The sequence below is a fragment of the Telopea speciosissima genome, chromosome 3 (genome assembly GCF_018873765.1).
Source record: "Telopea speciosissima isolate NSW1024214 ecotype Mountain lineage chromosome 3, Tspe_v1, whole genome shotgun sequence".
Taxonomy (NCBI): Eukaryota; Viridiplantae; Streptophyta; class Magnoliopsida; order Proteales; family Proteaceae; genus Telopea; species Telopea speciosissima.
This window is the reverse complement of record NC_057918.1, coordinates 59,526,143-59,587,090: the sequence shown is the minus strand read 5'-3', so window position 1 is coordinate 59,587,090 and position 60,948 is coordinate 59,526,143. Positions and strand designations below refer to the sequence as shown.

General features: G+C 39.4%; 2 protein-coding genes across 2 annotated transcripts; one reads left to right on the top strand and one right to left on the bottom strand.

Moving 5' to 3' along the window:
* Nucleotides 1-648: 648 nt before the first annotated feature.
* LOC122653640 (trafficking protein particle complex subunit 3-like) lies at nucleotides 649-28,202 on the top strand. Its single transcript, XM_043847546.1, has 5 exons — nucleotides 649-773; nucleotides 906-1,003; nucleotides 2,987-3,086; nucleotides 17,162-17,344; nucleotides 27,945-28,202. The coding sequence occupies exons 1-5, from the start codon at nucleotides 717-719 to the stop codon at nucleotides 28,065-28,067; spliced, it is 561 nt and encodes a 186-aa protein (XP_043703481.1). The 5' UTR covers nucleotides 649-716; the 3' UTR covers nucleotides 28,068-28,202.
* Nucleotides 28,203-33,624: 5,422 nt separating this feature from the next.
* On the bottom strand, nucleotides 33,625-35,111 carry LOC122655360. The gene is made up of 4 exons (XM_043849561.1): nucleotides 34,929-35,111; nucleotides 34,622-34,712; nucleotides 34,238-34,466; nucleotides 33,625-33,777 (listed from the first exon to the last, which is right to left on the bottom strand). Exons 1-4 carry the CDS (start codon nucleotides 35,109-35,111, stop codon nucleotides 33,687-33,689), a joined length of 594 nt encoding a protein of 197 aa, XP_043705496.1. The 3' UTR covers nucleotides 33,625-33,686.
* Nucleotides 35,112-60,948: the final 25,837 nt, after the last annotated feature.

Here is a 60,948-nt window from a genome sequence, read left to right as displayed (position 1 = left end):
TCGCAACAGCAGCCCCACACCACTAGCAGTAGCCGCACAACACTAGCTTGTCCTCTCAAGTAGTAGGTCACAGCAGCAAGCAATGTGCACTTTGTCTCAGCTCCTCTCAGTCGCAGCAGCAAGCATAGTGGTCACGACAAGCATGGTGGTCACAACAACTATTGTGGTCGCCAATCGCCAAGAGAGAAGATAGCTAGGGTTTGGGGGTTAAATGAGTTGCAGGGTTGAGTTGCAGCCCTAAAGATCGATTCCCTCTTTTGCCTTACTCTAAGGGTCACGAGGGCAAATGGGTCATTCTACCCTATCAAGGGGCAGAATGGTCCATACGTTTTCAAAAACTAGGTTCTGTTATCACTTAACGTCTCAGATTAACGAGAAGGACTATATTGGTACTTAGTTTGGAAAGCAGGGGGGCACGTTGCATTAGTGAAAGTTCAGGGGGGCAACTGTACGTTTGGCCATTTTCAGGGGGGCATTTGGAATTAACCCAAAAAAAAAAGGCCAAAAATCGAAAGGCAAAGTTGGCAGAACCCTTCCATCGTGTATCTTCATCCCCAAGTGCCCGCTCCATCTTCGCTCTATCTTCGTTCTGTCTCCGGCGACGCTGCGTTCAACGGTAGCATCAGTAGATGAAGGAGAAAAAGTAAATAAAAAGAATCCGGGAAACCGCTCACTCAATCACTCTCAGAAAATCAGAGGGTATCATCCTCAATTACATGGCTCCTCTCGCCCCAAGATCTGGAGATCCTATAGTTGCCAATGTTGAGCGCGTGGTGAGAATTCCTACTTCTAATACGAATATATCTTTGTGGAATTTCATCATTGGGTTTTGTGACGATCTCTCACACTGTTTTACTTTACCGATCAACTGTAATTTCGATTTTTTCTTTTGCAAATGTGTGCAGAACGCGGAATTGTTTACCCTCACTTACGGGGCGATCGTACGGCAGCTTCTTACGGATCTGGAGGAGGTTGAGGAAGTCAATAAGCAGCTCGATCAGATGTACAGATCCCCTTCCCTATTCCTTCTGATTAGCTTCCTCATTCACTCTGTTACCTGCTTCATTCCATTATATCAATCTTATAGCTATTTTGGTTCGTTTTACTTCGTCTCTTTGACTCTTTCTTTCCTGCTCATACTTCACCAAAAGCTTTTAGTTTAGGTCGTTTGTGTTTACCTTTTTATTTTCTTCTCTCTCTTCTTCTTTTTTTGGTAAATGTGTTTTTTTTTTCACCTTCCCTAATTACTAAAGTTAGAAGCACACAACAAACACATTACCGTGAGATCTAAGTAGGGAGTGTTTAAACATCGATGCAATTTAAATTCTCACTCACAAAAGATGGAAGAAGTGAAAAGCATATAATTGTGCACTATTGGATAAAATAAACATAGCATGAACTCTTATAGCATTATGTCGCAGTTGGAAAGCAGTATATAATGATCCTGATTTCTGAGTCCATCCTTGTAGGAACAAACTATCACCATCATTAGGAAAAAACACTAGGAGGGGGGGGTCTACTGACTCATCTATTTAGACTGTTCAATTTGCAGCTCACCTCTTGGATGGGCCATTTCCAAAATCAAATTGATGGTGAGTCTTTTGTTCTTAGTCTCCTGATCTAGCGGTAAAACATGGATAGTTAGAAGAAAAGGAAATCGTAATTTGTCCAAAAAAATTTCATTCAAGAGCTATTATACTTTTGGTTTGCTTGTAGCATTAGATGTGCCTCACCAGTTGCAGCGTCCACATTCCATAATCAAGGGGTGTTGAGCTTGCAGATGGTATTGAAAATTGGGTTCACTCATAAACTGTTGGTTTCTGATTTAACTCTTAGGGCATGTTTGTTTGTAGGGGTTTTAGTGGGGTGGGAAAGTTGTCAGATTTTTCCAAGAATTGCTAAATTTTGTTTGTCTGATTGCAATGGGGTGGGAACGTTGGATTTTCAATGTTTTTCTTGTTGGTAGTTTGTTGCTCCTATTTCTCTCATCCCATCCTTCTAAAAATCCCACCAAAATCGATGGGATTCTGAGGGAAAGATGAGGGAATGTAACTGTTGGAGAGAGTGGAACGAAGGGAGATGGAAGAGAGAGATGAGCAGGGTTGGCTCATTACATTGCATCTTTTGGATCAAACCTAATGGTTGCCCCCCCATATGAGCCCGCCACTTGCCAAACATCTCGCACCGCTCCACCCGCTCCCTTCCATCTGTCCTTGGCTGATGGGTGAGTCAATGAGAAAGGATCAACGTCGATTTTGTTCGCACTTGTTTTGAGAGGGAAATTGGATCCTGCTTTGTTTTACAGTCGGTTTGGGGAGGTTTGGAGGTCAAGATCGTGGGAGGTTGTGAATGTTTCGAGAGGTTCTGAATCGAGGCTTGAGAGGAGTGGGGGTTCTATGGAAGGATCTAGTGTAGTGAGGATGCTGGTTGTTGGTGTTTTGGGGATTCTCAGGAAGGAGCAGGAGATATGGGAGGAATCCAACTATGGTGTTTTCTTTCTCCGCCCTCTCTCTCTCTCTCCTCCGTCATCTATCCCTCTCATCTCTCCAATATCTCTCCCCTCCCTCATCTCTACCATATCTCGGTATCTCTTGCTCTCACTCTCACCTTAATCTAGAAACCTCTATCCTCTCTCTCCCTTGTCTCTCTTGGTTTCACTCTCACCTAAAAATGTAGAAGCCTCATTCCTCTCTCTCTCTTCCCTCTCTCCTCTAGTCAACCAAATGCCCACATGGGGCCCACTTCCCTAACTGTTCCACCCATACTCCCCTGCAGACAAATGGGCCCTTTAGATTTTCAGATTCTTTGTGATTTTTTCCTAGATATGTTGATGTTTTTCCTATTTTTAAAGTGTATGTATGAGTCACAATTATGATAATTTCCATAAGCATTTCATCATTTTCCCTTCAGTAAAAGTTTCATGTTTATACAACTATATACAGTTTAAGGATTGATAGCATCCATTGGCTTCTTGCATCTTATGCAGGGGTTACAATATTGGAATTCGATTGATTGATGAATTTCTTGCAAAGTCTGGTGTTTCCAGCTGTGTTGACTTCAAGGAGACAGCTGAAGTAATTGCAAAGGTCTATTGAAATTGTCTTGTTTCAAGTTGCTCAGAATTTCCTTAAAATTGAGGTCATTTCTTTAGATTAATCGTAGTGTTTGAGGTCACTTTCTTCAGTAAAAGTTTCTTGCTCTTGTTTTCTTTTTTTGATTTCTTTGTTGGGGGCTTCAATAGGTGTTGGTCTTCAAAAATTAGAACTCAAAGCATGTTAGTGAACCCCAAACGATAGGAAATTATGCATGGACAGGCCAAAAGATGTTGTGCAGAAAATTTGGCACAACCACAAGCACTATGTATATTAGGTGGAAAAGTCCAGTTAGTTATAGCATTTGAGTGATTAGAGCTACTGGATTTTATACCATTAAAGTGCCTGTGAGATGACCTAAAATGCATAATTGTCTGTATTTCCTCATCCTGGTCCACAATAAATAGGATAAGAAGAACCCCAGATCTAACTGCAATTGTAGGTAATGACACCTTCTCCTGATATCAATTGATATGTGTCCATTTTGAATTGATGAAGTTCTAGACTGGTTGCAGACTTGGATCAGTATAAGAAGAAAACTTGAACAAAATATGCTCTCACTTTTGTCCTTTGTGCAGTTTTACTATCATGGTGCCCCTGCTTTCACTTTTCATGATCTCACCTCCAAATTAATACCTCACCGTGCTGTGTCGAAATAGTGTTTTAATCTGTGACCCAGTTCGGAAGTAGATCAATGCGTTGCATGGTTCGTACTATCAATCTTGGATTGGTATCGGCCGAGGCCGATCCCGATCCTTGACCGATTCGATACCGATCAACTGGTACGAACCAAGGGTAAAAAGGAAATAAAAACCGATTTTTATTAAAAAGCAAGGGCAATTCCATCCGATCCGACCAACCCGATTCAGAGCGATCCAGATCGATAAGAGTTGAGATCGATCCCAATCTGATTCCCGATTACTAAAACCCTGGTGTGTTGTTCTGGGTGATGGATAATTCCCTCAATCCTGAGATTGTGGGACAGGTTGATCCTTGTTGAAGATTGCTGATTCTTTCATCGGAGGGAACTAGTTGAAGATTGACAAGTTTTATCATTGGACAGAGAATTCAATTCAGTTGAAAATCCCATGAAACATTACAGCTGGTTTTGCATGGAAAGGTGAAATCTCTTTATGTTGAAACCAATTTAAACATTACCACTGATTCAGAGAGAGTGAACTAACTGTATCTTCAAACAGAACACATTTGACTTCTAATGTAGTCCTAGATTCGAATAATCAAACTAGGAACCAAACCAAGATCTTTTCATCAAAGGATAGTTCAGATTAAGGAAAATCTTGATAACAGAAATTAGATGGTTAGAATGATCCCAAATTCCATATGAATTTACCAAATAGGGACTAGAACAATTGCTAAAAAGCTGAAATTGATCCAATGGTTAGATCAGCTAATGTGGGGGAATCCTAGTACAACTAGGAAAAGGGCAAAACAGTAATTTAACCAGGAAATTCAGAGATCAGAAATTAGGGTTATGTTCAGCAATTGAATATAAATTTAGTCTTTAAGAATCAGCAATAGCAGATCAGCAGAATAGGTATATTAATTGTGACCTCAGAAGAACAATGTAACAATAAGGGTAGAATTGAAAATTCACAGCAACAAATCCGTATGTCAGAATTGCACCAAACTGAAATTGGGTTCATGAATTAGATTCAAGAACATTAGGTCAAAACTTGAGATGATTTTAACTGTTAGATTTGGCTGGGCAGAATTCTTACGAAAATCACCTTATATGTGACCTTCTAGAAGAGAAGAATAGTTGCAGGTTTTAGAGTTCTAATGGATCTATTTTTTTAATGGTGGATGAGGAAGGCAGCAAGGATTGATTGTTGGCAGTGGGGATCAATGGCTTGGGTTTAGAGGATTAGGAGAAGAAGGTTGATTGCCAAAACAATAAATTACTTACTTGTATAGCAGATCTTCAATGGCAACCATAGTTCAATATCTCGTGATATATCTGTATCTCGGGCCTACCGAGATATCCGAAATATGGCGAAATTTCGCCGAAATGGTTGCATTTTTTCTGCAATATTTCGGGAGTCCATCTCGGTGGGTATTTGGCCACATCTAGGCTTGATACTTCATGGACACCCTTATTTAAGCTAAATAAACACATTTAAACCTTCATATTGCAAAAAAATGAACTCCAAGTGGTGTTTTGGGCTTGCATCCTTGATTGACAGTATACGGTCGCCGACCCTAATGTATAAATAGTTAAATACACATTGATTAGGCAGTTAAAGACATAAAAGAAATTTAAACAAACTAATTAAAACTCATAAGACATAATTCATAAATCATATTCTCATAAACTCCATAATAGTCAATGACTCGATAGTCAATACTCAATAGCTCAATAGTCAATACTTTAATAGGCAATACACAAAGTGTCAAAGTCACAAACTCACAACTCATAAGTTCACAAATCAGTGAAATCATAACTTACAACTTACAAGTTACAAGTGCTAATAATAGTTGTTGTGCCTTCCTGGATCAACCCCACTCATGGCCCGCTGGAGTCGACGTCCATTGTTCTTTGTTTGAAGGACATATGTGGACCACGATATAGTTTCGGAGAAGAAACTAGTGTAGGCATCCACAAGTGTCATGTAAATGGAGTCATCAACATACTGTAGGTAACCTATCCGAGGATATGGGCTAGGGTTACCAATCGATCCAGCCTGTGAAGAAGATGATCCAGTATGATCTGATGTCGGCGGAAGCGGCGTTGGCTCTGGCTGCATGTATGGCTAGTAAGGTTGGTAGTTAGGGTATGCAAAGATGTCATCTACAAAAGATGATCCAGTCTGTCCCTGGACTCCCTGGGACTGGGACTGGTAGTCATAGTCCCCTACCCCACTAAACTGCCCATATCCATATCCATATCCACCGTGAGGTTGTGATGCACTATAATCCGATGACAATGGAGTGGTATGTGTGTTAAAAGATGGGGCACGCCAATGCCCAGTCGATCCTCCCTCCCTATCACCCATACTCAAACTGCCAACAGAGCTAGATAAGTCATCAATGTCCATATAATCAGCTTGTAATTGTGTTTGTTGACCCCTATGCTTCCTGCTGTATGGTTGTATAGGGGCTTTTGAGGGTGGGGGTGCGGGGTCACGTGCATCGTGGTCTATATCCTGTGTGACATGATCAAATTGTCTCTCTAGTGAATCGGACTAGCTCTACAGGTGCTGTATCTTCGCCTACCACATAATGCTCTCGCATTCCATCAAAATCTTCACCACTACCACCACCACCACCTCCACCACCATCACCATCACCATCACCACCATCATCATCATCTGAGGACCTAGACCAGTCATCATCATCAGCAACATTGCCACCAGTGGCTTGGAATGGTATGGGTGATGCTTCCCGTGCATGTATCTGTTCCTCGTCAGCCATATAATCATCCACATCAGCACCAATCTTGGAAGCTATCACGGGGTCGGGCCTACCTCCCTCCTGATCCAACACTGGCTCACCTCTATCCCTTACCCAATCCACAATAGGGTCCTCATCGTCTGAGTCAACTTGAAAGATGTCGGCGAGGTCAATAGTGCCCCTCTGTCCTTCATGTCCCATGCGTATGTGTTGCAGTTTCAGCCTCAAGTTGTAATGCACATACACCATGTCAGATAGACGTTCAGACCCCAATCTGTTGCGCCTCTTGGAGTGGATGAGCGCAAAGGTGCTCCAGTTCCTCTCACAGCCAGATGCGGAACATGTTTGGGCAAGGACTTTGATTGCTATTCTTCTTAATTTCTCAGCCAATTCCCCATACAACACCCACCATTCAGCTGCATTACAAGTTTACAACAAAAAAAGACATGTGTCAAATGTTGTGTCAAATGTTGTTTCAAGTTCCAACTTTCAATACATATGTAATTTAAAACTTAAAAGAATTAGATATTGAATTGAGTACCAGCATCACCGCGTGCTCTACCTTGTATTGCAGCATCGGTTCCAAAACTTCCTAATGCATCCCTAAATATCTTCATCTACACCCATGTGGAAAATTAGTAAGTACTTATTACTAATTAGTAATTACTACTTGCTAATTATATTCCAAATGAATTCTAAGACTCACCTCATTGTTGCAAATAGCTTGTAGTTGACCATCTGGCTCTAACTTCTTCACTACTTGTTTCACAACATCAATAAGTTGAGTTTCCAACCCAAGCCTATTATTATATTGATACTTAGGGTTCAAGTAGTATGCTGAAATTTGACATATAGAAATGAGATATTGTCAAATGCATAGGTGATTAGTAAATTGTAATACTATGAATTAGTTACATAAAACAAATTTACTGACTAGTCTTATGCAGTGGAGGCATAAGTTGATTCTCCCAGCGAGCATTGATGATATCCAAGAAGTGCTTGCTACTGCGAGGAGCCACACTGTAGACACTATCTTTCATCAAGTCCATCGCAGCATAAATGACTGACATGGTTGGGCTCTTGAGAGCGGAGTCAGCAATATGTAGAACTTTAACTACTGGCTCCAAAACTTTCACCACTTTGCTTAGTTTTGTCCAGAAGTCCGTAGATGACATGATTGCTTGTGCTTCCCTCCTACTTGTAGTATTGGAATCCTTCCATCCAAACCACTCCTATGAAGCAAACATACTTCTCAGCCTGGCCTTCTTTGTCTCAATGCTTTTTAGGGCAATGTAGTTGGTGGCAAATCTTGTGATGCCCGGCCTAACAAGTCATCCCCACATTTTTCCCTCAATAGATTGAGTGCAAAGGAGTAGTTGTATACCAAGTTGGTGACTTGTCTTGCACTTTCAACCACAGTCTTCACCAACTTTAACTTTTCCATATCCTTTAGAATTAAATCAATGCAATGGGCTGCACAAGGAGTCCAGAAGAGCCGGTACTTACTGTTGTTCATCATCTTCTTACCGGCCAGCTTGAAGTTGCTTCTGTTGTCCGTTACAATTTGGACAACGTTCTCAATTCCCACATCTTTTTCAACTACTTCCTTTAACAATCTGTAAATGTATTTTGCATCTTTTATCTCTTTGGATGCATCCACAGATTTGAGGAAAACTGTCCTCCCATCATAATAAACCATAAAATTGATGATGGACTTTCTTGTAGGCCCAGTCCATCCATTTTCCATTATAATTACCCCATATGTCTCTCACATACTCCTCATCTCCCTAATGTACTCATCAATCTCAGACTTTTGTTGAGGTAAATAAACATTCATTACCTCATATGGGGTGGGGCCGTTGAACCCTGGGCCAGCCTCTGCAATTGTATCTATCATGGTATCATAATGGGGGCTTTGTGCAGTGTTTGCTGGGATGGTATGGTATGGCATCCACTTAGCTATTGACTCTTTAACTAACCCCTTCATCCCCTTTTATGCTCCTTTGATTCTTGGTTGACTGCTTCCTTTCTTCCTATGCAGTTTAGGATCTGATGCTGATAGTGGTACTGGTACTGATAGAGGTGTTGGGGCTGCCCTCACACTTTGTGATCTTTTAAAAGGATTGAAAGATCTAGAACCTCCAGATGTGCCAGCTCCTCCGCTACCCCCTATTCTCTGTCTCTGCTGATCATCTTGAAAACTAACTCTACTCCTTGAAACAGTCCGTCGAAAGTCCCTAGCCTCCTCTGCTATTTGTATATCATCAGGTACTGCAATGTCCTCCTCCTCATCATCATTAGAGGAGTCATCATCATCATGGTATTGTCCTCCTCCTCCCATTGAACTCCTCATTGTATCCTCAAGTTGTTCTCTTATTCTCTGCTTGTCAGCCTTCCTCTTCTTCTTTCCCCTTAAACTCTCACCAATCTCCCTAGCTACTTGCACAGGTAACATATGGCAACCTACAACATCTTTAGATCCTCCAGTAAGATGTTGTTTAAGTCTACTGGACTCACCTCCCAAAAACTACATGTGACAATAGTTACATTGGGATTTTCTCTTATCTCCATCAATTGGAGTGCCATGTAACCATGCAATGTCACCCTTATGCTGGCTGGCTGGCCTCTGGTCTCTCTGTTCTCTTTGCTCCCTCTACCCCCTCTGTTGACTACTTTCCCCTACCTTTTGCTTGCCCTTCGCACGTTGTCTTTCACGATCCGCCATAATAATACTTGTTTACTACAATGTAAGTAAAACAAATAATTAAAAACTTAATGTAGAACCACTTCAGTTGAGACTTTTAGAATATTTAAACAATTGTATAGCTATTTAATATTTTTCCCCTGACCCTTATATTTTTCTCAATTGTATAACTTTTTGTATATAATTTTAATTTAAATATTGACCTAACACAACAAAATCGAAAATTATTAAACATAATATATATCTAATGCATTTCAAAACATGTAGAAATTACTTTCATATTTTTTCATTATTTTTCAAACCTAAAACTCATATTTTTCCTTATTTATTTATTTATTTTTATTTTTTAAATATTTTTCTTAATTTTTGAAAATTAAAATAATTATTTATGGGCAGAATAATAAGTTCGGCACTGTGAAGCCGTAGATCGGTCATTGGTGTATAACATATATTTAATTCATCCCCATCTAAGTTATATTACCCTTAATTTTTTCCTATTTTAGTTGTAGGAAAATCAATTTTTAAAACCAAAAAATTAAAAAAAAAAACATACATATGGGAAAAAAATTTCAACACTGTGAGGTTGTAGATCGGCCTCCGGTGTCTAACATATATTGATATCATCACCATACAACATGTATTGAATATACTATTTTAAAAAAAATTAGTTTTAGAGAAAAAAGAATTACCTTAAATAATGAAAAATGCTTGGAGGATGTGCTTGGATGAGGCTTTGACGTGTTTTCGGCGATAATGCGTTGAAAACTATGAATAACAATGCTTGGAGAGTGGAAGAAAACCAAAGAGAAGAGAAGAAATGAGGAAAGAAGAAGGAAAACTACGAGCTTTGCAGGTCTATATCGACCGAGACTTGTGAAATATGGTATATATGCCCATGGTCACGTGACCTTTAAGTGGGAAAAGTGGTCTTTTGCAATATTTCGCCGATATATCGGCTTATAACCGAAATATGCCGATATAACCGAAATTTGGTATTTTTTATTCGTATATGCATTTCGTCTTCGCCTTGGCGAAATTTTCGAAATTAATCAAAATTTTGCCAATATATTGCGAAATTTAGTTCCATGATTGAGTGTTGCTTTGTGAATCATATCAAGGTGAAGGGACTGGTGGATCTCCAGTTGATTCCTTGCGTCTTGTAGACCGGGAGGATCTGTTATAACAGATTGGTGGACCTCCAATTGACTCCTTGCATCTTGTAGATCAGGAGGACCTAATTTTGATCTTCAAGCTGTTGCCATCAAGGAACTAAATTTCGCGATATATCGGCCAAATTTCGGTTAATTTCGGAAATTTCGCCAAGGCCGAGACGAAATACATATACAAAATGAAAAAATACCAAATTTCGGTGATATCGGCATATTTCGGTCATAAGCCGTATATCGGCGAAATATTGCAAAAGACCACTTTTCCCACTTAAAGGTCATGTGACCATGGGCATATGTACCATATTTTGCAAAGCTCTTAGTTTTCCTTCTTTCCTCATTTCTTCTCTTCTCTTTGGTTTTCTTCCACTCTCCAAACATTGTTCTTAATAGTTTTTGACGCATTATCGCCGGAAACACGTCAGAGCCTCGTCCAAGCACAACCTCCAAGCATTTTTCATTATTTAAGGTAATTCTTTTTTCTCTAAAACTAATTTTTTTGAAAATAGTATATTCAATACATGTTGTATGGTGATGATATTAATATATGTTAGACACCGGAGGCCTATCTACAACCTCACGATGTCAAAATTTTTTTTAAAATTTTCTGGTTTTAAAAATTGATTTTCCTACAACTAAAATAGGAAAAAATTAGGGGTAATATAACTTAGATGTGGATGAATTAAATATATGTTAGACACCAATGGCTGATCTATGGCTTCACAGTGCCGAACTTATTTTTCTGCCCATAAATAATTATTTTAATTTTTAGAAATTAAGAAAAATATTTAAAAAATAAAAAAAGAAATAAATAAGGAAAAATATGAGTTTTAGGTTTGAAAAATAATGAAAAAATATGAAGGTAATTTCTACTTGTTTTGAAATGCATTCGATATATATTATGTTTAATAATTTTCGGTTTTGTTGTGTTAGGTCAATATTTATATTAAAATTATATATAAAAAATTGTTTTTAATTATGAGAAAAATATAAGGGTTAGGGGAAAAATATTAAATAGTTATACAATTGTTTTAGTATTCTAAATGTCTCAATTGAAGTGCTTCTACAATAAGTTTTTAATTATTTGTTTTACTTACATTGTAGTAAACAAGCATTATTATGGTGGATCGTGAAAGACAACATGCGAAGGGTAAACAAAAGGTAGGGGAAAGTAGTTAGCAGAGGGAGAGGGAGCAAAGAGAACGGAGAGAACAGAGAGAACAGAGGCCAGCTAGCCAGTATAGGGGTGACATTGCATGGTTACATGACACTCCAATTGATGGGGATAAGAGAAAATCCCAATGTAACTATTGTCACATGTAGTTTTTGGGAGGTGGGTCCAATAGACTTAAACAACATCTGACTGGAGGATCTGAAGTTGTTGTAGGTTGCCATATGCTACCTGTGCAAGTAGCTAGGGAGATTGGTGAGAGTTTGAGGGGAAAGAAGAAGAGGAAGGCTGACAAGCAGAGAATAAGAGAACAATTTGAGGATACAGTGAGGAGTTCAATGGGAGGAGGAGGATAATAACATAATGATGATGATGACTCCTCTGATGATGATGATGAGGACATTGCAGTACTTGATGATATATAAATAGCAGAGGAGGCTAGGGACTTTCGACGGACTGTTTTAAGGAGTAGAGTTAGTTTTCAAGATGATCAGCAGAGACAGAGAGTAGGAGGTAGTGGAGGAGCTGACACTTCTGGAAGTTCTAGATCTTTCAATCCTTTTAAAAGATCACAAAGTGTGAGGGCAGCCCCAACACCTCTATCAGTACCAGTACCACCATCAGCATCAGATCCTAAACTGCATAGGAAGAAAGGAAGTAGTCAACCAAGAATCAAAGGAGCATGGAAGGGGATGAAGGGGTTAGTTAAAGAGTCAATAGCTAAGTGGATGCTATACCATACCATCCCAGCAAACATTGCACAAGGCCCCCATTATGATATCATGATAGATACAATTGTAGAGGCTGGCCCAGGGTTCAAGGCCCCCACCCCATATGAGGGAATGAATGTTTATCTACCTCAACAAAAGTCTGAGATTGATGAGTACATTAGGGAGATGAGGAGTATGTGGGAGACATATGGGGTAACTGTAATGGCAGATGGATGGACTGGGCCTACAAGAAAGTCCATCGTCAATTTTATGGTTTATTGTGATGGGAGGACAGTTTTCCTCAAATCTGTGGATGCATCCAAAGAGATAAAGGATGCAAAATACATTTACATTAAAGGAAGTAGTTGAAAAAGATGTGGGAATTGCGAACGTTGTCCAGATTGTAACGGACAACAAAAGCAACTTCAAGCAGGTCGGTGAGAAGATGATGAACAACAGTAAGTGCCGGCTCTTCTGGACTTTTTGTGCAGCCCATTGCATTGATTTAATGCTAAAGGATATGGGAAAGTTAAAGTTGGTGAAGACTGTGGTTGAAAGTGTAAGACAAGTCACCAACTTTGTATACAATCAGTCCTTTACACTCAATCTATTGAGGGAAAAATGTGGGTTGACTTGGTTTGGCTGGACATCACAAGATTTGCCACCCACTACATTGCCCTAAAAAGCATTGAGACAAAGAAGGCCGGGCTGAGAAGTATGTTTGTTTCTGAGGAGTGGTTTGGATGGAAGGGTTCCAATACTGTAAGTGGGAGGGAAGCACAAGCAACCATGTCATCTGAGGACTTCTTGACAAAACTAGGTACAGTGGTGAAAGTTTTGGAGCCAGTAGTTAAAGTTCTACATATTGCTGACTCCGCTCTCAAGGGCCCAACCATGCCAGTCCTATATGTTGCAATGGACTTGATGAAAGATAGTGTCTACAATGTGGCTTCTTGCAATAGTAAGCACTTCTTGGATATCATCAATGCTCGTTGGGAGAATCAACTTATGCATCTACTGCATAAGGCTGGTGAGTAAATTTATTTTATGTAACTAATTCATAGTATTATTATTTACTAATTACCTATGCATTTGACAATATCTCATTTCTATATGTCAAATTTCAGCATACTACTTGAACCCCAAGTATCAATATAATAATAGGCTTGGGTTGGAAACTCGACTTATTGATGCTGTGAAACAAGTAGTGAAGAAGTTGGAGCCAGATGGTCAACTACAAGCTATTTGTAACAATGATGTGAGTCTTAGAATTTATTTGGAATATAATTAGCAAGTAGTAATTACTAATTAGGAATAAGTACTTACTAATTTTCCACATGGGTGTAGATGATGATATTTTTAAGGATGCATTCGGAAGTTTTGGAACCGATGCTGCAATATAAGGCAGAGCACGAGGTGATGCTAGTACTCAATTCAATATCTAATTCTTTTAAGTTTTAAATTACATATGTATTGAAAGTTGAAACTTGAAACAACATTTGACACATGTCTTTTTTTGTTGTAAACTTGTTATACAACTGAATGGTGGGTGTTGTATGGGGAATCGACTAAGAATTTACGAAGAATAGCAATCAAAGTCCTTACCCAAACATGTTCCGCATCTGGCTGTGAGAGGAGCTGGAGTACCTTTGCGCTCATCCACTCTAAGAGGTGCAACAGATTGGGGTCTGAACGTCTATCTGACATGGTGTATGTGTACTACAACTTAAGGCTAAAACTGCAACACATACGCATGGGACATGAGGGACAGAGGGGCACTATTGACCTCGCCGGCATCTTTCAAATTGACTCTGACAATGAGGACCCTATTGTGAATTGGGTGAGGGATAGAGGTGAGCCAATGTTGGATCAGGAGGGAGGTAGGCCCGACCCAGTGATAGCTTCCGAGATTGGTGCTGATGTGGATGATTATATGGCTGACGAGGGTCAGATACATGCACGGGAAGCATCACCCATGCCATTCCAGGCCACTGGTGGCAATGTTGCTGCTGCTGATGATGGTGGTGATGGTGATGGTGGTGGTGGTGGTGAAGATTTTGATGGAATGCGAGAGCATTATGTGGTAGGCGAGGATACAGCACCTGTAGAGCCAGTCCGATTCACTAGAGAGACACAATTTGATCATGCCACACAGGATACAGACCACGGTGCACGTGACCTCGCACCCCCACCCTCAAAAGCCCCCATACAACCATACAGCAGGAAGCGTAGGGGTCAACAAACACAGTTACAAGCTGATTATATGGACATTGATGACTTATCTAGCTCTGTTGGCGGTTTGAGTATGGGTGATAGGGAGGGAGGATCGACTGGGCATTGGCATGCCCCATCTTTTAACACACATACCACTCCATTGTCATCGGATTATAGTGCATCACAACCTAACGGTGGATATGGATATGGTTATGGATATGGGCAATTTAGTGGGGTAGGGGACTATGACTACCCGTCCCAGTCCCATGGAGTCCAGGGACATACTGGATCATCTTTTGTAGATGACATCTTTGCATACCCTAGCTACCAACCTCACCAGCCATACATGCAGCCAGTGCCAACGCCGCTTCCGCCGACATCATATCATACTGGATCATCTTCTTCACAGGCTGGATCGATTGGTAACCCTAGCCCATATCCTTGGATAGGTTACCTACAGTATGTTGATGACTCCATTTACATGACACTTGTGGATGACTACACTCGTTTCTTCTCCGAAACTATACCGTGGTCCACATATGTCCTTCAAACAGAGAACAATGGACGTCGACTCCAGCGGGCCATGAGTGGGGTTGATCCAGGAAGGCACAACAACTATTATTAGCACTTGTAACTTGTAAGTTGTAAGTTGTGATTTCATTGATTTGTGAACTTGTGAGTTGTGAGTTTATGACTTTGACACTTTGTGTATTGCCTATTGGAGTCGGGCCATGAGTGGGGTTGATCCAGGAAGGCACAACAACTATTATTAGCACTTGTAACTTGTAAGTTGTAAGTTGTGATTTCATTGATTTGTGAACTTGTGAGTTGTGAGTTTATGACTTTGACACTTTGTGTATTGCCTATTAAAGTATTGATTATTGAGCTATTGAGTATTGAGTTATTGACTATCGAGTCATTAACTATTATGGAGTTTATGAGAATATGATTTATGAATTATGTCTTATGAGTTTTAACTAGTTTGTTTAAATTTCTTTTATGTCTTTAATTGCCTAATCAATGTGTATTTAACTATTTATACATTAGGGTTGGTGACCGTATACTGTCAATCAAGGGTGCAAGCCCAAAACACCACTTTGAGTTCATTTTTTTGCAATATGAAGGTTTAAATGTGTTTATTTAGTTTAAATAAGGGTGTCCATGAAGTATTAGGCTTAGATATGGCTAAATACTCACCGAGATGGACTCCCGAAATGTTGCAGAAAAAATGCAATATTTCGGCGAAATTTCACCATATTAGGCCTAGATATGGCTAAATACTCACCGAGATGGACTCCCGAAATGTTGCAGAAAAAATGCAATATTTCGGCGAAATTTCACCATATTTCGGATATCTCGGGAGGCCCGAGATACCGATATATCGCGAGATATTGAACTATGCACTCAATAGAGCAAGGCAGCTGCAGCAGTGGCAGCCAGCAAAAACTAATTTAATTAATCAAATTCGTATTCAATACTTGGCTCCCTTGCAACTTTATATAAAAGACTCAAATTAGACTTGGTTCAAACTTTATCTAGCCCAACTAAACAACTAAAAGAAAAACTAATAAAATCACTTAAATTGAACCACTGGTTCAAACTAGCTTTGGACCGGTTCACTTTAAAACATTAAAAACATGAAAATAAACTAAGTATAGGGCTAATCCCGTATGCAACTCATGTACCCCAACATTAGGCCCATAAAAATGGCCTATTACATAGAAAACCCATGGGATCAAAGGCCCAACATGTATATGACCAAACCCTAGATTTATTCCTAAAAAAGAAAGGCCTAACCCATTCCTTAACCTACTAGGTAACTTAAACTGACTATGAAACTGAAATAGACTCAAAATAGAGTCCTAATCCAGCCCAACTAAACAACTAAAGAAAAACTAATAAAATCACTTAAATTGAACCACTAGTTCAAACCAGCTTTGGACCGGTTCAATTTAAAACATTAAAAACATGAAAATAAACTAAGTATAGGGCTAATCCCGTATGCAATTCATGTACCCCAACATTAGGCTCATAAAAGTGGCCTATTATATAGAAAACCCATGGGATCAAAGACCCAATATGTATATAATCCAACCCTAGACTTATTCCTAATAAAAGAAGCCCATTTCGGTGATGAATCTGCATCAACTTCTCTCTCAAGCTCCTTTCGTACACATGTTTTCCTTATCTAATTGACTGGATGCCCTAAAACAAAAAAGTAGAGGATGGAATCTTCTTTGTTATGACAAATAGACATTTCAAAATCCCTCCCAACCATTTTCTTTATGAAATCAGAGTTGATTAGGAGAGAGAGAAAGGAAATAGGTGACACAACACAGTTGGTGATCAATTTGTTTGTTGAACCTAGTCTAAGTCCATGGTTGGACCTCTCTTATTGTTCTCGTAAAGTTTTATTCTTTTCGTACTGGAGTTGTTTATTGATTTTGTAGATCTAAAGGAATTTGAGAGGAAAAAACATCCTATTGACTTTTGAAGAAAATGCAATCTACCTTTGATTTATTCCATGTTGAAGCAATTGAAACTGTTGTACAACCAGATATTTCAAAATCTTTTGACTCACCATATATGCACAAGTTCTTCTACTTTTCTTTCCAGAAACACTCATGACGAATATCAGTTAGGATGACTGGATAAGTTATAATTATATAGGCTTTGATGATATTCTTGAACAGGTGGGGTTTAAGACATTTTTAGGGGTCACTGCATCTGTGACCAATTGGGATGCTGATGGGACAAGTTGCAGTCTTGTTTTGGAGGAAAATCCGTTAGTAGATTTTGTTGAGCTTCCAGATACATGCCAGGGTCTGTATTACTGCAACATCTTGAGTGGAGTTATCAGAGGGGCCCTAGAGATAGTGAGTTCCTTGTCCTTTCACTAAATTTATTAGTTGCTACATCTACTTGGTTGCCTTTTATGATATTGTGGTTTCAATTACTAAAAATTATTCTACTTACAACTGTGCTGACACATTGGTTCACCCATATTGCTTTTGTCAGTTTTAGGTGAATCTTGTATTGTTATCACATTAGATCTGTTTTAAACTTTTAATATGCTTTTCTACAAGTGGAAAGACCTGTCTTGAAATAGGTATACATATGCATCACATTCTATATTTAGAATGTCTTCTCTGCCTCTGTGATGATTGAATTGTGGTTTCAATTACCGCAAATTATTCAACTTCAACTGTGCTAATCCATTGATGGCCCCATATACTTTTGTTAGTTTGAGGTGAATTGGGTATTATGATCTCATAATTTTCTTAAATTGAAAGGTAGGTCCACTTTAATGTGCTTTTGTACATGTGGAAGGCCTGTCTTACAATATGTAGATGTATGCATCACTTCATATAATGAAGAATTCCTTCTATGCATCTGTGATGATTGAATGTGTACTTTTCACATTGATTTAATTTAAAAGGGTAATCTTTAGTGTCACTATGCTTAGTGAAACAGTTCACTTCACTATGATTTTTTTACCCTCACAAACGCATTTGCTGAGCGGAAGTGGAGGGGTCATTCTTGTAAAAACATGATTCCTCAATAACCCTTTCCTCCCTTCTCTCCTGCTCCCGTTCCGGTGCCAACTTCCTCTTTCCTCTCCTCCCTCCGCCCGGTCTTCCCTCTGCATCTTCCTCTCCCCTCCCCCACTTCTCTCCATCTCTCTCTCTCTCTCTCTCTCTCATGCACCCCTCCCTGTCCTTATTCTGTCTCCCTCACTCCCCTCAGCACCCCCTCTCCTGCCACCTGTTGCGCCCTTGCCCCACCATGGCCATCATCGTCCTTGCGCCTGCTGGTTCCATCTGGGCTCACATACAAAACGCTTTCAAGTCATGACTCCCCACGGCTCGTTCAAACCTGGCCCTCATGGACATATGAGCTCCCCTTCCCAAACACTCCTGTCACCAATCCTACTCTTTTCTACTGGGACCATACCCGTACTGACTGCCAATTCTGACTTGGAATCCTCCTGTACTATGAAACTGACATGGCCCTTCTTGTGACCGAAAAGCGTGCCAGTGACTTTATGCCCTAGAGACCCTACCTGGAAGAAAAGGGATGAGATGCTCAGCCACTGAAATATGATGGTGGGAATTATGGAAGGCCGTGAGATAAGGTGAAAACGTGAACAGATGAACACTGCTACATTTCTACTGTTCTTGGGCTAAGTAAACGATGTGACAGCATCGTATTTACGGATGAGCGGTCCCTCTGATGCATTATTGATATCTGGTGTGAGTGTTCTTGGTTTCACATAGTTTGCGAGGAGGATCTTTCGGCTACTTCTGCAGTTGTTGCTGTTCCTAGAGAGACCCTCCAATCCAACCCAACAAAAGCATTTGGGAGGGATAAAAATCATAGTGAACTGATCTGCTTCAGTAGGCATAGTGATGCTTAGAAGGACCCAATTTAAAATATTATGTTGCCATGGGTTTGGCTTCCCTTTTGAACGTAATGTTTATGTATTTGATTTCAAAAGGGTTACAAGTCAAATTTTTTCATAGTTTGAGCTGCGTCACTTCTTGTTGTGTTTCTTTATCTGATTTTTTTGTGACACAAAGATGATGAGCACTATTACATTTGCAACCTTTTGGTTGCGGGCTTGAAATTTGGAAATAACCTCTCCTGCAAAGCAGGGGGTAAGACTGCATACATTTACCCCTCCCAGACCCAGCATTTGTAGTGCCCCCAAATCCGGGTTAAAGATATGGGTGTTGGCCCTCACAGGCCGCTGTTAAGTAACTGCTGGTCTTTCATTTCTGTTACTTTTCTACATGCAGAAACTATAAATACATTAGAGACATCAGAATATCAAAGCGGAAAAACTGCAAATATTCCTATAAACATCGGCATCAGCCATCATACTGTATTCATCTATTTGTTACATCTCTTTCACCGTTGTAATGATTATATCAAAACACTATCTATCAATATTTACATCTCAAAATATGTAAAACACCAAAATCTCTGATCTGTGAATCTCTTTGATCATTTACTCAGAAGGCAATCCACACACTGACACTCAACCTGTGCATGCTCTGTAAACATATCATAATTGTGGGGTGAGCTAACTAGCTCAGTGAGAAAGAACACAGTTCATATCATGCTCATGAATGTAATAAATCATGCTATGAACTTACTGTTATCATAATCTATCAATCTGGTATACTATATTTGATCATACATTAACTGGCATGCATGATACTGTAAACAATGAAAACATCATGATGCAGAGCCAAGGGTGTACTCAAGGAAGAAGAAGAAGAAGACGATTTTGGGTTATTGGGTTGTTTATGTCTTTTATTTTGAGTCTTGTATGAACTGGTTGGTTCAGCTGGTCTAGTTTAAGTTGTGGTCCCATATTTTAGTTAGATTAAGTCTTTTAGTTTTATTTAAGTTGCTGTTAGGACAGTTCACATCAGCCTTGACTGATTGTGTGTTGTAACTCAAGTAAATGGTCAAGTCAAGGTTGAAAGTTTCTAATTTTGGGACTTTCCAATTTTGATTCCTTGCTGTTTTTCTCTTATTGCAATCTATAAAAGCAACCCAAAGAGGCCATAACCGGCCACGATTTTTACCCTCACTACTGCTCTTATGCAAGTTTTTTTCTCTTGAAGTTTTTCCTTGGTGTTTGATCCATGGAGGAAGGAGTTGGTGTTTGATCCAGTTGACTCCTTGCGGTGGGAAGCCTAGGAGGTTGCGTACTATTGCTGTTCTTCATCCAATTCAAGTTCTCAAGCCATTAGAAGCCTCACCCCTTCAACCGAGCTGCTCTGCTGCTGCCCAATCAACTATTCTAAGGTTACTTTTTATTTTTGAGCCTAACTTTCTAATTCCTTTCCCTCAACCCCTGCCCAATCTAGCCATTACTTTTCTTCAACCTTTTGAGCACACCTTCCCCCCTCTAAGACCTCCACTCGATCCAAGTTTCAGCCTCATCTGCCCAGCAGATTGGTTGCTATTGGGTTTTCTCTCCAATTCTGCCCAAGCACAGTTTTTCTAGCCTTCTAGTGAAATCGGTAGAGGGGAAACCTGCTGCTGATTTGATTTTTGTTTAAGCCCTCGAGTTCCCTACTGTTTCAGACCTATTCCATCACCCTAACCTAACCCTATACATAGACCTTAATCCATTCTATCATTCCAGCCCTATTTCCATCAACTTAAATCACCCCCTGATTTCAGATCTTGTTTTGGGATTGTTGAATTCAACCTGTCCTACATTAAGTGGTATTAGAGCTATGGCAGGGAGCCATTCATCTGGAGTTCTACTATGATGGAGATGTTTCAGCAGTTGAATGATCAAATGACTCAAAATCAGAATAGTCTTGAAGATAGGTTGCAAGCAATGGAAGCTCGGGTTACAAGTAGAAGTATTGGTTACCAAGCTGGGGAGAACAATAAGAATTTTCCAGCACCTTAATCTTCTACAACAGCCCCTACACAACAGCACAAGGGTAAGGCCCCTATTGTTGGGAAAAAAAGGACCCCAACACCTATGACTAGTGGCACCAAGGTGCAATGTTTCCATTGTCAAGAAATTGGACATTATGCTAAGAATTGTCCATATCGTTAGAAAGTTAATGCTGTTGCTGAAGTTGAAATTGAAAGTGCACCCGATGAGGAAGATCCTGATCTATTTCCATACCCACTCGATGATGATGATTATGGTGGGGATGATTATGATGATGGTGATGCCAACAATGATAGTACTTATGCCAACTGATCTATTTCCCCTGCCATTCCCTCCACTTCCACCCCATTCCACAGGCTGAAGCCTTCTAATTTCATTAACTTTCTGTTTTCATTCTCCCTCTTCCATCTCCACTTTTATCCATCAAAATTGACCCAAACTTGCAGGCCAAGCTTCAATCATCAAGTCCAACACTCTGCTATTGTTGGAGTTCTAGAACAGCATTGTTTTGAGGGTTTCTCTTAACCTTATAATTTGGTGTCTTACTGATATCTCCACATCAGGCCAACAGAACTGAACCAAAGTTGGAGTCTAGCATCCTCTTAATACCATTTACACTCGATCCAAGTTGGGTGACCATCACTTGGCTGGTTTGGCTAGAAACCCTAACTTTCTAATTCTGAGTTTGTTCTTATTTCGAATTTTTGTGGGTTTTTGGGACTAGCTACCTAGTCTTACATTAATATGTCCTTCACCCATCTATAAATGAATGTTTTCAAGCCGGGGAGAGCTGATGCAGAGTGGAGGGTGTACTCAACGAAGAAGAAGAAGGCTGTTGCCTACCGTAGCAGAGCCAGCCACGATTTTGGGTTATTGGGATGTTTATGTCTTTTATTTTGAGTCTTGTACGAACCGGTTGGTTCAGTTAGTCCAGTTTAAGTTGTGGTCCCATATTTTAGTTAGACCAAGTCTTTTAATTTTATTTAAGTTGTTGTTAGGTCAGTTCACATCAGCCATGATTGATTGTGTCTTGTAACTCAAGTAAAGGGTCAAGGTTGGAAGTTTCTAATTTTGAGACTTTCCAATTTTGATTCCTTGCTATTTTTCTCTTATTGCAATCTATTAAAGCAACCCAAAGAGGCCATAACAGGCCGCGATTTTTACCCTTACTACTTAATGTAAGACTAGACCAGAATAGGTCTAATCCCAGGCAGGAACAAATTGAAAATCTTCAAAGAACAAGAAAGAGAGCAATGGGAACTAAAAATAATGGAAACAAGAGAACAATGGGAACTAAAAATAAGGGAAACAAGAGATCAGTGGGAGCTAAAACTAAGAGAAACAAGAGAACAATGGAAACTCAAATGAGGGAACAATTTCCTTGGTTGAAGTAACAAATTAAAAAAAAAAAAAACACAAATTTGTAACTTGTTGAAGCAACACTGATCTTGATGTAATAATCTTCAAGAAATCGATGTGACAATCAGTTGAAAGAATTCCCAGTAGCTTGTAGTACTCTTAAACTCAATTAGGATTTGGAATCAAGAACTGATGGAAGGGGATGGGGGAAGGGAATGGCTATCTCAGCCTGGGCATCTCACCCAACCTATCTCAGGATTTCCACAAAGGCTAAAGCCAATATTTCATTAATCAATTCGTGTACAATGCTGGCCTCCCTTACAAACTTATATAGAAGACTCAAAAGTAGACTTGGACATTAAAAAGGAAAGGCCTAACTCTATCATTAACTGATAAGGTAACTTAAATTGACTAAGAAAGTGAAATAATAAAGAAAATAGACTCAAAATAGGACTCTAACTAAACTGATGAAGCAAATCCGGTTTTCCTACTTTCTACCCCTATTTTAGGCTCATTAAATTGGCCAATTACAAAATAAACCCACGGCATCAAAGTCCCAATACATATATGACCCAACTGATGTAGATCAAAACATGAAGAAGAAGAGGCCAAAACACTGTTCATGTTACTGTGCACATTACTGTTCACGTGAACAGTGTCACAGCCCCTTATTTTTGGATTGGTTGTGAGAATATTCCTTGAAGAATTGTGGGGGCAGCTTAGTCTTTTAAGTATTAGTGAAGGGTAGTTTTGTCATTCTTTTAAAGCTAATAAGTTGAACTGATAGGGACCATAGTCTGGAGATTTCGGTTGCGACAATTAAGTTATCCAAGTGGGTCCCACAAGGAGATTTGAAGACTTAAGAAGATTTAGAAGATTTTATTATGTTTCTATTTATTTCAGTCCTAGTTAATTAGAGTAGTTTCTATTTTCATGTTGCAACTTACTATGTTAAGTTTCTATTTTTTCTTTTTACTTGAGGTGCAAGTTCTGTTCTCTGTTTATTGTAAGGCTGTTTAGGCCACTCCCCACGATTTACTAAGTTGAATGAGATTAGCTTTTTGCTGCAAGTATGGTTACCTCTCAAGTTTTGTGTGACTTGAAGGGTTGAAGGAGCCTGGCTGGGAGATCCAAATCCATCTATCCCAACCCTTCCACTATCACTTTCTCTATTCTTCTTCTCCATCGAGCCAGGATTGCTGTGTGATCATTCCACTGCCCCAGGGATCCATTCGAGTGCTGTTGGTGCTGTTCAAGTTGCTGCTGCTGTTGCCTGAGATCCTCACTCAAGGCTGGAGTCATCCTTTCCTCATTTTGGTTGTGCTGCTGAGAAGACCATCGACTGGAGCTGCTCCTGCATCCCTGCAACTCTTCTGGCTGAGACTTTCTAATTCCATAACACCCCCAAACCTTCACCAACCTTGCTGGGTTTTGAAACACAGCTTCTTCCTTCTACTCCCTCCACTTGATTCTCACTTCCACTCCATTTCTCAATCTGAAACTTCCATATTCCACTCACTTTCTACTTTCATTCTCATTCTCCCATCTCCAATTTTAACCATCAGAATTGACCCAAAATTGCAGGCCAGGCTTCAATCACCAAGTCTAATACTCGGTTGCTGCTGGAAGCCTAGAACAGCACTGTTTTGGAAGTTTTCTCCTAACCTTCTATTTTGGTGTCTCTTCGATATCTCTACATCGGGCCATCAGAACTGAATCAAATTTGGAGTCCAGCATCCCTATAATACCATCTACACTCCATCCAAATTGGGAGTACATCACTTGGCTGGTTTGGCTAGAAACCCTAACCTTCTAATTCTGCCCTTGTTTCTAATTTGGTTTTTATTGCTATTTTGATGTTCTGCTGCAACCTATGATTGATCCTACTATAGAATGGTTCTTAGCGGAACCCTTTCTACATTACCAATACAAAACTTATTTACACTAAAATAAGCCCCAAGTGACTTATCTACATCACTACTACAGTTACGCAAGTTTGCTTCGCTTGAAGTTTTTCCTTGGTGTTTGATCCATGGAGGAAGGAGCTGGTGTTTGATCCAGTTGACTCCTTGCGATGGGAAGTCCAAGAGGTTGTGTACTATTGCTGTTCTTCATCCCATTCAAGTTCTCAAGCCATTAGAAGCCTCATCCCTTCAATTGAGCTGCTCTGCTGCTGCCCAATCTACTGTTCTAAGGTTACTTTCTATTTTTGAGCCTAAGTTTCTAATTCCTTTCCCTCAACCCCTTGCCCAATCTAGCCATTACTTTTCTTTAACCTTTTGAACACACCTTCTCCCCCTCTATGACCCCCACTCAATCCAAGTTTCAGCCTCATCTGCCCAGCGGATTGGTTGCTAAACTTGCTATCGGGTTTTCTCTCTAATTCTGCCCACACCCAGTTTTTCTAGCCTTCTAGTGAAATCGGTTGAGGGGAAACCTGCTGCTGATTTGATTTGTTTAAACCCTTGAGTTCCCTACTGTTTTAGACCTATTCCATCACCCTAACCTAACCGTAGACCTATCCCTTAACCCATCCTATCATTCCAATCCTTTTTCCATCAACCTAATCAACCCCCTGATTTCAGATCTTGTGTTGGGATTGTTGAAGCCTTCAACCTGTCCTACATTTCGTCGTTTATATGTTATTCTCTTTCTATGGTTTACTATAGCTGGTTCTCCATGTGAACTACAACTGAGCTCTATAAAGGTGAGGATACAATACTCATTAACTCTGGGGATTTGTGAAGATCTAACTATGTCGGGTGGAACGTGAATCGACACCCTAGCTGGTCGTCAAGGCGCCAAGGAAGATTAGTCTCCACCCTGGCTGGTCACCTCAATGCCGAGGAAGTCCACACCCTAATCTCTGTGTACCTCATCTAATACCTATACCCCTACTGGAAAGGTTTGGTAATCACAGGGTCTTTACTATGCTTTTCTGTACTTTACTTTTCTTGAGCCATTGGTGCTCCTTTATCTTCTTTGCTAGCCTCTACTTCCAGTCCACACTGCCTAACTCAACTCTAGGATGAACTCGATATTGACAGAATCCCTATTGTCTGCTCTCAGCTGGTGAAGGGGACATTGGGGACCCTATTACCCCTCTCATTCCTTTTGTTGAAGTAGACATTGATGAAACCTTCTGTTTTAGTTCTTTTCTTTTCTTTACTGTTCTCTTAGCTTATCATTCCTCAACTTACTTAATACGATTCACAAATAGCATTTTATTTACTAAAAACATAATACAATCGCAGAGGAAATAATAAACATATTATTATTGGGAAAACATACAAGGATATGATAGAATTCCCTTCACTTGTCCGTATCTGTATTGTACTCTAACAGTGAATCTGTTAGTTCTCTGTTGCCTTTGGACCAATCTGGATCCGTACACGACATTTCATAATCATTAAATCTCTCTTTTATACTCTTGGAATAGTGGGTAAGGTCCCCTACCATCAATACTTAACTAAACCTATCTTTTCAACCCTACTTGGGCATCTGGACACCATCAGTCGATCCCTAGGTCGAATCGGTGGCTGGTATAGGAAATCTTAACCCTAAAATAGGCTTTTTACTATTTTTCCCCCAACAACTCCAAGTGATTTCATCCCCTTTCTATATGTATCACTTCAAATTTAACTGTAATATTAATGAACTTTCTATTGGATCAAACCATAACAAAACACTCATAGGAATCAATAGGGGCTTAGGGTTTACCTTTTCAAACTCAAAACCCTAGCTGGAGAGCTTTCCCTTGGTTATTCTGATTCCCCTTCGAGCCAAGAGTCTTTACCAACGTTTTGGTACTCATATCCTTTAAGCTTTGACTCAATTCCTTCTCTTTCTTTTCTTCTTTGGTTTCCAAGTGTTAAAACACTTGAAAAATGACCCGTATTCAACCTAATATAACTCTTTTCAGTGCAACCGGTCGACTAGTCCGACCAACCGGTTGGCCTGCTCATCAACCGACTCTATGCCTTAGCCAACCAGACGATGACCAGATGGAGAATTTCCGTCTGGTTGTCAAATCTGGTCCCGACCAATTGTTAACCAGTTTCAGCCAGTTGAGCTACTATGATTAACTGGATTGATCGGTTAATAAACTAGTCGGCCGGTTCCTACTTTAAGATTCTTTGATCGACCTTTGCCTGCTCAATCGGCCATATCCCGATTGATACAAGTCCGATTGTCCTTATTCTTTTTCCACTTTAAAGGTAACTCGATTACCTTTGTTTCTCGTGTTTTGGGCTTCCCCAGAACTCTGATTAGATAGTCCTCTAAAATCCACTTGAAACGGCTGCTTCACCTTAAATATACTATTGACAATCTTTTCTCTTTACTGTGGAAAACCAAAAGGATCCACACTTTTCTTAGGGTCAATCTGATCCAATCAATGCTATAAAAAAATGTAAATTATATTTACCTGTATTGTCAGTAAGTTATCTGCTGGGCTGACTTGAACTGGATTCCTTCAAAACGAACCCATCAAGCACCTGTCAACCATAACAATCAGTAATTAATACTTTTCTGGGTATTGGGTATAACAGCATTAGTGGGAGCCTCGTGCGCTGGGATGCTCTTTTTAATGATGTTGAACACGTATCTTCTGTCCTTATTTTACTAGTCTATCATTGTTTAGAAGTTGTGAGATTTGAAGTTTGGCATGATTCAGCCAGGGGTCATTTAGTTAGGGTCAAGGTTTTTGATTTATCTACTTCATTTCAATGATCAGATATTTATTTTCTGAAATTAGTTTCAATTTTTCTCTATAAAGGTTGAGAGTAGAATCACTGATGATGTAGGCTTTTTATTTTGTGCATGAATCAACTCATCTATTTGAAAGTTAATGTTATTTATCAAAAAAGTTTAAAGAGTGTTAATTGGACTTTAAAATTTGTTGTGTTCAGACTCCCGAATTATTAACTTGGTAAGAAATCACCAATTTGATGAAATCTTTTATTCTTGCAATACCTAGTCCACCACTAGTAAATTAGGCTTTGGTCGCTGGTTTCCGGATCAACCTTGGTCGACCAACTGCCCAAACTCTTACCTTAATTTTTTTCAAACCACTTTATTTGGTTCACTGATAATTTTAAGTTGCATTTGTTATGGTGATTGTTTGCAATGACCCAATTAAGTCTGGTGATGCGACGATTTCTAGCTAATCATCTTGCAACGTCTGAAAGTTCTTAACTATCAGTGGGGATCCTTCATCTTCAAGTAGAATCCGATAATAGAGAGGCTATTATGTTTCTTCAAGGGGCTAAACAATATCCCCTCCGGAGTCAGCAGTTGTTCTCCATGATGCAAAACTTCTTTTTAATTCTTTTGCTTCAATTTCTTTATGATGTATTGCCAGGGGTCTGAATGGTTTAGCAGACACCCTTGCAAGGAGGGCCCTGTTCATCATTAGACTATGTTCTAATGATGCTCTTGGCTCATCACATGTTTATCAGTAAAGCTTCATTTTACAAAAAACAAATAAATAATAATTATCCATAATTTGAGGGGCTGTTGATTTTCATTGTTATTTATTCATGTATGTTTCACTGTTTGTGTGGTTCCCGTTTAAAAACAAAACAACCTAGTCCAGTCCAATGTTGAATGCTTTCATTTTCTATCCCTTCACTTGATATCACCCCCCTCTCTCTCTCAATTTATTTGTTTTTTCCCCTTCTATTCAGGTCTCAATGAAGACTGAAGTCACATGGGTACGTGATATGCTACGAGGGGATGATGCTTATGAGTTGCGGGTAAAACTTCTGAAACAAGTTCCAGAAGAATACCCATACAAGAATGATGAGTAATCTGTTATTACACGACTACATTTCATGTATATGCATCTGAAAATTTTCATTTATCCATATATGTTAGAACTGGAGATTTTATTGTGACTTTTGACATGAATCAGTTAACAGAAAATTGGAAAGAGCTTGTAGTCAATAGAAATCCATCGCGTTTACCAAAAAAAAAAAAAGAAATCCATCACATCAACACCCGATTTTGAAGTGAATTCATGATTGGGAAGGAGAACGCCCCGGGTTTTTGGGATTGAGCTCCTCTCCAGGGAGCCCAGCATGCCCAGGGAGCATCCAGCCGTTGGGCTGTGCTGCACACATCCCTAGGCGTGTGTCGAGATGTGTGCGGCACAGCCCAACCCTTGGATGCCCCCTGGGCACACCTTGGGTGCTGGGCCTCCCTGGAGAGGAGCCGGATCTGGGTTTTTGTATTTGTTAATAGGGAGAAGGATAGGCACATCCACCATTTGCGATTAACAAGCCACACCAATGGGGGGCACGGGATGGGGTATCATACAAAAGGGGTAGGGGGTCATTTCAAAGGGGGGAAGAGAGAAAAATGCAGTGAGTGTTAGTTATGGTACACTGGCGGTGTGCTTTGCCTTTTCCTTTTTGTTAATATCACGATGCTAGCTTCGTATTTCCCTCAAGTGTTAGAAGTATGCTTATTTGGTTATATGAAAATCTTCTATTAAAAGGCTCCGTTTGTTTTGGCGTATACACAAAAAATTTCACTTAAATGTTAAAAAGTGTTTTAATGTTTGTTTTTGGAACTGAAACAATAAAAAGTGTTTTAATGTTTGTTTTTGGAACTGAAACAATAAAAAGTGTTTTAATGTTTGTTTTTTGAACTGAAACAAACGTAGCCTAAAGGAAAAGGAATTTAAAAAAATAAAAAAGAGGATAGTCCCTTAGGTTGGATACAGAGAGGAATGCAGGTAAAAAGGAGGGGGGGGGGGGGTGGGGGGAGATAAAAGGGAGAGAAGATCTGAACCATTCCTTTTGCTTGCTTGCTTGTGGGTGTGGGTATGGCCGGTTCGGTTGCAGGTTCTTTGGTAAGAAAGGGAGGTGGGGCCGGGTTTTTAATGTCGTAGTGTAAAATGTAGTTCAGTTATTTGCATTACACACAGTTAACCCCGTTAGTTTTTGGGCCAGAATTGAAATTTTGATGCTTAGTGAGGTTGCATTAATTTAATGGGCTATAGGAGGGGGTGTTACTGATAATTTTCCTAAAACAACATTTTAACCCCGGGTTGTTGTTGTTCTTATTCCAAAAATCAAGCACCTTGAGTACATCTCTCATTCTTGACCCATTAGTCTTTGTTCAGCGTTTTACAAGATCATTGCAAAGTGTCTTGTGAACCGCCTCAAACCCATTCTTAATTCCTTAATTACCCCTTTTCAAAGCGCTTTTACCCCCTCACGGGCTATATCGGACTACGCTTATATAAGTCACAAAATTATTCATCAAATATGCTCTAAGAAAGGCAACTTAAGATTGATGGCTGTCAAGCTCAACTTGAGCAAAGCTTATGATAAGGTTGAGTGGGTCTTTCTTAAGGAGCTCCTCTTCTGTTTTGGATTTGTTGACCATTGGGTTCGCTGGGTCATGGAATGCGTTCTCGTATCACGTCAAAGTTAATGGATCAGTTACTGGCAAAGTTCTCCAACAATGGGGGACGCGGCAAGGTTGTCCGCGTGGCCCTTACCTTTTTATTCTTTGCCAGGATGCTTTCTTCTCCCACGTCTTGTAAATAGAATGAGAGACGAATTTAAGGGGGTTAATACTAAGTAGGACAGGACCTTGTATTTCTCATATACTTCTAGTGGATAGTCATGCTTTTTTCAAAGACCGGTCTCCATGAGTGTGAGATTTTGTTGTCTCTACTAGCTTATTACTATCATGTATCAATGCAAGAGGTGAATATTCGAAAATCTAACATATTATTTAGCCCTAATACTCCCATCAATGTCTACGATGATATATCTAGGTCTACTTGCTTCCCTATTGTGCTTAGTCCAATTATTGGGATCCTTCATTTCTTTAAGAAACATATGCTATATGTGAAGCTAAACTTTCCTAAGGAGGCATGCCACCCAAGTAGGGGTGTTAACCAGTCGAGCTCTGTTGTTCTCGGTCGGACTTAATCAAGCTTAAACAAGCTTGAAGCCTGCATTGTGATCGACTGTTTAGCTTATTGGGTCGGGTCTGGACGGGTTCGATCAGGCTTCGATCGGTCTCGGGCTATAATCGGGTATTAGAATCGGGCTTTATCTATGGGTCTGTTTAACTCTAAACGGTCTTTAAATAGGCTCTAAACGATGCAGCCCTAGAATTGGTCATATATCACCCCCACATAGGATTATATACCTATATCATTTAGTTTAAAAATTAAAGAAATAAAGGGACTAAAATTGGTCATATATCACCCCCACCCACTTACCTAAAAGCAACTTTAAAAATTAGTTTGGATTCCCTAAAGGAGATAGTTAAAGAGACAAAGAAAACTCTCTTGAAGATGACTTCTAAAATCCTGAAAGGAGAAGAAAAAGCGTACTCTAGTACATTTAATTGAAAAACAAATTGAGTCCTAATCCATTGAGTTAAACAGACCCATAGTCATTTACCGAAAAAAAGAAAAAGGCACATAGCTCTAAAAATAGGAATTTCAAGAGATATTAAAGGGTTGGGCTGTAACCGGGCAGGCTAGGCCGCGCTTATAAACGATCAATCCGGGTGAGCGCCCGATGGGCTAGGACCCCACATTGAGACTACCCAAGCTTTAACCGGGCGGGCTAGGTCGGGCCTACTGACCTGAGCCTGGAATTGACATCCCTACACCCAAGGTTCTTGATGTTAGTCTTCAAGAAATTCAATTTCTCTAATCTGTTACGGTGGGAATTGTGATCTCTGGGATGCGGGTTCAATCCGCCTTGCGGGTGGGATTTGTTTGGTACGTGGTCCCTTTGGCGACAAGTATTGGTTTATTGTTGGGATTCATTGTTAAAATGGGGTATGAGATCATACCACATATTAAAATAAAAAGAGTCGTCACCTAGGATTTAGGCTAGGATCCAATGGTGGTAGCCCCATCCAGAGTGAGTGGAAATGGTTACCTGATTCCATATAGTCTGTTCAAAGAGTCTGAGTAAATGGTCAGGTTATAAACGTGAGAAGGTATTAACACCATATCTCATCTGGTTAAACCAATCTTTCTACTAGATCTTTATTTCGAATATGCTCCCATAATGATGTATTATATTTCAAAATGTAAGGTTATATGATGCATCAAATATATGAAAAGAAGTATTGCAAAAAAATAATAAAAAGAAATCAAACATGATATTTTAACAAATAAAAATTATTATTTACACTAAAAACAAATTACTTTAGTGGCCTACATTGTGGCAAAAGTAAAGTGAAAAGTAAAAATATATACCTGTAAACGAAATTAATCAAAGTAAATAAAATGCAAAATATGTGAAATATTAGGTGTCCCACAGCTCAGGTGGGGACAGACGATCAACTTGCCTCTCTCTTATCAGACAGAGTAACGGTTATGTAAAATGGATTCGATCAGGTTACTCAAGCTTCGGGTAAAGTAATGGCTATAAATAGGACTTTGCTACTCAGACTTCGGACAAAGTAACAACGTCATGAGGATTTTTAGGTACTTGATACTTGCACCTCGGATAGAGTAATGACGAGATTTGGGGATTTCACCAACCTATTGTTGGTTTCTTGGACGGATAACAACACCATGGTGAAGAGGGAATATCGATGGGAATTATAATAAAAACACAAGGATGAAAATGGGGTGTATGGAGGTAAAAATATGGGATCGGGTTGCTCTGGATATGAATAGAGTGACGAGAAGTAAAAAAAATCGACATATGATGGGAATTGGTCAAAGAGAACATTAATGGAGGTGAAGACCTTTAAAAAGGCCGAAAAAGGGGTGAGGGACGTCATTCCCCAGGCTGGGAACTCCTATTTATAGGGGTTCCCCTGGGATTTTTGCCTTTCCATAGGGTTAAAGTGGTCATTTTGCTTGGCCCAGTGTTTAGGTGTAGGAGTCTCACGCTGCACCATACCATGTAGCATTACTTTCCCCTAAAATAAAATATAACAATTGAAAATGAGATACATTGGTAACTTCTACTCGATTAATCAGGTTTGTTTTCGGTTTTTATCGATTCCATAAAGCCCTACATGAAACCAAACTGACAAGGATTTGGTCTGAGCTGAACTGATCAATTTCAGTTGGTACGATTGGTTTGGGTTGAATTTTGACAGCCTTCGTGGAGAAGAAGAGTGACAATTAGGCGTTTTGCATAAAATGGGCTGATCAAGCTCATAGGGTCATGTATTTTTGTATGAAATTCGGATCTCCTTCTATAGTTGTTCCCAACGGACGAAGAAGAATCAACAAAGTAGAAGGAGAATGGCTTAGAGCTAGTGTAAAATTGTAAAAACAAAAAACCCAATTTTTAAGGAAAACTAGTGGCAAAATTGTCCAAATGGGCCGATCCATATCAGCATCGTATCAGTTTCCAAGATGGCCAATACCCAATCCGATACCGTGCATTAAATCCATGGCAGGAAGCACAAAAAGGGACTTGTCCCTTTACGAAGAGGTTCGAGAGAGGGAGTAAATCCCCAAAAGTAGAACCAGGGGCATACAAGGTTCGACAATTTCTGAATCAAATCAGCATAACCAGGTAATTCGAATTAAAATCGACTGGCCATGATCCCTCATCCAGCCAATCTAGAGCAGTGACATATATAGTGCCAATTTTAGGGTTTTCTTAATCAGCCTAACCCAATTCTGACCACTCCAAACGGAGATGAGTTGGGCTCATGTTCACGTACGTGAGTATATGAGAACGGTTTTCAGTTGTTCAGATGGAATCCATCCATGTGAATCCCACAAAATAGATTCCATCTAAACAACTAGGAGCCCTTCTCGTACGCTCACATACATGAACGTGAGCTGGACTCTTTTGTCAACAATAGATACTCGTTTCACAATGACGAAGTCAATTCAATTGATTCTTTGGCCTGGGCCTCATTGGTGAACACGAGGGAGCTGCTAGCTTCAATTCTTTACTCACCCTCCCAATGAAAAGAGCATCTCATCTGTACACAATGGCACTCTCAGCAACTAGTTGAATTCTAATCGCAATTTCACCCTCAATCATAAACGTGATTGCACTACTTCAACTGTATACCTCAGGACCCATTCCGGTAATTGACGCGGACAAGGATGATGACCACACATAGACCTCTTTATAGTATCTTAAATACTCTTTTCTGTATTGACATTGCCACATCTCCTCCTAGTCTTCATCTCTCACTATCCCCCTCCCCCACACACACACACAAAATTGAAGATGGGTTAGTGAGACCATTTAATCATTCATTTTTTGCGTTTTGGGTATTTCCTTGTCTTTTCTTGCCATAGTGAAAGAAGACTTCCCCATTAAGTAACCTATCTTACATTCTCTACAATCCCAATAGGAAAATCCAAAACAAAAAATTAGAAACCATAGTCTTCATGTACAGGAGCTGATTCAGACCCAAAATGAAGGGTGAGGTCTCCTTTATTCATATTGGTTGTTAGTTCTTTACTGTAGCAGGGCTTGAGAGAGGTCTTCTTCGCCAGTTTTGCCAATGGAAAGCGTGAAGTAGATCAGTAGTATAGTTCCCATGCTTGACCTGTTCCATTAATCCCACAACACAAAAGAAAAAAAAGGGAGTTCAATATCATCCTGTTTCTTCTGTACAATCAAAATCTTGAAAGAAAATCATAACAGGATAGGGATCTCAAAGTGTATGATTAAATGGAATCCAACATTGGATATGTTTCTACTAGAGGAATTGACTGACTCTAAAAACTGGAATCAGAAAGAAGTAGAGATTTCTCAGAATCTGTAATTTATTTTAGCAAATTCAGGCAAGAGAGGGGGTAGGTGATTGGTTAGGTCTAGGAACTTTTCACACAGCCAAACCTGAGACGTGGTATCTGACTTTGACACTAAATGTTAGGTATACGTCAAAAACTTCAAAGATATGGAATCCGTTAAATCAAGTCCTTTAACTGATTGGCTCAATCTAATGCCTATACATTTGAGCGAGCCTCATTAAACACATAACACACACTACTATATCTACTTACAAAGTGGCAAAGAAGGCAAGGACCATCCGTGGACCGATGACCCAAGCCCCTGCCCGCTTCGAACCGTGTCTTCTTCTAGGACTACTAATGCATCTGCTCTCGCCGTTCATCATCATCATCATCTTCACTGCCTGTGCTTGCTTGTTCATGGCCTCTACTGATGCGGTCCCCATAGGAACAGTGATGGAATTCTCAGCCAAGCTCACACTGACACCACCATCAATACCTCCTGCCCAAAATAGTTCCATTTATTTACAATAATCTTAATAGGTTAGGAATGGATTCCTAATCTTTATAAAAGCAGATTATTCTTTGTTATCTTCTAATCTAGTGTAAAAAGAAAGTAATGAAGAAAGCAATAGCTGCTTTGAAATAAAGGATTACCTTTAAATGAGATATCCCCATTAGCTGCTGCAGTATCTATCGCTTTGACATTTCTATCTCCCCTGTGTGACCCTTTTCGGGAAAAGCTTCTCTGCATCAAAAAGATTTCCCTTTTCTCTTTTAATAAAAAAGTTCAATTCATAATATATACAAAAATTGAAATTCCAAGAATATGATAGAGGAAGAAGAAAAAAGAATAGAGATATTTGCAGAGCATAATATACAAAAATTAATGAAAAACATATAAAATTTTGGGGAATTCCAACAAAAATAGATGTACAGAGATAGAAGAGGGGTTTTGTCTTACAGGAATCCTTGAATTAGCAGAACTGTCTCTATCTATATCTGTAGCGAAGGAATCGTGTTGAGTGATCTTTGAATTAGCAGAGATGTATTTATCGGTGCCATGGGACAATCTTTCTATGTCTACAATGAAACAATCGGGTTCATCGCCTCTCCCCTGTAAGCCTTCTTGGTGGGAAATCGCCATCTTCAATAATCTTCCGAGTCAAGATTGCTTGGAAATGCTCAAACAGACTCAAATTTCTAAAACGCAAAATCAAAACAGTGAGAGATAGAGAGTTAGAGTCAGTTGAACCGAAGAAAACCTCCCTGAATTTCCAATAAATGAAGAAAACAAAAAACAGAGGAGTTAGTTACAGAAATTGGAGTCTCCTTGATCAGAAGAACTTGGAAATGAGGAAACAAGAGAGAGAGAGAGTGAGTTGCGTAACCAATGCGGCTCTTGCCGTTTGGGACAATCTAGAATCTGTATAGTCGAAAAAAAAGGAAAGATTCCATCACACATACGTAAGCATAGAAAAAATAATATATAGATTTATAAAGAAAAAAAACAGAGTCTTTAACAATTACTTGGTCGTTCTGAAATCCCAATTCAAACCTGAAAGAGATGTGGAAGAGCTAAAAGGGTATAACTTGGATTCAGCTATGATACGATTGCTTAAAGCTCAAGGGATGCTTCTGTGATACGAAGAAAAATATGGATAGATGAAATGTCGTCTAACTGACTCTTTCGGTGTTCTCTCTTAAGTCTAAGTGGCGGCTCACAGCTGTCGCTTTCTTCTGTTTAACTTCAACAACAAGAACGGTTTTCTACAACAGGAGAGAGAGAGAACACGAACTGACGAACCTAACTCTGAGAAGTTATTGCTTGCGTCTATTAATGCGGGAGGGGAGTTTAAGTCCCACATGAGAGTAGTGCACCACTGCACCCTAGTTTAGCTTGTGATCTTGAAAGAGGATCATAAACGCCTTAAAACCCGGGCTTTTGGATTGGATGTCATCATAGACGTTGGATCAGGTTCTCGTAGACTGCACAGATGAAATCCAAAAGAGTGATTGGATTCTATCTGTGCGGCTAAGACGGTATGAGAATGGTTCTCATACAAGAACCTGAGCTGCCCTCGTCCGATGAGGTGTAACAAGAATAGGTAAAGGATAAAGAATCGTGCAATCCAAACTTGGACTGCACCTTCTACTGGTTTTGTGTAGTGATGCAAGCTTGCATCCAAAAACAAGCACCGGTGGACTGGGTTTATCGGTCGAGATTCACATGGTGAACCGATAGTTGCTAGATCAAGTCCTGCAACATTTACTCAACCTATTGAAGATGAAGCTTTGGTAATTCAGTTAGCTTTACTTGAAATGAACTCTGAAGATTACGAAAGAGTTAAGATGGAATCGGATAATCAAACCATAACCTCCTATTTACAGTTGAGAATTCACTCTTCACCTTTGAATATTAAGGTCTATCTTGGAGGATATCCAGTTCTAATCTTCCAATTTTGTTGCTTGTAATTTCACTTTTATCTCAAGGTTGATTATCAACTTGGTTGACTCCTTGACCAGGAAGGGCTCGATTGGTGACATGTATAATGTCTGACCCACTTCCAATCTATGGATTAAGGAGATGTGTTCGTCTTCTATTCATGTGTAATTGATCATCAATAAGATACTATATATCTTCTACAAAAAGAAAAATCCATTATTTACATTATATCTTTCTTCTTTTTTTTTGTCATTGTTTTCTTTTTTTTAGTCAGAAAAATAATAGGAGTGACCAGATTCAGTTTGAAGGAGCTAAAAGAGGTAGGGGCAGGCCAAAATTGACTATTGGAGAAGTGGAAAGAAAGAATATGCATGTGGTAGGGTTCGATCCTAGTATGACCGCAGATAGAGTTGTTTGGAGGACAAAGACCCATGTAGCCGACCCTTTATAAGGGGATGTTCCTAGGATGTTGCTTTGATTTTTTTCCTTTAGTAACTTTATTTTATCTTTTTTTACTTCCTTTTACTCCTTTAACTTTTTTAATTTTTTTACTCCCTTTTACTTCTCTTATTTCTATTACTGTCATGGTCTCTTCGGATCCATGTAGCCAACCCATTTAGTTGGGATAAGGTTATGGTTGTTGTTATTGTAAAAAATAATCGAAAATTTATATCCAAGTCTTTGAGTCAAAAACTTAAAAATAACCAGCAATGCCACTGTTGTTCTCCGGAGGATTATTGCTGACACTCGAAATCGCTTTTCTGATGTGGCGATATCTTCTCTAGACACAGGTGACACCAGGGATTTTTTTCACCGCTGGCGGATCAAGGTTTCCTTCTCTCTCCGTGTCAGAAGAATGTAATTTCCTTAGATTAATTGATTCTCCAATGGAGATATAAATAGATTACAACCTAGATTAATCTATACAAGGAATGATATCACATGAGATAATATATTTACATAGGAGAATGGATTCCGAATCAGCTTGGAGATTTGAGCTAGGCAATTTCCATATCACATGTGACATATTTCAATATCACATGTGCTTATGAGTTTCCAAATTTGTGGAGAAGAAAATCTTGTGGGTTAAACCGTATGGTATTGATGGCTGGTAAGTTTGCCGATGACAAGAGGGAATACCTCCTCTGATAGAGAAGCAATGAGGAGACTACAGATCAATGAATCCTGGCGGCACCAGGCAGCAGCAACAACAACATTAGTGGGGCACGGAGTTGTGCCGTCAAGGTAGCTAAATAAGCTTTGGCCGTCAAAGAACGGTTCTATTTGAGTTTGCCAAAACAAAACGTTCTTGGATGTTAGTTTGATAGAGATATAATGGTGAGCCTGATTGAAGGAAGGTGTGAGAGAAGATTGGGTTGTTGGAGATGGAGATGAGACATCGGAAGTGGAGGATTCAAGTTGGTCGTTCCCAGCCATGGAGAAAAGAAGAAAAAAAAAAAAAAAAAAAATATAATATATATATATATATATATATATATATATATATATTAGGGAGGTAGATGAAGCTCGTTGGAGCACTTTAGGCTCTGATTACCATGCCAGAAGAATGTAATTTCCTTTGATTAATTGATTCTCCAATGGAGATATAAATAGATTACAACCTAGATTGATCTATACAAGGAATGATATCACATGAGATAACATATTTACATAGGAGAATGGATTCTGCATCAACTTGGAGATCTGAGGCAATTTCCATATCACATGTGACATATTTCAATATCACATGTGCTTATGAGTTTCCAAATTTGTGGATAAGAAAATCTTGTGGGTTAACCTGTATGGTATTGATACTCCGCACTCCAACTCCTTACACATGGCCACATCCTTCTCTGGGGTACGTGGTGGTAAACTGTGACGGTTGTATTCATGGTGATCTAGGCGGCTATGGTGTTATTGGGCGCGATCATGCTGGGCACTCGATTTTTGCTTTAGCAGGGGCAACAAAGGATGATAACATTCTTCGTATGCAGTTAATGGCGATTAAAAGTGGCCTGATGAAGGCTAAGGCCTTGGGTTTAACCCAGATCCAGGTGTGGTCGGATTCTTTGGTGGCAATAAAGGTTCTGTTGGGCAAATTTGAGGCTCCTTGGTCTACTATTGGACTAATCAGGGACATCTATGATCTTCGTGATCACTTTCGATTCTGCACCTTTGCTCATCATGTGAAGAAACTCAATGGCTGCACTGAGTTTTTGGCGGGATTTCTTCAATCTTGTCAAGAAATTCACATGTGTATAGATAGTTTGCCTGAGGCACTTTCCTCTCTTATACGGGACGACGATGTCAACGGGAAGAAAGTCTTTAAGATGTATATCCCTATTCTTTTACCTATTATTATAAAATCTTTCTTTCTCCAAAAACAAAACTTACAATAACAAATTTTAAGAGATCATTGCTGTTTCTTCTCCCTAATTCCAACTTTTAATTATAAGATTCACCATTGCATAGCTTAAATTTTTTTTTTATAAAATAAGTCTTTAATTAGGGATCAATAACCTAAACGGTTTACAAAAGCTCCCATTCTATTTCTTCTTAAAAAAATAACTCCCATTAAGTTATTTATTTGGTTGTGATTGACTTGAAGATTGATAGTGGGAGCCTATCTTGCCTTGTGCTTTGCTAGAAAATCAGCCTTGGCCCCGGGGCCTCCATCCTTGAGGCTTCCCCACTAAGTCACGTACTAAAAGTCTTAATCGGCGCAAATGAAGAGTTGATTTATTAATATTCAATTAAAATGATAGTTAACAGAGAAGAAAAACACAACCTGTTGTCTATTGGAAAGTTATTAAAAATTGGGATAAATAATACAACAACTGTTGAAGAATGTAGAGAATGAAGACTTCCACCGATTAGTTTTATTTTTACCTTTTTAATTTAAGGGAGTCAAATTAAGGAGTCAAATTAAAAGATGTGATAGAAGATCTCTATTAGGAAGGGGATGGTTTTGTGCTTCCACGTTCTTTTCTCCTTTCTTTTTTCTTTTTTCCCCCCCTTATATGTGTACCATTACCCACGACGAACTCTAATCTTAACTCTTAAGTATGTTTAAATTTAGATAAATAAATATGATAAATGCGATCTGTATAAATGGGTACTAATAATATTATTTATTTTATTAATGACTCATGAACATGTTTTAAAATATTGGTACTTAATTTGTAGGGAACTATTATGACATACGAACGAAGGAGGCTGGGATGAGGAATGGATGCCGGGACAGTTGAGGCTACATTGGTTTGCATTCTAGGTTGATAATGCATTTTGAGATGATAAAATCAGGGAAAAGAACTTTTGTCGCATATAGTAATAGTAAGAGAGAGAGAGAGAGAGAGAGAGAGAGAGATTTCATGGTCCGAAGTACAGACCATGGAAACAGAATAAAATCCCAGATCACGGAAACAGAATAAAACTTCCCCTATTTGACGAATCGTAAAAAATACCCGCTTTTTCATGCTTCTCTCCCTAAAATGCCCCTAAAACTGAATGGAGTGCAGACCAACAAACCCTTCCCTAAATTGAGAATATATATCTTACCAAAAAAAAATTTGAAGATATAAAAAGTTATATTAATGATTTAACACTTGAAAATAGAGCAACCATGTACTGTAGGAAAGCTTTATACATCGAAAAAAAAAAATAATCACGAACATTTGGTGGGTTGAATTGTGCCACTGGTCACTCTCCTTAAGATCATAGTCACCCCCTCCCCCCTGCCAATGATGCAATATAATACGGGTTTTTGCACCTTTGAGATGAAACAACCCTCTTCAGCACTCTAGAGAGAGAGAGAGAGAGAGAGAGAGAGAGAGAGAATTTGTATGAACATTTTGAATATAATTTGAAGTGTCCCCAAACCCCTCTAAAGAAAAGAGAGCATAGTGAGTCTAAAGTACAGATCCAATTCCTATCCAATTACTTGGATGTCCAACTCCTCTTCAATCACTCATTCAATGCCTGGGAGGATTTGTACATGCATCCCAACACCTATCAATACTTGAAGATGTGTGTCCAACTCCTCTCCGCCATAAGATAGGGGTTGGAGTTGGAGATGATCTTTTTTGCCTAAAATACCCTACCATTATAGTTCTCATTTTATTCTACTCTTTTCCATAAGAAGCATGGGACTAAAGATTTCTCAATACTTTACGAGAAAAACAAACATCAAAAGATCTTGGATTGAAGAGAAAAACAGGAAAAGGTAGTTTCACACTTCCTTTCACACATCAGTATCTCGTAGAAAAAAAAAAATAGTTTCAAAGCGGCGGAATGGATTTTGGGGCAAATGAAAGCGACTGAGGCCCATGTGGGCTTTTTTTGGGTGTGCAACTAAGACTATGGATGAAGAAAAAACATTAGGTCTGGCCCATATGGGCTTTTTGCACTTATATTATATTTTAATATGGGGGAACGAGAAATTCAAGTAATAGTGGTTGGAGATATAGCAAATTAAGGTACATATCTACATGTAAGCCTAGGTTGTAGGGGGTGGTGATGCAGTATAAGTAATTTTTAGTAGTTCCTTCCTCTAGTACATCTATGTCACATTCAGTTATTGACTGACTTTCCCTATTGGCGATTGGACTTTTTGTGAATGATATGAAGCATTTAGCTTCATTTTTCTTTTCTTGTAAGATTGATTATGTTCTTAGGAGTCCAACTCAATAGCGGACTTTTTAGTCCGGAAGGCCTTGTCTACAACGTGTACGACAATTTGATCAATTTCCACTCTGTGGTTGTTGAAGTGATTTTATCCCCCAACTACGTGTCCTACACGCATGAATCAATAGATCTCTATTTACCAAGAAAAAATGTCACATTCATTCATATCTGGCCCTCCATTGCCATCTTCAACTCATCTACCAAAAGGATGCATCGATAGAACCCATGGTTTCAAGAATTGGGAATCAGATTGGTGAATCAGTCGATTCAAGTTGGAATGATCGATCCCATTCTTTGTCGATGCAATAATAGTCAATCAATGTGCAAAAAAAATTTCTTAGAATTGCTATTTTTTTTTCTAATCTGAGAGCCGATTTTAGGGTCTGTGTGATTGATTCCCTGATTTCGTGTTTTAAAACATTCATAGAACCACTGCCATACCCGCCCCTGAGATACTAATACTATATTATTATCCTTGTGCCACATGGAGCTGAAGCCTATGTTGGTGAGCTGTTCGCTTTGGTCGTCAAACCGACCCACAAGATTGTTGACCAATTCACGGGTTTGACTATTGAGGATAGATTCCACAACCAGGAGTGGGGAAAGGTCGTCAACGATGATTTCGCAGACTTCCCTCCTAATACAAGCCCCAAGAGCAAAGCGTACAAGAAAGAACATCTTGTGCTGTGCCACATCGACACTGCATGCCTTAGTGAAGTCAGTGTCTAAGTGAGGAAGCTCTTCGGTATTCCGGAGGACACGCCGTGATGAATGAAGGGTAATTTACTAACCCTAAGTATTGCTTATTCTCACTCCCTTAAAAGACCTTGAAGTGCGGGCCAAAGTCCGGAGCTAAATGAAGAGTGAAAAAGCCATTTCTCTATGGTCGGATGAAAGGGTGGATGCAAGATCGCTATTCCATCCGGCCTTACATCCGATGGTACTGTTAGACCCCTTGTGTGTGTGTTTTCATGTGGGACCCACATGCCCTGTGACCCAGACACTGCTGGTGACCCGGGGCATGGTTAATTCCTACCCTAACCTCTCCTTACCTTTGTAGCCTAGTGAGTGGGCCCAAAGCCAACCTAAGTCATAAAATGAGATTTAAGTTGTTATGGACACTTAGAGGCCTTAGCCAAACAGGCCCTAAGTGGGACTTGCTATAAATAGAGTAAGTGAAACTATTCATTAGTCATTACTCTTATACCTAACAAAATCGTGGAAGAAGAAGAAAATTAAGAAGAAAGAGAAGGAGCAAGGAGAAGAAGAGAGAGAAGGATGGAGATTGGTTGGAGGAGCTTGACCCCACAAGGAAGGCCATTCTTGGAGCTCTTTGATTGGGGCTTCTACCATCTTGGCTAGGTAATAAGCTCCCTACAACAGATTCTCTCTCTTCCTCTAAATCTCTTTTGGGTTTCGGGCACTAAATGAATTGGGTCTTGGGCCTAGGATTCCACTTGGAACCCAAGGTATGACCTTAGCTATGTATGGAACCTCATTAGTGAGGGTTGCTGTCTAAATTACACCCATTAAAATACCTACTTGAACCCCCTTGATCCTAGGGTTTCAAATGCCCAAGAAACCCTAGATCTTGGTTATTGATGGTTTATTCATTTAAATCCTTCAACCATTGGATAAGGTGTGTTACTAAGACCTTAATAGACCCTAGGTCACCCTCTCCCTAGCCCTTGTGGCCTAAAGATCCAAGTGAAATGAGTTGGTAGAAGAAACCCTTCAAAATTCGTGTTTGGCCTCGATCGGATGCAAGGGTAGATGCAAGGTTATGGTTGTCATCAGGGCAGGCAGGCTTGATCGGAGGCAAGGTCGGATTTAAGGTCCTGCTTGAAACCGCCCTCGAATTCAATGTGACCAGGGCAGGTATAATTGGATCGAACGCAAGGCTGGATGCAAGTTCTTACTTGAAATCGTGCTTGCATCCGATCCTGCTCTAAAGGTTCCCAGCCTTATATAATCTAAAGGGCCTTCTATGGAACCTTCCCTACCCTTTCTAACACATTTCTACATTATTCTAGGCTTCATTAATTAGGTTTGGAGAAACACCTAGCGGACATCGAACGACGAACCTAACCTTCAACTTCAAAACCAACCGGTGAGTGGGTTTGGGGTCTTAACTTATTTTGGGGTTTGTTTTACTTCAAATGTGTTTTGAATGCCATCCACCATGCATGCCTCATATTGCATAAATTATAACTATGCTTACGATTGTGTTGCGATATGGATGACTATATTGGATTGTGAGATTTGGGGTGCAGTGGTCGGGGTGTGCCGACACCAGGCCCGCATGTATGAACTATTGCATGTATATAGATTATCATGTGCCATGTCGTGCTAGTAACCGAGCAATAGATGGTATGGGATGTCGATGTGCCCGGATTACCTCTCAATAAGATAGTAGCATGTAGTGTACTTGTAGTTAGGATTTGCTTTCCCCTTGCTACGACCCTTACCGACAGGGGTTCAGGTGTCGGGTAGTTGAGGCTCCCTGCTTGCCTGTGGAGTGTGAGAGAGGCCAGGCCGGGATGATCATTTACTATCGGGGTTTGCCACTGGGTAGTATCATGCATGGCTATGTCTGACTCAGGCCCCAAGGTAGTAATTGAGGATACACCGGGACGATGACCGTAAGTGACTCAAGGTGTATCCCGAGTTACTGTAATAGCAAGTACCTAGTGACCTAGATTGTGTGATAGGTGGGAATACATTAATAACATTCATGTATCATGGACTATGTGCTTTTGTGTGTTTGCTCCCCATATCCTCACTGGGCTCAGTGGAGCTTACCCCCCTAGTGTACACCTTTTAGATGATGTTACAAATATGGGATACATGGCAAACCTAGAGGTTCACTCTTCTGAGTATGATTTAATATATCGGTGTTGAGGGCCCAGAGTCATGGACGGAGGATCACGGCGACGGTTGTCCTTGCGATGATTGTGCCTACGGAGCCTATTGATTTGGGACTTTACTCTTTTGTTCTTTTGGGTTTCATACCATTCATGTATAAACAATTTACTGTTATACCTATTTTGTACTTATTTGATGGTTATTGGAAAGCATGTATGGATACAATACTTATTACGATCTAGTCCAAATGAACCTCTTGTAACTATTTTGATTATAACGCTTTCACAAATGTTATGATCTTGAAATGTAATATTTCTTCCTCTCACACATTGATATTTTATAGGTTAGACTGATTGTGATTCAAGCCATTGCATTTATTTAATCCTGGTGATTTACTGTGGGACACGTGTTGTCCCCGTCATGCCTTAGTTATTACTATTATATTCCTTAATTGGGATAGGGGTGTGACAACCACAATTTATAATCTTTTGAAGATTTTGGATGTTTTGAAATTCGACTCTTATTTAAATGGTATGTAAATATTGCAGTATCAACTTAAGATAAGTCCGCTTGATGAACCAAAATACTACTCGCCAACCAGGAAAGGACATGTGGCAACTAGGGCAAGGTTGGAATCCGATCTAGAGTGGCCGATCCGAACTAACTCGGGATAACGGAGCAACTGCATCCAATGAATCAATATTGTGCCCAACCCGAGTTCACGCATCTGGCTGGGACATGTGGTTGCGAAGATAGTCATATGGCAAGCCATGACTAGGAATGGAGTGATGTGCCACGAGTCGGGCTCATGGGTCGGCCATGAAGCATGGTCTCCAGGAATTTACCAAAGCAGAGTTCTGAGATTAGACCGAGTAATCACCTACGATGCCAAGTATAGAAGTATATGGACCCCAAAAGGCTGCCCCAAGAGTTGAGCAAAGCTGACCTCAGGGGTCGACACCATTTGCACAGGCCGACCTGATCGATGGCTTCCTACTAGTTAATCCCATACCGAGATGCCTGGAGTGCCAACTCAGCAAACCTAATTGTTTGCCCAACATTAAGCAGACCCACACCGTATCTTGAGCAAAGGGGTTTTTCCAAAACGGGGAAGCTCTTTCCTTAAAGGACTCTACAACGGGATCTCCTAGCCGAAATAAAACACTTACTAAACCAGGACTCTTTATAACCGCCTCAATCCACCAAGCTGATCCTATAAATACTAAGATATGATCCTAAGACTGGACACTTTTTCTTTTTTTTTTTTAACCTTTTTCTAATTCTCGACTCTTGAGTTATCTGTTGCAAAGAAGCCTGACTTGGGCATCAGAGAGTCCCCTGCCGAAAAAGATTGGCTCTCCCTTGCTTGTTTGTTTCTCTGCGCGGGTATCCTCTGGAGGAACGACCCGATGGTTTCTTGCCGCAACACCACCCTAATAGGAAGTCTCTCATCTCTGGTTCAAATGTCTTAGTTCTCACCTTCCCTCCCCCCCTTAGAATAGAATATCCATAAAAAAAAAAAAAAAAAAAAAAAAAAAAACCTTAAGATAAAGTCTTATCATGTATGAGGTGGCAGTCTTAGATTTTTAAAGCTTTATTTTGATTTTTAATTGTTTCTAGTGGGTTGCAATTTGACATGTGGGCTGGCCAATGGGGATTTGGAAGTTCTTATCCACAAAATTTTGGTTTCATTTGATGTGCCACATGATAGATATTTGGGACTGATTAGGAGACATTTAGCCCTTTGTATTCTATTGATATAGAAACAAATGGCATAAGTTGATAGTGTTGAGGACGAATGCACAATCATGTAAAAGAAACCAAGCAAACAATCACAATATGAGGAATTTAATGTGATTCGGCATTTATATCTACATCCACTTTAGAAAGCTACATATTTTCTACTATGAAAAACTCTCTACACCATTTTCAACCTCATCGCATTTCTCCACAGAGACAATAGATAGGGAATCCAAAAACCTTAATCCCCACATAATTATAATTGCAATTCCAATAATAATTATGTGGACCTGCAGAATACAAGACACACCCAACCCCAACAATTTCCATCTTGACTTGAATTCTACAAGCTATCCTGAAGAAGACCGGTGTTGATGTTGGTTCGGCAAACATCGTCCATTGTTTTTGCCTATCCGTCATACCCAACCAGCATGGCCCACACTCCATCGGGGTGTCCTTCCCTGTCCACCATATCCAAACTGGATGATCCGCAACCCATCAGGGTGTCATTGTCTGTCCACCATACCAAAACCAACATGACCCCACCATGGTGTCGGTACTACTTTAATGCATCTACAACAACAATTTGTCAGATTCGAGCAAGATTTTTGCAAGATTCCAAGTTATATATTTTTCCCTAAAATTAATTTTTACAAAAATAACGATAACCATTTGGTGCTTGGACTTTATATTTATATATAATAGACACCATAGGCTGATCTTCGACTTCACATAGTTGGATTTAATTTTCTAGTCGAAAAAATTGATTTTCTTGAAATAAAAAGTTTTGAACAAAAAGGGGTTAGTATAATAGTTGTCATTTGTCAAGGTGTTGCCTGGGCACCTTGACAACTACGATCGCCTTGTTGGGGTCACTTTGCGGATCCCCTCCAACAACTTGGGTTGCCTAGATGATCTGACAATGGTTAGTAATTTAATATACATTAGTTGGGTCCAACACTATACTAACATTTTGGGTATATTTTTTTAAAAAATAAAAACTTTCTATATGTTTAGAGATGCTTAATTAGGATTTTGCTGAAGTTTGAAGCCAAAATATAGCCATTTGATCACTAAAATGGTCAAACAAAACATGCAGCCGAAATGTACCATATTTCGATTGAAATCCAAAATATTTCAGTTTCAACCATGTTCAAAACCATGGATGAAACCAAAATCTTCAACTATGACTAGAATATCAATACCAGCAAGCTTCTCAACACTTGATTCATCAAAAAATCACCTTAAAACTGGGCCTATGTTGCATCCATTCGAATCATTAATTCCTACTCTAGGAACAGAATTGGTTGACTACATCAGCATCAATACTCTTGAAATGTATAGTTTAAATATGGGCTCCGGATTCCAACAAAGCCCACGCTAGAAGGCCTTATTGTATCTACATTTTGCATTTCAGGTGAGCCCAAATTTTGTGGGTAGGTAGGCCCTAGGTCCTTGATCATATGTCAAGTTTTATCTCAACCAAAGTTGGCCACATGGAAAAAATCAAATAAGATAAGGAAACTCTTGAAAATGATTGTGAACAAATGGAGGAATGAAGATACAATACATGGAAGGGCCTATATAATTGAATTTGGCAATGGTATTTGACACATGGGCAATCCAAACCATGCCCTGTCTACTCATAGCTTCTTAGGTGGATTCCCAGGAACCCTTCATGGATTCCTAGGTCTCTTTCAGTTTCTCTTCTTCTTGTACTCTTTTTCTTCTATTGTCAATGAAGTGTTCCATTAACATGTCAATTTCTAAGCTTTACTTTTTGTCTCTGTGATACCTTGTTTTAGCCCTATTTTGCTAATTAGTTTTTCATATAATTGCTAGTTCAATGATCAAATTGTTCTTAAATTCCATACATAAGCTTCTTGTACGTATTATTTCCTTTTAGCTATGATAATCAGAATTGGGTTTATATGTCTTTGTTAGCATCTGTACATACTCTGTCCTATTTCTGCTAGCCATGAGACCTCATCTTGGATGTTCTTAATTAATTCATTCATTATAAGCACAAATAAATAAAGGCTTAGGGCTGATCCTTGATGTAACCCAACCGTAATTGGGAATTCCTTGTCCTTGCCTCTCATAGATCTCACACTAGTCATCACATCCTTATACATATCTTTAATTACATCTTTATATTTACTCGACACTCCTCTCTTCCCGAGAACATGCCAGATTAAATCTCAAGGGACTCTGTCATAAGATTTCTCCAGGTCAATAAAGACTATATAGAGATCCTTCTTACTAGCTCTACATATATACAAAAATGTTCCTTTATTATATATTATGTTTCTCTACTAAATTCTTATTAGTTATCATAAGACCAAGTTTCCCTCCACCCATGGTGAATGGGATCCCATGCACTGCGAGGGGGGGGGGGAGAGGCCGGAAAAAGGTATCCAAAGGGTATTTTGGAACATATTAAAACCCTAGGAAGGGTTTGTGAACCCTAGGATGGTGGATTAACCGTCCTCTATGAATGTAGGGAAGCTTTTTCCATTATCATATATACAAACTTGCTCCTTTAGTTTCTGGTTACATATCAACAGGTTCTATTACCCTGGTCCTTAAAATGAGGTTACGACTCATCAATCTGCATTACTTGTAACGTTTTCGCATGTAGACTTGTTTAAAATCCCACCAAAATTGGTCAAATTTTGGGACAATGCATATGAAAGATCACAATGTGGCATGGGTCTCATCCTCGATTCTATTCATCCTTTTCTTACAGCATCTGGCTTACAAAATTACAATCAAACAATAAAATTGAAGAATGCCTCAATTTCTTCCAATTTACCGTCCACATTCACCCCAACTTCACTTTCACACACACTGTTAACATTCTATTACAGTCAAACACAAGCTTAGAAACAGACACTGCTTTTCAACATTCATTACACTAGAAACCCATAATGCCATATTCTAGATTTAATTTGATAACAAAGAAAAATTTCTATAATAAGAAAAAAAAAACCCCTACTTTGCATGAAATTAAGCTAGATCCTATCTATTGGATTGTACAAGATAGGGTGTGTTATAGATAAGGGTACGTGTCAATTGGTATGGTATCCGGTATTCGGTACAGCGTCGAAGCCAAACACCCCATTCTGATACCGTACCATACCGAGTACGGTACTATTTTCCCATACTAATTTCGTATTGTATGGTATTGATCGGTATATGATTTTATTCGGTATAATATGGTATAGTATAAGGTATTTGTTATACGGTTTCTTATATTTTATAAATAAAAATATACATATAAATTAGTATATATAGTATGAAATACATTATATTTAGTATGTTATATTCTTATATATATAAATTATTATATATATTTAATACATATATACTTGTATATATTATTTATTACATAAAAATTAGTATATATTATGTTAGTACGGTATGGTATCAGTATGTACCGTTGGTGTCAACCTCCATACCAATACCGTACCATATCGAGTACGGTATCATTTTCCCATACCGTTACCGTACCAAATTGTGTTCGATATGGTAGCGGTTCGGTAAACCTTTCAGTACCGAATTGACACCCTTAACTTATAGATGGAGCAATTGCATACCTAGCAATGGAAAGCTGCTCCAGTACACGCATTTGAGGTGGAGAAATCCCAGAATCGGTAGCTTTGATATCATAGAGTCCTATAAAGCTATCCTTGAGATGCTCTTCATCTACAATCTTTAACTTATTCTTCTCAAATTCTTCAAAAGACATAATGGAAGTGTCTTGCGGACCAAATTGGAGCCATGGGGTGTTAAGAATACCATTCCAGATGGCTCTTTTAACCGCTTCACATAGATGGAAGTCGGCTGAAGAAAGTGAAGGCTGTAGCATAGGTCACAAATCTGGAAGTGAAACGTCTTTGCTACCCTGAGCACATATCTCCTCTAACTCAATTTGATCTATATATTACAGAGGGATTTGAAGGCTCCTATGCTTCTTCCGATGAGCAGCACAAAATCCATCTAGTGAACAGGGAGGAAGACCAGCATAACCTCAAGAGGTTTACTATGAGTCTACAATTATATATTGAAGACATCACCAAGCTGTTGAGCAGTTTTTCGAAAGCTATCGTGGCATGGGAATACGTCTCCTGATGTCACCCTTACAATTTTAGAAGGCCTCATGAGGGAGTGAGGACTCCAATCCTAGCTTAATATGGCCCTCACGGTTTTAAAAGGCCTTATGAGGGAGTGAGGACTCATTAATCCTTATATGAAAGTCTTCCCTTCACTCACCGATGGGGAATTATCTTAGTGGCTCCTAGGGCTAGTTTTTAGCCATAGCAAGGATGATCACATAATATGACAATAGAAGCATATTTCTCATGAAAGGGGTTTTTTGTTTTTTTCTCCCTTAAAAGATAGTCATTGTTGTCACGGTTGTGACATTTCACAAGATAAATAAGCCATCCATTTTCATGGTTGTTTCTATTTAAATCTAAACCATGAGTTCAAAGTTGGGAGAGTGCTAGCTAATGATTAGATTACTGATATATATGGACATATATAAAATGCATTTATATGGGCGTATTTGAATGTTTTTTTTTGGAGCGGCAATTTCCTAGATCTATGAAATAAGAAAAATAACTATAAGACAAGTAGGTTTCACTTCGTTTTGCATTTACTTATTTTATAATATTTTTCTTATATCCTAGATATAGGAAATTATCCCTTCTATTTCTAAATCATATCCTAAAAAAAAATTGTCAGATCCTATTAAGGGCCCATAGACCACTAGGGATTGGCGTCCCAACTCAAAGAAGGGCAGCTAGGGGGTGGGGGTGGGGGTGGGGGGGGGGGGTGGCGGGCAGGGGGAATAATAGAATGTTTATACATCCAATGGAGGGGGGAGACAAGGTTTTTAGTAATCGGTATCGGCAGAGGCTGATACCAATCTGGATTGGTCCGTATCGGTCATGTTTATTACTATTTTCTTCAAAAAAATTATAAGTTTTCTTACATTTTTACCCTTGTCTGTACTGATCCATCGATATAGGATCTACCAAGAATCAGTATCGGTCTCCACCGATACCGCTACAAATGGCCGAAACAATGACCTCTTCATAGACTTAGGCCAGCGCTCCACTGCACTGGCAGCCACCACTATGCCAAGAGGTGCTTTCCCCTATAACCTGAAATTTGGCATGTAACAAATGTAGACTGTATCCGCTCTATCCAACAATCCGAATGAATACATCACTTGTCCAAGTGACAAAATAGATACCTTGCGAGGTTTCATATAATCACAATACTTTGCAATGTTAATGTTATCCCCCTTTTGATTTTATTATGTGAATTTCAACTTAGCCATAGTTTTTTCCTTGGTGCTTTCAAGGCCCCAGGATCTGATGGTTTTCAAGCCTATTTTTATCACAAGTTTTGGGATATTCTTTGGAGGGACATTGAATTTATGGTTCATTCCTTTTTTAAACCTGGAGTCCTCCCTTCTGGGTACAACCATACCCTGATCTGCATAATACATCCCTAAAAAGGAGGACGCCACTCAGGCACATGAATTTCGACCTATTAACTTTTGTAATGTGTCTTACAAAATTGTGGCTAAAATTTTAGCTAATAGGTTTCGGCATACCCTACCTTACTTCATCTCCCCTTTTCAAGCAGCTTTCATCCTTGGAAAACAAATCATTAACAACATATTTGTGGCTCAGGAAACATTTCTTTATCTCAAAAAGTTGAAAGGTAAAACTGGTTTTGCAGCCATAAAAATCGACATGGCTGAGGCCAATGATCTTGTTGAATGGAAACTCATTTGTAATCTTCTCCATTACCGGGGCTTCAATCTAAAATGGATAGAGCTCATTAATTCCCTCATTTCCACAACTTCATTCTCTTTCAAAATTGATGGGTGCCCATTTGATTTTATTAGACCTTCTAGAGGACTGAGGCAAGGATGCCCTCTTAGTCCTAATCTATTTTCACTTGCAATGGACGTCCTCTCAAGACTTTTGGCTGCTTATAGAGACCTAGGGATGTTCAGAGGTATCAAATTACCAGACATGCCCCAGAAATATCTCATCTCTTTTTTGCAAATGACACTTTCATTTTCTGCAGGGCCACTGAAGAAGGTTTTCTGACCATTAAATCTATCTTGGTCCTTTTGTCGGACCTCTCTGGTCAAGAAGTTAATTACTCAAAGAGTGAGGAGATCTTCTTTAGCAAGAATGTGAGCGGTTCCCTGAGAAGAAACCTGTGTTCCCTCCTTCGAATGAAGGAAATGGCCTCTGATTCCCTCTATTTGCAGGGAGCCAAATTTTGTCATTCTCGATCCAAGAGTAAGGACCTGACTTTATCTTGAACAGGGTAAGATTTAAACTTTCTTCAGGAAAGCAGATTTTTTTTATCTTATGTTGATAGGAAGATCTTAATTCAATCGGTCTTGGCTTCTACTCCATCTTATCTTATGTCTGGTTTTTTAATTTCCTTTAAAGATATGTAAATCTCTAGACTCTATTTATCTCAATTTTTGGAATAAAGATAATGGGACCAGGAAAAAATGACAACTAATTGGGTGGACCAAAATTTGTCAACCTACCCTTTCTGGTGGTCTTGGACTTCGAAAGCCATCGATCCATATAAAGCCCTCATCCTAAAATTAGGATGCAAACTTCTAAATGAAAGAACTTTCATTTGGACCAAAATCCTAAAGACTAATTATTTCCCAAGGCATCACTCTTTGACCCCAAGACAATGTCTAAACGAGGAACCTGGTCCTGGAATAGTATAGCTTCCATCTTACCGGATTTACAGAAAATGGTGTTTTGTAAGATTGACAATGGGAATAACACATCTTGTTGGTTTGACCCTCGGATCCCATCAGCCTTTGGTCTCTCTAGACCACCAAACATCAACACTTCTTTTAATAAAGTTAAGGATTTAATCTCTAATGGTAAATGGAATATTGTTGCTCTATCTTCATGCTTTCCTGGTACTATTATTAATAATATTGAGAATTAATATTTTAGAATCTTATCATCTTTGGAGATGTTCTCTTTCTAATTCTAGGTCGTTTTCCACTCAACTCGCGGCCAAGTTCGTTTCTACAACTAATCATCCTTGCTCTATGATTACCAAATGGTAGCTTTTTTTGGGAGCTAAATATTCATCCAAGATTTAAAATGTTATTTTGGCGTGTCTTACATGTAGGACTACCTGTTAAAGCTTCTATCTCGAAATGGATGCCTGTCAAGGCTACATGTGTTTTCTGTGGTTCTAGTGATGAATCAATTTGACATCTATTCCTGTCATATGATTGGACTAAGTGTATCTGGGCATCTGGCCTCCTCGGATTGAGAACTGAGCATCTATCCAGCTCTTCATTGGCACATTTGTGAGCTTCTCTCCTTTATTCTAATATCTTCGATAAACAATTTTTCTTTGGCTCTTTTCGGTTTTTATCATTACCTGCTATTTAATTGGTCTGTAAGAAACAAAGTTGTTAAGGGATTGGCCAAGGCTGATCCCATGTTGGTTTTAAGGGATGTATTTCGGTGGCTTGATGATTTATGCATTCATCCCCCATCCAATTCCATACCTACATCTACACTATGCACACACCCATTCAATGAAACACAACAAACTTCTAACCTGATTTTCAATTCTCTGGTTTAATTTGCACAGTCATTTATGACCCTGAACTAAGATTAACCAGTTGGGCTTTTTCCATTTTGATAGTTGGCCAGGATGCTCTAACATCTGCAGGTAGTCTCACAACCACAGATGAAAAAGAAGCAGAACTTCATGGAATCCTGCAGGAGTGGAAACATGCTGTGAAGGCAAATATTAAACTCAAAGAAGTGTGGTGCTACAACAAAGACCTTTGCTCTTTCCTCCACCTTACTAACTCTATGCACTTACCCTGGAACTTAAATAATCTTTACTTTAATCTAGCTGATGAAACTGCCAACTTTACTAGTGTTAGTTTTAACTGGTGTAGCAACAAGCTTTTTTATCGTAAAGTTATGAACATGGCCCAGTCAACTTTCAACAACATTTGTACCAAGTCCTACCACAACCATGATGTAAATTCTTCTTCTTAAGTAATATAATACTTTCTTTTACATAAAAAAAAAAAACTTAGCCATAGCTTAATTTGGAAACAAACAGGCAACAACCAACATCTCCAAGTGTGCTCCTTCTGACCAGCCCTTGTGTGGCCTGGGCTACGCAGGAGATGTAGAAGTTAGTTCAATCCTTCTCATTATTTGTCTTCTTTCTTTCCTCAAAAGCCAATGGTATACATACGTCAAAGGAAATGATTAAATAAGTAAAGGGAAGTGTTCTCTGTCCGAGAGCATGGCTATTGTACGCATGGAGCCAATGGGAAAAGTGCGTGGGGGCATCAAGTGGAGCGTCATTTGCACATTTCATGAGGAGTGGGGTGGTCATTTCACCCCATGTGTCTAAGCGCAAGGCATACACTCCCGGACAGTTCTTTTTCCAAACAAGTGAAGGATCGTCAACGAGGGCGTTCTAGTGCATTGTAGATTCTTATCCAAGACTTGTATCATTTGATGATGCCATGTGAATCGCTAGAAACATATGAAGTGTATGGGTAACCCAATCTTAATTAGTAGTACCTCTAGAGTCCACTTCGTCCCCATACTACGAGTGAAAGAGAAAATGTAAAGACTACCATTAAAGCAGCCCAAGCGAGGCTTACTATATCCATGTAAATTATGTCCTCTATCTCTATGAATATGAAAGAATACCCATTGGGCCTTCTGAAAAGGTAAAGGGAGGGTAGTACCAAGGCTCTATTGGTCTACTAAACTAGGTCCAACACTTACCCACATTGGACTTTAAGAGTTGTCCACAATATGCGACCCAAGCCCAATTAAAGTGGGCTGGGCTTCAATGCCATATGTGTTGTAGGCCCAATTACAAAATAACAGAGGATGATGATTTGATAAGGTGGTTCAGGCCGAGAAGACAAAAAGCTGTCAAGAATAAAATTATTCCAGTACAAAAGTTTGTACTGATACATACAACAAATGAGTTGAACAATATTTTATTTTATTACATATAATTATGAGTAAACAATGATTTGATAGTGCATGAGTGACCCAATAAGCGTTAATCACTTAATCATAAGGATTTAATGCATCCACTGTTCTTGATTGAACTATGAGTGAAATAAAGGGACCCGTTGACATGTAGATACATATACGTCAGTCCTATGATTTCCTACATGATCCAAATCCTCTACGGCACGCTGCCCATAGCGGTCTGAGCGGCGTAGACTGGGCTGCACGCGCAAAGACCGCCTTATCCCTGCCCAAATGCCTTGCCCAAGCAGGGGTAAGGCGCTCATTGCATGCATAGCCCAGTCTACGCCGCACAGGCCGCTACGGGCAGCTGAACCGTAGACGATCTGAATTGTTTCCTACATGTATCCTATGTAACTGGTTCAATTCCCCGTGTGCGGCGGACTAGAGTGCGGCACCAATGTAGATGGGATCTTTATTCTCTTAGGTTCCCTGCCCGGTACAGTTCGTACTATTCATTTCATAGGGGGTGGAAATGACCACCTTACCCCCATCCCAAACACAATGCCCAGGTGGAGTCCACCCCTCTCTTGTTAGAGGCACTAGGGAACTATACCAGTTAGAGAACCTAAGGAGATAATTTTCCATGTAGATGCGAGATGGGATATCATACAGGAGAGGGAAGGGGACCTTTATCTGCTCCATTTCTTGGGCAGCTCCATTTCCCCAAGTTCCTCTAATAGAGGGGGTGGAAATGACCACCCTACCCTGCTCGATTGAGGTCCACCGCCCTCTATTAGAGGAACTTGGGGAAATGGAATACATAAAAATACGAGGGAAGGGGGGGAGGGAAGGGGGTTTCATTTCAAAGGTGTGAAAAGAAAGAGAGACAAAGGGTGCTAGTTTATGGTACACCAGTATTGTGCCAAATCTTTTCCCTTATATATCATAGGGAAAAAGATCGGCAAAGGTGTCTTTTCATGGGAAAGAGAGAGATAGACTCATAGGAATATTGACGTAGGCCACTCCCAGACAAAGTTCTTTTTTACTTTTTTATTTTCTTTTACCTGTTTTAAAAATATAGATCCTATAAGGATGATAGCTTTTGCAGGACACCTATTCATGTGACATGCAAGCTCCTTCCCACATTGGTAGCATCGGGAAACCCCTCCCTATTTGTGTAAGTATTCTAGAATAGTCCAAATATCTGCCCTAATGCGAATCTGAGGCACTCACATTTGATGGAAGTATAATCCACTTCATCATCTATTAGTCTAGTTAGTTTCGCTCCTATGATTTCATTTTGTATTCTTAGGTATAAGGCTCAGATTGAAGGTATATATTATCGTTGTACCAAATGGAGTATCAGTGACATGCTCTTCTGATTTATCTTTTATGGAGAAAATTTCTTTGTGGGTGAGTGTATCGTCTATACGTAGACAAAGAGAGGGGCGGCGGTGGCGAAATGATCGCCACCCTGTAGACTCTAAATTTTGTCACTCCTGGCAATGATGACAACAGGACGTGGATTAACGTAGTATCTCTATCAAGAATGACTCAACCTACCAAACCTACCCCACCATGACCCCGATAAGGTTCAGACAAATGATTTTTGAGTGCAAAAAACTTGATGCTTGCTATTGGTGCAGAAGCAGTGTTTAAAAAAAAAATAGACAGCCAAGAGTTCCCACAGATTCCAAATTAGGGTTAATTTTTATTCTAAATTTTATAATATTTTTGGACCAAAACTTGGACCAACACCTACATCATTGAATAAGGTTCAGAAGGAGAATCCAAAAGCATATTAAGTGCAAAAATCCGATGTCCGGGAACGCAACGATGCCCAAAATAGTGAAACATGGCAATTTCTAGGCCAAAAAGGGGATCCAGATCCATTTATGGATCCACGGATCTATGGGAGCATTTTTTGGGTCCATGGATGAAAATATTCTAAAACAATCTAATTCCTATACCTATAAATACCTCCCCTCCTATTGTTTTAAGGACAAAATTCTACCGAATTTTCTGGCCAGAGCCCTCCTTTTGAGAGTTCTTCAAATCTTTTTAATGTTACCTCGATCCCCCGATGTCCCGTTACTTTGCGGATGACTCTCGATAATTCCTTCGATTTCCCAAAATCCGTACAAGTGTAGAATTTTCAAAGTTGATTTAGAAATGTGTGCACAATCTATTGGTGCAATCATGTGATCATCTTCATGGTTGCCCATGATAAACCAATAAGAATCATTATGTGGTTTAGTACAAAATTTTTTGTTAAAACCTTCTCTTTTCTTATCCCATAAAAATTAGGGTTTCACAAGAAAAGAAGAAATCATCTATTTTCCATCCCATGGAAAGAGGAAATCATCCCATACCCGAATGCACAGTAGAAAGAGATCGATTAGGGTTTTCTTTCACATCCCATGGTTACCAAATAATTAAAACCTTAATGCACAAAAATAAACATCAAGATCTACTAACCTGTAGAGCCTCAAGTGTTGCTCCTCCTCCAGATAATGGTTCTTCCCCTAACAGATACTTCAAGAAAGCACTAACTTGAATCTCCTTGATGTAGTAGAAGATCCACAAGCCAAACCAAAACTTCCTCTCCAAGAATAGGATCCAATCTAGTCAAAACTAGGGTTTCAAAAACCCTAACCTGCTTCACCATGCAAGAGAGCAAGAGAGAGAGAGAGAGAGAGAGAGAGAGAGAGAGAGAGATGATTTCTAGGGGGGAATCTTTTGCCCAGGCTCTCTGGCCATCCCCCCGCAGCGTGTTTAAATAGATGGGGCTCTAAAGAGCCCTCTCCTGTATTTCTAGTGAAAGTCTGACAGTCTCTCTACTGTTTGACTTAAACCCTATTGGGCTTCTAATTAGTGAAGAAGCAGAATTAAAAGGGAAATAAAATAATTAAAATTTTAATCTTTAATGGGCCTTTAATTATTATTTGCATCAAACTCATTTAAGGTTAAATAAATTTATTATTAATTAAAAAATCCTAGAAATACCCTTGCATAACAATTGTGCACCATTCACCCAAAAAAAAAAACAATTGTGCACCAACCCTCCACTAATCAACATCATCATTATGGAATCTAGGGCATGTACACAAGTACTGTCAAAACCCCATTCCATAGTACATGTCCTTATCAGAGTGTCTGTGTAAGTGATTGGAATCTGCAAAACATGATTAAATTCTTTAACTAAAAACATAAATATAATATATCATTTTATGTGAAAATATGTTTTGCAAAACCATTTCCAAAAATGGTACATGATCCTGATTCTGATCTGACCATCCACAGACTAACTCCCCTTGATGTTCCTCAATTGAGCAGTGGAGACCATGTTGAGTGATTCTTTTACTCACATAATATTTTCACATTCCCAGATACCGGCTTTAGTTCTCTTGAACCGCAATCATTGGTGAACCAAAGAATACGTTCACATTATGTAGTGAAAAGGCACTCTCAGGTACTGGGTCTCGGTGACGCATGTCTATCCCAAATCCACATCTGACAGTATTACACGAGGGAATCGACAAAATAAGATTCTTCTCCAATACATATCCATGTGTATATTCGCATTCTTACCCTGACATCAACATGTCTAGGCATAGCCAATGCGGCGACCATATGATAAGGGTGCCCAACCCAAACCCTAGTTGTGACTACCAATTTAAAGTATAACTTAAGGACATACATTGCTCAAAAATTTTATATCGCATGTGATCATATTAATCCAAAATGTATAAAAGGTTCAATAAACAATAAACCATTTGAACTGAAACGAACAGGGTTTGATGGACATACATATCCAACAAGATCCACTTATAAACCCAACCCCTTTTAGGAAGTATAGTCCTTCAAAGAGAGAGAAATAATCCTTCCCCCTCCACCTGAGTCGGGGTTTTGCCTGAATTTCGTAAAAATAAGCCGAAATTCTGCCAGAATTTTAACGAAGTTCTGTCAGAATTTTAACAAAGTTATTTTGATAAGTCGGGGTTTTGCCAGATTTTCGTCAACAAAATTTCACTTGGTAAGTCAAAGCTCTGCTAGGATTTTGTCGACAAATCTCGTCTAATAGAGCCGAAGCTCTGCCAAACCTGTTGCTCGAAACTTCTTCCCTTTCCGATCCTTATTGGAGGTCGTACTCAGATATGTTCACCCCCTCATTTTATTTTGAATTTGGCATATATGCCATCAAAGTATCATGTTTAGTGTACATATTAATATTTGTTAAGATGTTTTATGAAGTTTTTATGCATTTTACATGTCCATCATGCATCATAACTGCGCATAAAAGTTATTTCTGCCCTTCGGTGGCATTTTGGTAATTTACCAAGTGCAGGCCTGAAGCGTCATTCTAGTAATACAATTGTTATGCCTTGCCATTTTAAGGTGCTTAACATCATTTTTTTTATGCCTACAGTACCCCTTAGTGTCTATTTGGACACTTTTTAACATTTTGCCCTCAGAGGCATTTTGCGACCAACTTTATTTAGGACCCTAGAGAGGCTTCTACCACTTGTGCTATATGTTTGAACATTAACAAACATGTTTTAAACATAATACAACATTTTCATGCGTTTTATGCATTTTTGTCCTCTAGGGGAAATTTGGGAATTTACCATTTTGTGTTTGTTTGCATTTTAGATATTTGTATTATCTCTCATGCATGCTGTTAATATAATTAATCACATTTTAAATCAGTGGTGATGTTTAAATGTGACTTTATGTTTTTACCTTGACCTCCTATCAATTTAGGTCGTTAAAGTAACTTGTTTTAGTGTAAATATCAGTGTTTCTATATAGCATGTTTGATTCCTTATGAATATAGGACATTTTGCTGGAGAGAATTTTGAACCCTAGCAATTAAAAGAAGGACTGGCTCATCCGAGTGGAGTGGGGTGCATAAAACCTTTCCCCCTCGGTAATTAACCAGACCTCTTACCCATACTTTGGCCAGATCATATGGAATCAATCGTGGCCCTATCCCTTAACCATAATTTGGGCTAACCCTACAGGGTTTTCAACCCTTAACAACCTAGGTGGCGACTCCCTTTCTTTTATTTTAAATTGTGCATCCCTTGCACCCCAACATCATTCATTGTTGTTTTACATTTGAGTTGCTAAAGAGGGACCATCCCGAAGACAAGGCGCTCCCGACGACACCCACAAAGTGTCTTTTGTCACCCAAGTTGAACCTTACACCCCCCAATAAAAGGCGGAAATGCCTCTCCCATGATGCCAATGGGCGCACTCACTGCCCCCGCATGCACAGGGGCCACGCTCCCCATAGAGAACGTCAGCCCATCTTTCAGATATTTTTATAATTTCTTTTATACTTATAGATAGGGGTGTCAACCAGTAGGGCTCGATCGGTCTAGGGCTATAATCGGGTAATAGAATCGGGCCTTAACCGGGTTGTGGGCCTGTTTAACTTTAGACATTTTTTAAACGGGCTCTAAACGGTGTAACGCTAAAATTGGTCTCTAAAGTGGGTAGAGGGAAAAATAAAAAATAGTTTCCCTAAATTCCCATTTCGCAGCACTCATGGGTTTAAACGGGCTCCCCATGCCCTGGTTGCGGGCTGGGTTGCCATTCCAAATCCATATTTTGATATGTTCTGAAACATTGTATTGTATAACTCTCTTAACAATAATATATAAAAGAAAGGGGCTAATCTCCATAAAAGAAAAAATGAATGAGACAAAATACAAGAAGTGTTTTCATTAATGCCATATCTCATGATCACTGTTGTGTAGTGTTCACAACAGCAATAACAGTGATGAGTCATTCCCCTTTTTCAATTTATTTTATTATGTATAAATATTCAGTACACAAGGTTTCAAAACCAGAAAATAGGTTGAGCTTTAATCAGGCAGGATAATTCAGGCTTTAACTGGGCGAGCTAGGTCAGGTTCGTAATCTGTCAGTCCTGTTTGGCGATCCGCGGGCTAGAATCCCACACCAGGAATGACTAATTATAAATGTGTCGGGCTTAATCCCGACACGTTTAATAATTGGCCCGATCCGGCTTTAACTTGCTGGGTTGGGCCTAGAATTGACACCCCTACTTAGAGATCCTAGTTTTGAAATGTTCCTAGGCTTCTGAAGTTATAGAATTTTCTTTTATTTGTTTTAGGAAAAATACTGGCCACACCGCTCATGTATCTTGCTCTCCCCCCCCTTCCCCCCTTAAA

Excerpts from the sequence above, each read along its gene's own strand:
- LOC122653640 (XM_043847546.1), top strand. The coding sequence starts at position 717 with ATGGCTCCTCTCGCCCCAAGATCTGGAGATCCTATAGTTGCCAATGTT. Across the intron at positions 774-905 it reads TTGCCAATGTTGAGCGCGTG|AACGCGGAATTGTTTACCCT; the intron begins GTGAGAATTCCT and ends AAATGTGTGCAG. Across the intron at positions 3,087-17,161 it reads CAGCTGAAGTAATTGCAAAG|GTGGGGTTTAAGACATTTTT; the intron begins GTCTATTGAAAT and ends ATTCTTGAACAG.
- LOC122655360 (XM_043849561.1), bottom strand. The coding sequence starts at position 35,111 with ATGGCGATTTCCCACCAAGAAGGCTTACAGGGGAGAGGCGATGAACCC. Across the intron at positions 34,713-34,928 it reads CTGCTAATTCAAGGATTCCT|AGAAGCTTTTCCCGAAAAGG; the intron begins GTAAGACAAAAC and ends TTTTTGATGCAG. Across the intron at positions 33,778-34,237 it reads CTTGCCTTCTTTGCCACTTT|GTCAAGCATGGGAACTATAC; the intron begins GTAAGTAGATAT and ends TTAATGGAACAG.